Source organism: Misgurnus anguillicaudatus, unplaced genomic scaffold (genome assembly GCF_027580225.2).
Source record: "Misgurnus anguillicaudatus unplaced genomic scaffold, ASM2758022v2 HiC_scaffold_29, whole genome shotgun sequence".
NCBI classification, from domain to species: Eukaryota; Metazoa; Chordata; class Actinopteri; order Cypriniformes; family Cobitidae; genus Misgurnus; species Misgurnus anguillicaudatus.
In genome coordinates, this window is record NW_027395279.1 from 7526015 (window position 1) to 7598103 (window position 72089).

The 72089-nt window shown below is 36.5% G+C and overlaps 5 protein-coding genes and 1 long non-coding RNA gene across 8 annotated transcripts in view; 5 read left to right on the forward strand and 1 right to left on the reverse strand.

The window, feature by feature from the left end:
• LOC141362931 (uncharacterized) overlaps positions 1-1206 on the forward strand; it is a 1915-nt gene extending 709 nt beyond the window's left edge. Inside the window, exon 1 of the mRNA XM_073865211.1 lies at positions 1-1206. This exon is cut by the window's left edge and continues 709 nt beyond it. Coding sequence (XP_073721312.1) covers positions 1-768 — 768 coding nt within the window. The 3' untranslated portion in view covers positions 769-1206.
• Positions 1207-7420: 6214 nt separating this feature from the next.
• LOC141362933 (uncharacterized) lies at positions 7421-14144 on the forward strand. Of its 3 annotated transcripts, none has more exons than XM_073865213.1 (2): positions 7421-7614; positions 12730-14144. In XM_073865213.1, exons 1-2 carry the CDS (start codon positions 7560-7562, stop codon positions 13728-13730), a joined length of 1056 nt encoding a protein of 351 aa, XP_073721314.1. In that variant the 5' UTR covers positions 7421-7559; the 3' UTR covers positions 13731-14144. The 3 variants fall into 3 exon arrangements, with proteins under 3 accessions (XP_073721314.1, XP_073721316.1, XP_073721317.1); XM_073865215.1 differs by lacking the exon at positions 7421-7614 and adding an exon at positions 11407-11831; XM_073865216.1 differs by lacking the exon at positions 7421-7614 and adding an exon at positions 11409-11548.
• A 7185-nt stretch (positions 14145-21329) lies between these two features.
• On the forward strand, positions 21330-32024 carry LOC141362935 (uncharacterized). The gene is made up of 5 exons (XR_012368491.1): positions 21330-21412; positions 22077-22205; positions 22413-22555; positions 22647-22740; positions 31374-32024. It is a non-coding gene; the product is annotated as an uncharacterized lncRNA (long non-coding RNA).
• A 2413-nt stretch (positions 32025-34437) lies between these two features.
• Positions 34438-37406, forward strand: LOC141362930 (uncharacterized). The gene is made up of 2 exons (XM_073865210.1): positions 34438-34561; positions 35488-37406. The coding sequence occupies exons 1-2, from the start codon at positions 34507-34509 to the stop codon at positions 36966-36968; spliced, it is 1536 nt and encodes a 511-aa protein (XP_073721311.1). The 5' UTR covers positions 34438-34506; the 3' UTR covers positions 36969-37406.
• Positions 37407-41730: 4324 nt separating this feature from the next.
• Positions 41731-56091, reverse strand: LOC141349074 (uncharacterized). The gene is made up of 2 exons (XM_073865218.1): positions 55278-56091; positions 41731-43560 (listed from the first exon to the last, which is right to left on the reverse strand). Exon 2 carries the CDS (start codon positions 43534-43536, stop codon positions 42544-42546), a length of 993 nt encoding a protein of 330 aa, XP_073721319.1. The 5' UTR covers positions 43537-43560; positions 55278-56091; the 3' UTR covers positions 41731-42543.
• A 15414-nt stretch (positions 56092-71505) lies between these two features.
• The window catches only part of LOC129421892 (uncharacterized), a 1408-nt gene continuing 824 nt past the window's right edge, over positions 71506-72089 (forward strand). The window contains exon 1 of the mRNA XM_073865219.1: positions 71506-72089. This exon is cut by the window's right edge and continues 824 nt beyond it. Within this exon, the coding sequence (XP_073721320.1) occupies positions 71507-72089 (583 nt within the window). The 5' untranslated portion in view covers position 71506.

A 72089-nucleotide genomic window follows, 5' to 3' on the forward strand; every position in this document is an offset into this window, starting at 1 on the left:
GAAGAGTGTTTCAGAGATGCAAGTCAACTTAAGACACACATGACAATTCACACCGGAGAGAAACCATTTGCATGTCATCTGTGTGAAATGAGTTTTACAACTAAAGGCAATCTTAAGTCACACATGAGAATCCACACTGGAGAGAGACCTTTCGTGTGTCATCTGTGTGGAAAGGGTTTTTCACAACTAACTAACCTTAAGATTCACGCAAGAGTCCACACCGGAGAGAAACCGTTTACATGCAGTCAGTGTAACAAGTGTTTCAGTATTAAACCCAACCTTAAAGTACACATGAAAATTCACAGAGATGAGAAACCTTTCGCTTGTCTTCAGTGTGAAAAGTGTTTCCGAGATGAAAGACAACTTAAGACACACATGACAATTCACACTGGAGAGAAACCATTCAGATGTCTTCAGTGTGGAAAGAGTTTTAAAAGTAAATGCACTCTTGGGATACACATGGCAGTTCACGCTGGAGTGAAACCATTTGTGTGTCATCTGTGTGGAACAAGTTTTTCATATCTATCCAGCCTTAAGATGCATTCAAGAGTTCACACCGGAGAGAAACCTTTTGCATGCAGTCAATGTAAAAAAAGTTTTACACGTAAAAGCAACCTTACAGAACACATGAAAATTCACAGTAAAGAGAAACCTTTCGCTTGTCTTCAGTGTGAAAAGTGTTTCAGAAAAAAAAGTCATCTTAAGACACACATGAGAATTCACACTGAGAGAAACCATTCAGATGCTATTAGTGAGTTTCAAAAATAAAAATTCGCCCTAATGCACACGTGAGAATTCATGCTGGAAAGAAACCGTTTCCATCTGTAGAGTAATGGGAGACACATGAGTGGACTTTCTGTTGTAACGTCTCAGATGCGATTTATACGTTTGCATAGGACCTACGTTATAGGCTATATGCTGCAGTTTTCATTTAAACTTCTGCGTCATTGTTCACCTCGATGTGCATTACAAGTTCAGATCGCAACTGTTGGTCTAAAAATGAACTCATGAATCAGCCCTAGTAAAAAAATAGTATGCTATTTTTAATTTTGATACACTTCAGTATACTTGCAGTCACACTAATGACCATTTAAAGTGTGCTATTGATTAGTTTACTTTATTAGAGTGCTATTTTGGAACAGCTAATTTTTTACTTTGTATATTTTAGTCGTAATTTAATTGTAATAAAGTACAACTTTAAGTTTATTTCGTGTACTTTTCTGTGTTAAATTGGAACATCTTACTGTGGTATTGTGCATTGTAATCAACTTAAACTTCTTTACCATATATATATATATATATATATATATATATATATATATATATATATATATGAAGAGTTTCGTTGCAAAACGAGATAAATCCATTTTTTTTAACATTTTTGTCAAAACATGTTTATTATTATGTTATCATGTTATTATTTTGTTTTATGGTGCTACTTAGTTGTATTTTAAGTTATGAAGCTTTTAAATCAAAACAAACAAACTGCAGTTGCATGGAAATTAATTGGAATGCACAACCAAAAAACGCGATTTCTGAACAATTAAAAAAACGGTGGTTATCTCGTTTTGCAACGAAACTCTTCATATATATATATATATATATATATATATATATATATATATATATATATATATATATATATATATATATATATATATATATATATATATATATATATATATATATATATTATATATACTGTATGAAGGTTTTCAAAAAAACTAAGTAGCCTACATTAATCCCTCATCTAGCGATTCAAATACTCTAGTAATTAAACATCTAAAATGATCATTATTTGTACGTTTTCTGAGAGGTGCACCGTCCTATTAACCTAAAACTACTAAGATACTTGGACATACACATGTTTGACATCTTGGTTTCGGTTTAAAAACATGCAGGAATTTGAAAAAAAAATGCCGGACTTGCTTGATGTTTAAAGAGTTATTAAGAGTTCGGGACTGATTTATGTTAAAAAATTATTAAGATCGACAAGACTCGTGCTGACTGACAGAACCAAAACGCAATGCACCCACAGACACACAAGTGCGCACTGACATTTCAGAAACATCCTTTTTGACAAGAATTTACGAAAGCATAATAAGCATTACAACAAACTTGCTGAGATCTTTATTATCTATGTCTATACAGCGTTTGCGCGAACAGAACGAATTGTTTAAAAAACTTTCTCATTAATCTTCATCTAATAAATAAGTAGGTATTCATTTAAAATTTCAAATAACAGTATGCTCTTTTATTTAAAATTCAGTTCTGACTTAGTTCAAAACAAGAACATAATTTTAAACAATAAGGTAATTAGAAAGATTTAATTCAAATGTTTCAGTTGTTATTTACTAATTTTATTTTTATGTTAATTGCAATTCATGTCATAGTAATCTTAAGTTTAAATTTTGCTTTTAAAATGTTACATTTTAATATTTTTATTTATTTACTTATTTATTTTATATTTACCTATATTGACAATAAAGCTTGCTTTAACTTAAAGTAATTAAAAGATCATCTGTGATCGAAGTCACACGGAGTTATTAACGAATATATTATTATCAGAGTGCAGCATTTTATAAAGGTTTTCTGGTCTTGTGTAGTAAAAAAACAAAAAAATGTCATTTTTTTTTACAGTTGGGTTAAAAGAAGTTTGATATTAGCAGCAGTTTTTAAATTTTAAACGAATTCCAAAACAGCTCAGGTTTCTAAATAAGGGCTGGCGCAGAAAATGTCATTCCATAGATTGCACTCATTCACTTCACACACATATTTGACGTGCTTTAAGAGGTTTATAATTTAGCGCTGTTCCAGTAAACACGTGATTATGTCTGGATGAAATTTTTTTCATTCAAATTCAAATTTTAATTATAGATCCTGTTTTTGACATCAATTCAAATTCAAGAATTAAATTGGAATTCAGGAGTCATACCCAATAAAATTCTGAATTCTGCACAAGCATGTGGTTAATAGAAGTGTTAACAGAGCTGTTAGCCGAAATGTTTATGTTTCAGTCACATCAGTGTTAATGGAGCTGTTGATATCCCATTATTCCAGACTGATAGTTCCCATTTACACCAAATTCATCTTAAGCTCTCATCTAAATTACTATGCAAAGCACATGTTTGTGTTTAAATAGGCTGAGGCATGTAATGAAATATCATAAAAGTATGTGACAAGTTTGTCAACTCTCAAGTTTTGGGGGGTCAAAGAGAAGGAGTTTAATTGCTCAGAAATGTTATAAAAATTGACATTTCATAAAAACTGAACAGAGAGACTTTTCAAGTTGGGGTCCAGAAACAATACAAAGCCAAAGCGCAGTAACTACGCATTTGGTCAAAATTAAGTTAAGGGTTGAAATGGGCTTTGTGAGAACTGATGTGTCTTATGACAAAGTCTCCTGGTTCAATTTTGTCCCATTTCAGAGAAACGTGTGTGCCAAAATTGCAGTAACATGTTTGACCTGCTGGTGTAAAACACTTTAAGGGCATTTTTCTCGGTTTCAGTGTTTGCGTAGTTACTGCACTTAGCCTTTGTAGGGCAAAATAAAGGGATAGTTCCGTACTCAGCCTACTCACCAGCATGCAGTTTTAAAGGTCTTGTTTTTCCTGATCCCATTTTTCAAACTTTAGTTAGTGTGTAATGTTGCTGTTAAAGCATAAATAATACATGCAAAATGATAACGCTAAAGTTCACTGCCAAGTGATATATTTTCTTTAACAGAAGTCCCGTTTAAAGCAGCGAAAGGCCGGTTTGGACTACAGCTCTCTACTTCCTGATTGTATGATGTCAATAAAAGAGGTTTTGACTAAACTCCCACAGTCGCCAGATAAACTCAAACGGCAAAGCTAAGCTGCTATCGAATCACAACACACTAAACAAACTACACAATCAGAACTCGTACGTATTTCTGAAGGAGGGACTTCATAGAACAAGAAAAACATCAGACCGTTTTGAAAATTACGATATACAGATAAGTAAATTATGTGAAAAATACAGCATTTTTTTACACATGAAACATGAACACATGTTATATTGCGCACCATAAACACAACATAGCTTCAAAAACACAGGAAAAACTCTAAACCTGTATGAAGTTTTTATTCTGTTGAACACAAAAAAATACATTTTGATAGTAACACATGGAACACATAGGTTTTGAACAACAAGAGTGATGAAATGATAACAGATTTTAAGATTTTAACAGACCTCTTTAAGAAGCTTCTACACTGTAAAAAATAATATGCCCCATCTACTCAATAAAATTGTGGCAACAGATTACAAGCAATATCATTAATTACATTCAACAAATCAAAATTGATTTAGATTTACTCTATAAACTCCTTAATATTAACATATTCAAAAAGCCAAACTGCAATTTGCAATTAAAAATTTTATTAAAATTTAAACAAAAATATTGGGTATACTAGACAATGATCTAGCACTATACAATAAAAATATTATGCCATATCTACTCAATAAAAGTGTGGCAACAGATTACAAGCAATATCATTAATTAAATTCAACAAATAAAAATTGAGTTAGAATCAATCCATAAACTCTTTAATAGTAACCCATTCAAAAAGGTAATCTGCAATTTGCAACTAGAAATTAATTTAAATTTAAACAAAATATTGGGTATACAGGACAAAGACCTAGCACTATACAATAAATACTATTCAATTATACTATTTTAATTTAACATCATCCATTAATATTTTTATTAGTAATGAGTATTATATCTGATATTAGAATGACAGACAAAGATGAATCAATTCTTATTTTATTGCAGTCAAAAGAACAGGAAAGCATCTCATTTTTAATGGTGCATTTGTAACAGTGTACACTTCAAAAAGTATTTTACAGTCTTTAAAGAAAACCGTCCACATTTCCAGACGAAAGGTTCCATGTTTGTGTTCTGTTACATTGATTCACACCCAGAAAATCAGACAGCAGTTTAGACTTACTGTACTGTAATCAGTTTATAAACTTTGAAGAATCCTGCTCCAAGAAAAGTTTCTGAAACACTTGAAAAGATGCCTGGGATACTGATCCAATCCAATCCAAGGAGGATAAAGCCTGCCTTGGGAACACCTTTAAGGCCTCGATAACAATTCCAGCATCCTTTGGGCTTCCACTCCTAGAAGATCCATTCTTTACAATTACAGCCATCACAAGCTGCTCAAGTCCTGCCTCTTCATCTTTATCCTGCAACATTAAACAGCAATTATGTCTTAAAACTTTTATTAATGTATACAGCTTGAATATTGAAATAATCCACACATTAAACTTGTATATTAAAATGTTTTAAAGAAAACTGGAAGATATGTGCAATGGAGTTAGTCTGGGTTTGTGGCTTATTAGGTGTGTTTGAAATATGCAGTAATATCGAAAACTGATAATAAATTCTCATTGGAATTACAAATAATATCAAAAAATGTTTGAGAAGATATGTAATCGATATTTATAATTTGGGCAAATCTTTTCCCTACATTTTTTTCCGTCACACGATAGGATAGTCACATATTTATTTGTTAACCAAGTTACTCACATGTATACACACACATACACTATATACACAATATAATATGTACAATATATTTATTTAATAATATTCCTCACCTTTTGTTGTGAATAAAGTTCTCCCTCAGCAATGTTTCACGTTGTCTGCAGGAAACTGCAGTACATGCCTTCATGAACACACAATTTAGATAATAGGTCGCGAAATTAATAATAATAAATGTTCAACTTACAATATGTAGAAAGCTTAAACATTTTAAAAAGACAACTTATACATTTAATATCTTACTCACCTTTTGTGGAATTAAATGAATAATGTTATATTTCCCCTCAGTAATGATACTGTACTCCAGTAAGAGGCCTTTGTCAAACATTTCAGTCAGAAATGGTTCATGTTTTCCGCGGGAAAATTCAACACAGGGCGTCGCAATTGAGCACACAATTAATTTACAGCGGAGAATAGTTTTACATTACCAATTTATTGTAATACTTTGTGGATATAATTAACACAAAACTAAATAAACCGAAAAAGACCGCAGTAAAGTCACATTTATCTTCAAAACACGAACCAAGCGAGCGAGCGGGCAGAATTTGCATAATAGATACATATAACGTTACATATTACATATCTATGAGAGTTAGTGATAAGAGAACCCACCCATTCAGAGGAACAGTATGATTGGTCAGTTTTTCTGTCACTCAAATGAGTTGCATCTGGACCACCAATCGCAGCATGGGAATCGACGAATGCATCCTAGATATGCGACCTCCTGGGTCCTAAAGCTGAAGTTACGTCCAAACCCAGTTCATATTAATCCTTATTTTAATTAATATTTACAAATTACAAACAAATTTTACAAAGAAACAGTGCTTATATACTTATAAGACCAGAGATTGCACGTTAAATTTACCCGAAATGAATTTTATCCACAGTTTAAACACTACATTGACGTCACAGCCAACGGAGATTTTCAGAGACACTGGCCGAGGTGAGGCGCCGTTGTCCCGTATAATATACGCGCGGAGCGCCCGCTGATTATCTGGAGCTCCCATCGCCACAAAACTCGAAGGAAATGTTTAAATAGGCGATAACTTTATGAACCTACTGCAGATTCTTGTTTAAAAAGCATACATTCTCGACTGAAATGCTTTCAAAACTTTGAATTTTGGCACATTAACAGAAATATTTCCTAAATCCGTCTGCTCAGCGCTCACGACCTGCATATCAACCCGGAATGTTTTTTAATTTAAAACAGCTGATTAATATTACGTTGGATTTATTCAGTATTCGCTACATGCGCAGATACACAATAAGAAAAGCTAAATCATTCACAAAAACAATAAGTTGTTTTTATTTCAGTCATTTTTAAAGAATTTTAACACAAAAAAATACCAAACTACATGAAATTAATTTTGTTAATAAAGTTTACATATTAAATTTCATCAAATCTACAAGCCTGCAGAATGACTTTTTACAGTGTAAGAATTGTCACATGTTAATATTTTATTTACTAAAGTGGTGCTTTTCTGCAGTAAGTTTGAATCAATATTTCTTTTGTAAACTAATGGTCACATTTCTCTAATGTTTATAGCCAATTTGTGATTAAATAGACTTGACTAAACAGGTGAATGTTTATTTGACATAAACCAAAGAACTTGTCTGATTCAACCCTGAAATAGATTCCTCTATAGCAGCGGTTCTCAACGTTTCTTACAAAAATACCCAAACACTAAGACATATCTTCATTCTTGGTTGTTTTAACCTATTTTAATGCTTATTTTGGATAATTTAAGTCCTCTTGATACTCTCTTGGAAGTTTGTTGAGGGCCCCTAATGGGTTGAGAATGACTGGTCTATAACATTTTGACTAACAAAGCCTCTCTAAATCCAGCCACACCCAAATTGATTGAGACCTTCAGTGAAGCTCCTCCTACAGCAATCCACCAATAAATGCTGGAGTCAAACACAGAGAGAAATCACTCCATACTGAAAGCTTCATGACTTCTTGTTGGTGTTGATAGAAGAGCTTGAGAAGATGAGAGATTCACAACCATGCAGAATAAAGATTGAAGATACTGAAGAACAAAGAGGTTGGTGTTTATTTTTCAATCTTAATTATTGATGCTTGAAGAATAATCACAAATACAGAAAATTATTCAAATTGATTAGGAAAAAATTGAACCAAAATATGTGATAAATAATAGATTCAGTAGAATTGCATGTAACATAAGGTAAACTGGTTTGTCAAAGCAAATTCCAGTGGATTAAATGGCTGTGTTCTTTGGGAATTTATCCATGACTTTGGTTTTGGAAGTGCAATGCTCCAATAGGTAAACCATAAGACAGAAGATTGACAATAAATTACAGGAAATTAAAGAAATGAGATAACTTAATTCACATAAAGGTAAAAACTTCTGAAAGAAAAAAAGACAGTATTAGTGGCAGCAGTTTGCCAGTTACTTACTGTAGATTAGAATGTATGTTATTTACTGGCAAGAGTTTGTTCAAAGTTAAATGAACGTTAAAACATTAACAAGTTTTTATCTTTACAGAATAAACAGCAAAGCAACAGAAAAAGGTTGATGAGGATTTCTGGTTGCCAAATTCTTTGCATGAGGCTGTTATTTTATAGTTTTATTCTGTAAAGATGAAGACTGGTGTAACCCAGTTAAAAACATGAAGTTAAAAACATGAAGTAACTAGATATTAAAGTTTGAGGACAAACTTTATGTTGGCTTGAAAAAGTGTAGCCGGAAAGTTTAAAACGGTTTGACAGAAGTTTAGTTTAGTAGGCTATCCGGCTGTTAGTATGTTTAAGTATGATGTTAGCATGATTAGCATGAAGCTAGCATGATGTAAGCATGATTAGCATGAAGCTAGCATGATGCTAGCATGATTAGCATGAAGCTAGCATGATGCTAGCATGATTAGCATGATGTTAGCATGATTAGCACAAAGCTAGCATGAAGCTAACATGATTAGCATGAAGCTAACATTTATTCTGTTGCTAGGGTACTAAGTTTGGTTGCTAAGGAGAAAATTGGTATCCCATTATGATCACCTTTCAAGCCACAAGTAAAACGGTCCCACCCCGTGTCTCTATGATGTTCTAAAGCAGAGATATTAGGCTTTGTTTATTCCGTTGCTAGGGTACTAAGTTTGGTTGCTAAGGAAAAAATTGGCATCCCATAATGATCACCCTTCAAGCCACAAGTAAAACGGTCCAACCCTCGTGTCTCTATGATGTTCTGAAGCAGAGATATAAGGCTTTGTTTATTCCGTTGCTAGGGTACTAAGTTTGGTTGCTAGGGAGAAAATTGGCATCCCATAATGATTAAACTTCAAGCCACAAGTAAAACGGTCCAACCCCCGTGTCTCTAAGATGTTCTGAAGCGGAGATATAAGGCTTTGTTTATTCCGTTGCTAGGGTACTAAGTATGGTTGCTAAGGAGAAAATTGGTATCCCATAATGATCACCCTTCAAGCCACAAGAAAAACGGTCCCACCCCCGTGTCTCTCTGATGTTCTGAAGCAGAGATATAAGGCTTTGTTTATTCCGTTGCTAGGGTACTAAGTTTGGTTGCTAGGGAGAAAATTGGCATCCCATAATGATTACCCTTTAAGCCACAAGTAAAACGGTCCAACCCCCGTGTCTCTATGATGTTCTGAAGCGGAGATATAAGGCTTTGTTTATTCCGTTGCTAGGGTACTAAGTTTGGTTGCTAGGGAGAAAATTGGCATCCCATAATGATCACCCTTCAAGCCACAAGTAAAACGGTCCAACCCCCGTGTCTCTATGATGTTCTGAAGCGGAGATATAAGGCTTTGTTTATTCCGTTGCTAGGGTACTAAGTTTGGTTGCTAGGGAGAAAATTGGCATCCCATAATGATCACCCTTCAAGCCACAAGTAAAACGGTCCAACCCCCGTGTCTCTATGATGTTCTGAAGCGGAGATATAAGGCTTTGTTTATTCCGTTGCTAGGGTACTAAGTTTGGTTGCTAGGGAGAAAATTGGCATCCCATAATGATTACCCTTCAAGCCACAAGTAAAGCGGTCCAACCCCCGTATCTCTATGATGTTCTGAAGCGGAGATATAAGGCTTTGTTTATTCCGTTGCTAGGGTACTAAGTTTGGTTGCTAGGGAGAAAATTGGCATCCCATAATGATCACCCTTCAAGCCACAAGTAAAACGGTCCAACCCCCGTGTCTCTATGATGTTCTGAAGCGGAGATATAAGGCTTTGTTTATTCCGTTGCTAGGGTACTAAGTTTGGTTGCTAGGGAGAAAATTGGCATCCCATAATGATCACCCTTCAAGCCACAAGTAAAATGGTCCAACCCCCGTGTCTCTATGATGTTCTGAAGCGGAGATATAAGGCTTTGTTTGTTCTGTTGCTAGGGTGCTCATATTTGGTTGCTAGGGGCGTGGCTTAATAACTCTGTAAGAATCCTGAGAGTCTGATTGGATGCCTGAGTAAAATGAGCCCACCCCCATGTCTCTGCGACACTCTTAAGTGAAGATATTCCATCCGGGACGCTTTTATTCCCTTATATGGGCGTGCTTCCTCCCCCATTATAAGTCAATGGGAAATTTTGGGGGCCTCTTACACCCCAGGGGTACAGCTTACACCCCATTGTGATGTATGTTCTTACAGAGCCTGTCAGCCTTCTCAACTGTGATAACCCACAAGTTTCTACAAATTTCTCGTTCACAGCTATGACCCGTCAAAGTTGGTCGTAATGTTAAGTCAATGGAAATTTTGGGGTGTTTGAGCGCCCCGTTTAGGAATTCGGAAGGTCCCATCAGTTAGAAAAGTCATAGCATAAATCTACGGACCAGTCTTAAAAGTTTTGTAAAGTTTTGTGGGTGTAGCTTGAAAGCTCTAGGAGGAGTTACAATTGGTAAAAGTGGGGGAGCATAAGAATAATAATAATAATAATAAGTTTAGAATGAAGAACAGTATGTTGGCTTTTTCAAGCCAACATAATAAGTGATGCTTGTAGTATCATTAAATAAGAGTATATAAATAGTGTGATTTAAAAAGGTTTAAGTTAATTTAATAAGTTATGTTTAAAAATGTTAAAAGCAGTTTAAAAATGATTGTATATTTTTTGTTCTAATTTAAAGTTTAAGTGTTTCTGAAAACTGTCTAAACCAGCATTTATGGAGTTAATGACGATCGGCAGTAGAGTGAGAGGTGTGGTTTTGCAGCGGGAGATACAAGCTGTGTCCCAATTCAGGGGCTGCGACCTTATAAGCATGCGACCTTAAATATGAGCACTCGGTCTTTCAAGGTGGCAGCCTCAGAAATCCGCGAAGAGAACTGAAATGAGACGGTCTAACCTTCGGATGACCCATAATTGACGTCACCTGCTGCGCCTGTTAGCAGGACATAGCGGAAACGTTTCCGACTTATTAAAATAAATATGAAATCAAAAAAATATTAATTAAGTTTATAAAATATGACACGTTGATGTAGATTAAACTATTCAACAGTATATTAAATTTAATAAATCAACCTTAGAAATATATGCGTCATAAAAATAATAATATTAACACAAAACATAACTTATAATACTAAAACAGTGACAAACTTTTTTTGATAAATACACACTTTTATTTAATGAAGGTTTTAATTGTTTATTTTATAATATCCAGCCGCCGTTGCAGGCGCGCAATGAATCTTGGGATATCCTCGGCTGTTAAGGATCCATTCGTTCTATCCTTAACAGCGCGGAGAAATGAGGACGCATTTTGAGGCTTCATTCTAAGCATCCTTCGAATTGGGACGGCCTTACCAGCCTGAAGTCGCGCTGCTGTGACGCAATCGGTCTTAAAATACGTCCTTAGAAGGTCGCAGCCCCTGAATTGGGACACAGCTACAGAGTGAAAGAGAGTGGAGCAGAAGAGTGAGCGTGACACAGAGATTTTCTGAGTTAAAATGTAAAACTAGTGCACAAATCAAGATGTAACTTGTTTCTGATGATTGTTTGCACGACAACCAGATGAAAAGAGTGACAAGGTGCATATTGAGAAACGGGAGGAATTTCTACACGAAGTTCAAAGACTGTTTACTTTTGTGCCATTGCTAATGCTAACGCTGCGTTACTTGAGAAACATATGCTGAAGTCAGTTCATCACAAGTGAACAATATTTTCTAGTTAAAGTTTGACTCTCGTTTGAAGAGTTTATCTGCTGTTTTCGATCTGAGGACAGAGAAGAGGACTCATACAGAGTTTAAAGCAACCAGGACTTCACGTTTTTGGGTCACTACGAACACGAGCACCTCATCTAGGCCTGCTACGGTATTTTAGTTTGATAATAACTTTGGTTGCCGGCTTTAGATTGCATAAAGGTGTTTTGTGGGCCCACAAAAAGTCTGGTTTAAGTGATATTTAAGTGTTAAAGGTATATAGAGGTTTTCTGAATGAATCCACTTGAGGGTTAATAGAGTTTAAATAGTTTTCTGTGCATTTATACATGATACAGTATTGACTGTGTTTACATTTGTTGTTTTTAAAAGAGGGTTCATAGTTTACATTGAATTCTGTGCATTTGTATGGTACAGTATTGACATTGTTTACATTTTTGTGTAAGTAAGAGAGACTATTCAATTACAGTATTTTCATTCGAAAAAAGAGTTACATTTTATGTTGAAGGTTTAAAAAGAACAATTATATTTTTTATTTAATTTGTTTATTTCTTTTGGGATAATAACTTATTTTTTGAGTAAATAACTAATAGATATTTTCTTAAACTTTGTGTAGTTATTTTATTATTTACATGGAAAGAGGTTATTGTTTTATTTGAGGAAAGACATACCTAGACACACGGTTAAAATCTTTATTAGTAATATAACTTAAGAAAGGTAAATTCATAGTCAGGTAAAGAAAACATTTCAGGTGTGTATTTTAAAAGAGAAATCCAAGATAATATCTAAATTGAGTTAATAAGGGTTTACACATTTTATTAATACATTAACAGAACCCAAAAGCCCTGCCCTAGTTAATATAAATACTGAGGGGGGCGCTACACTTGTTAATGTTTAATGTTTATTTATCTTTGAACAAACTCTTGCCATGAATAACATCAATTTAAATCTACAGTTATTGGCAAACAGCTGCATAACTACAGCAAAACATTTTACCATGATGAGGAACAAATGCAAGACTGAATTTTAACAATTTAATGTGTTTATTTTAGATATCATGATGGAAATAAACAAGGACAATCAGCCTGAACTGAATAAAGCTGATGAAACGCATCATAATATTACAACAATACAGAATGTTGCACAGAAAGGAACTCGAAGAACAGGAGACAAAACGTTTGAAAAGAGTGTGAAAACAGACGAATGCCCTACGGATCGCTCAAGGATTCACAGTGAGGAGAAGCCCACGTGTCATCGCTGTGGGAAAAGTTTCGCCAGAAAATCAAACCTTGCAAAGCACATAAAAATACACACTGGAGAGAAACCCTTCGCTTGCCATCAGTGTGAAAAAACTTTCCTAACTGCAAAACAACTTCAGATACACATGAGAACTCACACTGGCGAGAAACCATACACTTGTCATGAGTGTGGAAAATGTTTTACCCAAATATCACATTTAAAAACACACATGAAAATCCACACTGGCGAAAAACCATTCACGTGTCATCTGTGTGGAAGGAGTTTTTCACAACTAACTAACCTTAAGACTCATGCGTTAATTCACATTGGAGAGAAACCTTTTACATGCAGTCAATGTAAAAAAAGTTTCAGAAGTAAAAGCAACCTTACAGCACACATGAAAATTCACATTGAAGAGAAACCTTTCGCTTGTCTTCAGTGTGAAAAGTGTTTCAGCTATGAAAGTCAACATAAGAGACACATGACAATTCACACTGGGGTGAAACCATTCGTGTGTCATCTGTGTGGAACGTGTTTTTCACAACTAACTAACCTTAAGACTCATGCGTTAATTCACACCGGAGAGAAAGCTTTTGCATGCAGTCAATGTGGAAAAAGTTTCAGAAGTAAAAACAACCTTACAGAACACATGAAAATTCACAGTAAAGAGAAACCTTGCGCTTGTCCTCAGTGTGAAAAGTGTTTCAGAAATAAAAGTCACCTTAAGAGACACATGAGAATTCACACTGAGAGAAACCATTCAGATGCTATTAGTGAGTTTCAAAAAGAAAATTTCGCCCTAATGCATATGTGAGAATTCACGCTGGAAAGAAACCGTTTCCATCTGTGGAGTAATGATATACACATGAGTGGACTTTTTGTTGTGAAGTCTCAATTGCGATTTATACGTTTACATAGGACCTACGTTGTAGGCTATATCTTGCAGTTTTTGTTTAAACTTCTGCGTCATTGTTCGCCTCGATGTGCATTACATGTTCAGATAGCAACTGTTGATCTAAAAATTAACTCATGAATCAGCCCTAGTAAAAAAATAGTATGCTATTTTTAATTTTGATACACTTCAGTATACTTGGAGTCACACTAATGACCATTTAAAGTGTGCTATTGATTAGTTTACTTGATTAGAGTGCTATTTTGGAACAGCTAATTTTCTACTTCGTATATTTTAGTTGTAATTTAATTGTAATAAAGTACAAGTTTAAGTGTATTTCGTGTACTTTTGTGTGCTAAATTGGAACATCTTCAAATGTATTGTGTGTATTGTGCATTGTAATCAACTTAAACTCCTTTACAGCTGTGAGATAATACAACGTGTTTAGTTAACGTTTTGTTTATGGCTAGATTTACGCAGAGACCAGGGACATGCACAGGAATTTTTAGGGGCAGTTGCTCTGACCTAAAAAAAGGCATCCCCCTACATTAAAAAAAAAAAACTCACGGCCAGGGTCTTTATTAAAATCAGCAAACATGTTTGCCTAATGCCTACCAAAAACATAGTAGCCTAGGCTGCTGGTCTGCAAGTTATGATAGCTAGCTGCTGTCTGATTATTTAGGCTAAACATGGCAAACTCAGCCTGGATTTATGAAGATTTTAACAGAGGTGGAAAAAGTAGCCAAAAACTTTACTTAAGTAAAAGTACAAGTGAGTAAAGAAATTAATTACTCAAGTAGCGAGTTACTAGTTACTCATGAAAAAATAAATCTAGATATACACGCGCACACACACACAATACAGTGCCCTCCATAAGTATCAGAACAGTAAAGACAAGATTTTTCTGTTTGCTGTGGAGACCAGATATTGGTAAGATAAATATCAGTATGTCAGAAGTTTAGAATGTCACATTTTATTAACCTTTGTTTATGTTTCAACACATACATGCTTTACCAACAAAGAACAACAGCATTAAATGCTGATTGACTTATGTGTGTTGTACCCAAATGCACATAAGTGAATCAAACTGATCCTACATATTTTATGCTTTGCATGTGTAAACAATCAGGACACAGCTCAGTGCCCATAAAAAAAACATAATGTGACAGATTCTGTACTTTTGTATGTTCATCTTTTAATGTTTAGACATTTCTTGACTCCACAGCAAACAGAGGAATTGTTATGAAGGGCACTTCTACAGTATGTGTAAAACTGCAACATACACAAACAGTACATAAAAAAGAAAACAAACACATAGCCAAGCATTACAAATTAACTCTAGTCTCAATGTTGACGTAGCTTATAGCTGAAATATCAGAAAAGTAAACTGACAAGAGTTTTGCATTCACTATGTATAAATTTAGAATCTCCTAAGATGGTCTGAGGACATTGACAGTTTACACTTACGTAAAAATGATTTTAGACAAAACTCATGTTTTCTTATGTTGTCATGTCACGTGCGTTTTGTGAGAATCATTTACATCATACAGTACAGCAGTGCTGGACTGGTAATAATCTGGCATACCGGGCAAATGCCCGGTGTGTCAGAAAGTCAATGTACTATCTGGGAACTAATGTTCTTTAGATGTTTCCTAGAGGGAACGTTTTTCAGTGTTGCACACCAGTAAAGACGGCTGTCAATCTTTATATATGCTGCTGTTAAGGTTCTGTAATGTGTACATATCATACAAGTAAGTTGAAGAGAGTTGTATGCTATTACATGTTATATTATATTCAGATTATGTTAATTGCAATGTTTATATTGATCGCGGTGTTCAGTATAATCGGTTATTAGCGGCCGCAATTTTGCCGTGATGTTTCTGCTAATTCATTATTGTAATGCTAGCGCTACATGTAGGGGAGAGCGGGGTAAGATGAGCCAATTTTTACATATGTTGCCTTATCTGCCTGAAAAAATGAGACAGAAGTCAAACAAAAACATCAACCTTTATTTAAGGATGTCTCCTGTCAAATGAAATGATAAGAATGCCGTTATAACAAAGGGCTTTGAAAAGGTGGCTTCTCAAAAAAAAGTGCTCTTGAGCGTCTGTGTTTACTTTTTGTAGCACTCAGCCGCCGCTTACTCAGAAGAGCATGTGAGGCATGCGAGAAAACATGACAAAACAAAAGTACGTACGTTTCTAAATAATATCAATGTAATTCTTACTCGATTGTTACTGGCTCCTGTCGATGTACATCAGATTTTTTGTGCAGAGCAGGGAAATAGAAGCAGAAAGTATAGATGATGAAGGAGGTAAAACTATATGCTCATTCAGTCAAAACCAAGTATAGATGTTTACATTATTGCTGAGAAAAACAATGTTTGTGTACTGTTCTGTATTGTCAGATATGAAATTACTGTTTAGTTCACTAGATCTACTTTAGGACACTACATAAACAGTTGGCATCACTGCTGAAAAAAAAACAGTATTCCAGAAAGACCAGCATGTGTTGTGTTTTGTTGCTGGTTTGCTGGTGGCGCCGCTGGGGTAAGTTGCTACTCAAAAATTTTTTCCAAGGTTGGCAGGTCTGGAGATGGAAAAAGTGGTATTGGTGCATCCCTACTTTCTGGACATGGAAACCGTACATAGATTTTCAATGGAGGAGACAGAAAGCTCTCGGACTATATCTAATGTTAAAACATCTTAAACTGTGTTCCGAAGATGAACGGAGGTCTTCCGAGTTTAGAACGACATAAGGGTAAGTCATTAATGACATCATTTTCAGTTTTGGGCGAACTATCCTTATTCAGTAGTCACGCTGTTCCCTTTGGGGGCGGAGGCGAAAACACAAGCTTATCCAGTATGTAAATATACACAAAGATAATGACGCCCCCCCACCCCCCGCTGCATGCTAGAATCTCCGGAAAAACAAGCCTATTTTAACCGCAAAATGTACGCTTTTAAATATACATAAACTGCTAGCTCAAACATGGAGAGGCTTCTTCGTGATCTCAACTAACAGATTCTGCAATAAAACGAAAATCACAAATTTTGAAAAAAAAAAACACTTTGTTTCTCATTTCTCGAAACTTGTGCTGCCGACTTGTGTCCCTGGTTTCCGTGACGGGTCACATATGAGCAGCATACACCGATGTTGGACCATCAATAAATGTCTCATTCTAAAGACTTTCCTCCTCTCCTGATTCTCTAAGCGGAATCTGGTTCATATTTGGCCGCCTCAATCAGCTGTTATTGAAATGTAGTGAGGTTTGGGCCGACGTCCTTGGGGGCCGGTGAATACAATGATTTTTTTTATTGGCCATCGACCGGCCCATAAAGCAGGGACAGCGGCCCATTGGTTCATTTTCCATACTGACACTGGGCTGGCCCAATTATCTCTTAACAAGCTCCACCCCTCCCCCTCTGTTTCTTGTGTCAGATGGACAGTCAGAAGAAACAGAGAGCGATGAAACAGAGCAATGATCTGACACAAGAAACAGAGAGCGAGTATCATGCAGACGTATCATACATCTCACACTTTTTTTGTCTGACCAGCCACTCGTACATCGCGCAACACAGCCCGTTGCTTTCTTTGTTTCTTTGTTTTAATGTATTTCATTAATGGCGCTAAAAGGCGCGATGGCAATGTTCTGCATTTTCCAAAAAAGTTAGCGTTAGTGTTTATTTTTTTTCGGACAGACCGGCCCAGGAGACACCTAATCAGCAGCTGCTTTTAAAACAGTTTTCTTAAATATCCTCTTGAAAAAACGCAGTCAAAAACACAAGTGGTAGACCGATGGCTGTTTGCAAAATGACAGTTACATTGCAATAAACTACAGTGTGGGCAGAATTATTAGGTAGCTAAATCAAACTTTTGTTCACAGTTTTATCAAACATATTTTACTAATTCCAAACCATATTAATCTTAATAACTACCATTAATTTTGTAAATAAGGCATTTATAAGTAATACATTGTTGTTAATGATGGCTGGCTGGAGAAAAAACACCTTATAAATAAGTGTGCAGAATTATTAGGCACGTTTTCTTATACATTTAAAATGGGCCAAAAAATGTTTAACACACACTGGAAATTCATTATTTGATGTTCATAAGAAAGATGCCATGCGTGGAAATTGCAAAATTGAGGTGTGACCATTAGACAAGAAATCCTGATTCGGGCAGCAAGGGCATAATATAGGATGAAAGGAAAAGATATATACAAAATTAATGTTGGTTATTAAAATTACTGGTTTGGAATTTGTAAAAGGTGTTCAGAACTAAGTGATCAAAATATTCTGCAAACACTGTAATGGGACTCATGGCTCTGACGCGAGACTGCAACTTCATTGTAACATTTATCAGGTCTCTGTGTTATCATAAGGTGGTCAGAATGGTTAGTTTAAACGTTGTGCACTCACTGGCTGGCACTATTATTTTTAAATCCTGCAAAGCCTTTTATAGTGCTTACATTTTTGTAATGTCACGTGTCAGCTCTTATATTTTTATACTTAATCATATGGAGTTGGTAGTCAAGGTAGCACAAAGATTTGTGATCCTATGTAGTGGGCCGGTCTGGGCCAAAATGCCAGGGCCAATTTTTTGTCCCAGTCCAGCCCTGCAATACAGTATACAGCGAATCAGACGTCAATCATCGATGGATTTTCTTCAATCTGTGCTACAATGCTTATGGAGGTTGCACGCGTTTAACTGTGTCTGACGACGAACAGGTCGCGCGTATGTAATGGCGGGTACATGTGTGAAGTTTTGCTTTTAGTTAAATACCAACCTACATTTCCACGTCACCCAACACTGGTTATATTCTGCATGTTTCTACATAGGCTACGAGTAAAACAGCTTCAGACGATTCCGTTTTTGCAGCGATCTGAACAATTCATTCAAACTGATTAGCAAACCAAAAACGTTTGGCCCATTTGATTTGTAAAGAATCGACTCAAAAGACTCATTTATTTGCAACACTTTGTAAGGAATCGACTCAAATGAATAATTAATTCGCGAATGCCCCAGAAACACGAGACAGCAATTTAAAAATAAAATACAAATTTCGTAATTAATTAAAATACAGTAACGAAGGAACGCTGCACAGTGTAAACGAAGTAAAAGTACAATTTATTTTTTTCCACCTCGGAAGGGCAACTGGAGTCAAGAAGGGCATATGTACCTGAGCAACCCCCCTGTGCACGTCCCTGGCAGAGACACTGAATGATTATTTGAACGTGCTGACAGGGCCCCCTCACAAAGTTGGGCACCCAGGAGTCCAGGATCGGCTCTGGGTTTACAAGAAAATTTATCAACACCCATGGAACATTTCTCAGCCAATCAGAATAAAGCATTCAACAGACCTGTGGTATAATATTAATTAACATAATAGTTCATATTTACGGTAAAAGATTTCATTTGTGGCAAAAATGAACCAATCAGTGTTAATCAGGCTTGTGCACAATTCAGAATTTCAGAATTGGCCTCCATTCAATTTATGAATTGGAATATGAATTGAATTGACTCCGCAGGAAGTGGAATTAAATGCATGGCAATTCAAAGAAATGTCAAAAACAGTCACACAACAGAAAGAATCTCACATACATTCAGTGTTAGGAAAGTTACTTTGGAAAATTGTTTGGCAACCATTATAAATGGTTAAAGCAAAGCATTCCAGGAAATAAAGTCATGTTCCATAAAATTACATTTATTAATTTAGTTGACGCTTTTATCCAAATTACAATTGATATGTCAGTTGTCGCACACGAGCGGCACACCTCTGAAGCAACTAGGGGTTAAGTGTCTTGCTCAGGGACACAATGGTGTGTCACATTGGATTCGAACCCGGGTCACTCACACCAAAGGTATGTGTCTTATCCACTGCGCCATCGCCACACCAAATTACTAATATCATTTATAGAATATGAAATCATATCTTAAATTCTGAATTCTGCACAAGCCATGGGGTTAATAGAAGTGTTAATTAACAGAGCTGTTAGCCGTCTTGAAATGTTTATGTTTCAGTCACATCAGTGTTAATGGAGCTGTTGATAAACTCATTATTCCAGACTGATAGTTCCCATTTACACCCAATTCATTACGGTGATTTCTTAAGCTCTCATGTAAATTGCTATGCAAAGCATATGTTTGTGTTTAAATAGGCTGAGGCATGTAATGAAATATCATAAAATTATGGTACAAGTTTGTCAACTCTCAAGTTTTGGGGGGGTCAAAGATAAGGAGTTTAATTGCTCAGAAATGTTATAAAAAATGGACATTTCATAAAAACTGAACAGAAAGACTTTTCAAGTTGGGGTCCAGAAACAATAAAGGGATAGTTCCCTGCAAAAAAATATGAATATTTAGTCACCACTCAGCCTACTCACCAACATGCAGTTTTAAAGGTTTTGTTTTTCCTGATCCCATTTTCAAACTTTAGTTAGTGTGTAATGTTGCTGTTAAAGCATAAATAATACCTGCAATATGATAACGCTCAAAGTTCACTGCCAAGTGATATATTTTTTTTAACAGAAGTCCCATTTAAAGCAGCTAAAGGCCGGTTTGGACTACAGCTCTCTACTTCCTGATTGGATGACGTCAATAAAAGAGTTTTTGACTAAACTCCCATGAACCCCATTCACACAGACCTCTGGTCCCAAAAAATACCCGTAAAATTGCCAGACAATTGTCTGTGTGAACAAAAACTCGTTCCGTTAATCTTCTGGGATCGTTGCCGGAAAGAGGGCCTAGTAAGATACGCGTGATATCTGTGTGAACAAGAAGCCGCAAGAATGCAGTAATGGGCGTGTCGAAGTGAGGATGCGCGCGCGTCATCATCACAACACAAGTTATGGTTCAGCTCCTTACAACGAGATAACATGCGTATAAACATTCACCACGAGAAATGTTGCAAACTAGATTGAAGCAGTTATAAGGAAATGATAAATGAGACGCATAAACAATGACGCACGTGCCGTAGTGAGGACACGCGTGTCATGGCAACATGAAGCTGGTTCAACTCTTTAAAATGAGGGATTTACAACATTCACGACGAGAAATGTCAGCAAACTGGACTGAAGCAGATATCAGGTAAGTTACAATGCAAAAATTGACTTTCTTACTTAGTATTTATGTCTTGTTTTCAGTAGAAATATCTAAAAATTCTTAAATCAAGATGTATTTTCTTAATGAGTAAAATGACCTAAGAAAATAATACTAGTTTTTAGACAAAAAATATACAATTTAAGTGAATTTGTGCTTACAACAAGCAAAATTATCCACTGAAAAAAGTGCACAGCGCATGTCATTACTCTAAAGAAGATTTTATATTTGATCTAACTCAAAAAAATACATTTTCTGTCCAGCCATCAGTTTTATGTAAAAAATGTGTTTGATTTAAATTAAAAGTAAGTCCTGTTGGTGTAAAGTAAATACATTTCTGTAAATTAAATTAAAAATATTAGTTTCCATTGTCACGTGACTTACGTAACGTCAGGCTGGTTGGTGCGTAAGGACGTTCAGCTGAAGTTCAGCTTTCCGCCATCTTGATTTACACTGCACCGATGGATGAACTCCGCGTGGTACAATGGGATTCAAGAAAATTGGTAAGTAATTTTAAACATACGTTTTGGCGTATTATTAACATTATACACGTGTGATTGTACTGTTGTTTTACATACGGTTAGTATTACTTAGTGCTGTAACTGTTACCGGTCGGATCGCAGTTCATTAAGCATGACGGTTCGGCTCACATGCGATTCGCGGATTAATGCGCAAATTAAAATGGGAAACGTTTAATCATTTGCACGTGTTTTAAAGGCTTGCAGATGTTAATAAAGTGATTTTAAGCAATTTCACTGCAAAAAGGCGCTAACGTGAGCAGTTTCTATACTCATACAGATGAATGTGTCTCTATGCCCTTCAAAGATCAGAACTCTTGATGTGTAAACTTTGGCGACAGTTTTGCTACTTTGCCTCATACTGTAGTTGATTAAAATGCATTTGGCCAATAGAGCAATGCGACTGTTTATACGGCATCTCCTCCCGGAAGCGCTGTTTGAAAGTCGCGCAGCGCTCCGTTTCTGTGTAATTATGCACTCAAAACTGCACACGTGGAGAGACGAGCAAACATAAAATATTTCGGTTCTTGACAGGGTCCATACAAACAAAATGATCTCCACAGTATTCTTTTTTAAATAAAAACGTTTGTTTATGTCACAAGATGTAGTGAACATGTAAATGTCTAGCAATTATCTATTATTTGTTCAGGCCCAATCATATCCCATCCCTGGATAGACATCAGCAAACATTATGACAAAGACGTTTGCCTTACGCAGACAAGAGATTGTGGAAAACCAACCTACTGTTCAAGAACTGCAAGAAAGATTGCCAGAGGAGGTAAAAGCATTTATTTTATTATAAAATGTTAAAATTTGACTTGTACTGAATTAACCATAGTTTTTACCATAGGATGTAGTGCTTTTGAAAATGTCTTAGATGCTCTAATTATATATTCATTCAATGTTTTGTGTGTATATCTATTTTTACAACTAGTTCTAGAAATAATTTTTTCAGAAGTGTATTTTCTGTTTCTCTTACTTTCAGATTAATGCAGAATTGCGCATCACGATCTTACCTTGAAAATCAAGATTTGTGGCCTCTTTGGACAGACAGAGCTCTCATGTTATTAGGAGCAAAGGTGGAGTCCTCCATGAAAAACTAAGGACACTATTAAAGTTATGGATCAGGTATTGGTTGCATGCGAACAAAATTGCTTGTGGCAATTAATTTAGTAGTATTTTGGTCTAAAATAAACAATACATCTTGAACATTTTGTAGAGTCTGGACATAGAAATCAGAAGAGAAAGCCTGCTGAAGTGCCTGATTCATGTACTTTGGTGAAGATGCAAGCTGTCTGATCAAAGAATATCAGGTAATGTAGACCATGGGTCTTCAACCGGGGGTCCGCGGCCCCCAGGGGGTCCGTGATGGAACTGCAGGGGGTCCGCCGAATGATGTTTAACTACAAGCAATTTTTTGGTAAAAAATGTAAAATACATGTACAAAACATTACATGTCCCCTTTAAGTTGTGAACGTGCGTGGCCGCATAGGTTTAAAGGCGCGCGTTCAGTTTAGCCAGCAGACCAAAATAAAATATCTGGATTATAAATGTCCACTCAGGAAGCAGCAGTAGCGACAGAAATGTCATCATAAAACAGGTAAATCTTATGTGTGTCTTTCTTTCAGAATGTCATTTTAGAATCATTGCGACATGTTGTCTCATCTGTATTTCTGAACTTGGACGGGTGTTTCACGCGGTTCAGATTTAAAGCGCTAATTCAACAGGCAAATGACACCACACCACGTCTGCATTTTAAACTGTGACAAAACTATCGCTCGCATTTAAAAATGTATGAAACGCGCACCGTGATGGTGCTTTGTGCGAGATTCATAGTCAGGTTGAAATCCGCCTCTCAAAAAGTTGCCCCAAAGAGATGCGCTCGGACTCGTTGCATGTTGTTCTCCTGAGTCTGATAATAAGCTATGCAGAAAATAAACCTGCGTTACTCAAACTCGTGATAATGACGATACACGGGAAAGGCAACAGACCTCAAAATTATAAAGTAGCACAACGTCTATCCCCAGCAGAATAGAGTCTTTGTGCCATTCACCATGATCAGTCATCTTTATAAACTGAAAGCCCTTGTCTAATTCACAGTAAAATGAAAATATATTACACTGCAAATACCTTAAAATAATATTATTTTATTTGTATTTTTATTATTATTATTATATTAATATAAAAACAAACTCTACTTTAACAAAAAAAAAATGATGCATGTTAATATAGTATCATGGCTGTGTGACATGTTTGTTTCTATATATAAAACAGTTCCAGTCCTTGATTCTGATTGGTCATCAGTTGTACTTTACTCCACTTTGCGTTGTGCCTAATATGAAAAGGCAGCCTCTCGTACCTTACTGCTTACTTAAATATCTAATAATTTTACACATTTAGTATTAGGGGGTCCCTGCTCCATGCCTCTTTCATCTAAGGGGTCCGCGACCCAAAAAACGTTGAAGACCCCTGATGTAGACAATGCAAACTACTGAAAGTTTCTCCAACCATGGTTGCCTTAAAGGGATAGTTCACCTTAAGATAAAAAAATCTGTCATCATTTACTCATCCTCATGTTGTTCTAAACCTGTATGAATTTCTTTTTTCTGATGAACACAAAAGAAGATATTTTGAAAAAATTATGGTAAACACACAGCAGATAGTGACCATTAACTTTAATAGTAGGAATAAAAAAATATGATGGAATTTAATGGGTACCGTCAACTGTGTGCTTACCATCATTTATGAAAATATTTTCTTCATTTATCACAATACTTCCAAAATATTTTTCCTACTATACACTCTAAAAAAACAAACGGTTCTATATAGCACCAAAACTGTTGCTTTCAATCGTAACGATAGAAGAACCATTTAGTGCCATATAGCACCGGTGAAGAACCAGTGAAGCACCAGTGAAGCACCAGTGAAGAACCAGTGAAGAACCAGTGAAGCACCAGTGAAGCACCAGTGTAGAACCATAAAGGGGCCATATAGCACCACATATGGTTCTACATAGCACTATATGGTTCTACACAGGTGCTTCACTGGTGCTTCACTGGTTCTTCACTGGTGCTATATGGCACTAAAAATGGTTCTTCTATCGTTACGATCCAAAGCAACAGTTTTGGTGCTATATAGAACCTTTTTTTTTTTAGAGTGTAGAAGTCAATGAACACTATGCTGTGTGTTTACCATCATTTCTCAAAATATCTTCTTTTGTGTTCATCAGAAAAAATACATTTATACAGGTTCAGAACAACATGAGGATGAGTAAATGATGACAGAATTTTCATTTTATGATTAACTATCCCTTTAAAGGAAAACACCACAGTTTTTAAATATTTTATTATGTTCTTACCTCAACTTCAACGAATTAATCCATCCCTATCTTTTTTCAATAAGTACACTTAATCTTTGTACAGTGTGTCGTAAATGTGTTAGCATTTAGCCTTGCCCTATTCATACCGTAGGTTCCAAACAGGGATACATTTAGAAGCCACCAAAGGGGCCAGTCACACCAAAAGCGCTTTAAACGCTTGCAAATGCAAGGCGCGACGCACTGCCTTTTTAAAAAAAAAAAGAGCAGTGCGATGCTGCTTTTCATATTGCTAAGCAACCACCGAGTCAGCTGTCTTGTCAATCAAATATTGAAGCGTGAGCGCTCTTTTGCTGTTAACTGTCACATTAGCAGAAACTTTAAAAAGAGGGCGCTTGGTCTGACCTTGTTTTAGGGTGAGAGGTGCACAAACACGCAGGAGAGAGTGAGCGAGTGGAGTCCGGTTCTTCAAAGCAACTGTAAACTTCCCTCACCACAACGTAAGGCCCGCCTCTACCCTCATTCGATTGATCAATGGAAAGAGGCGAATGACGTCGGGTGCTTCTCCGCTCTCAGCCCTCATTCAGAAACGCGTGCGCGGCAGGCGGCAAAAAAACGCAAGGCGCTCGGCGCGCATGAACAGCGCGCGAACGCGCCCTGCCCATAGAATATCATTCAAAAAAGGCGCCTGCAACTGCCATAAACGCTTTTGGTGTGACTGGCCCCAAACACTTCCATGTTTTCCCTATTTAAAGACTGTTACATGAGTAGTTACATAAGTAAGTATGGTGGCACAAAATAAAACCTGGTGATTTTCTAAGCGGATAAAAAGTGAGAACTATATTGTATGGCAGAAGAGCACTTAGTTTGCAGCACTCGGACCTCGGTCGCAGTAACATCATCAGAACTCTCCCTCAAATTCTAAAAAAAGGGGGACTAGTCAGGTATGATGGTGTTACTGCATGCTGTTTGGATGCAGTATGAATGGTGCTAAGCTAAACGCTTACATATGCACGCTACAGCAATTAAAGTATTAGCCCACTTCTGAATTAAACATTCCTCATAATTTACTCACGTTCAAGACTTTCTTTCTTCACTAAATAAAAGAGATTAAGGTTTTTGATGAAAACATTCCAGGATTATTCTCCATATATAGTGGACTTCAATAACACTCAAATGGCTGAAGTATTCTTCAGAGAATTTACGCTGTATGTCCTACGCCTTTCTTATTCTACTTACGGAACAAACGCACGCAGCACCAGTTCTGTTTTTTCTGTAAGTAGAATATGGAAGGCGTAGGACAGGGCTATTCAAATCTTACCCTGGAGGGCCAGAGCACTGCAGAGTTTAGCTCCAACCCTGATCAAACACACCTGAGCAAGCTAATCAAGGTCCTTGTCACAGGTCGGAGAAGCGGACCGCCCCTGTCGCGGGTCACGCTCCTCCTATTTCCACCCCGAGGAGGTCCCAAAACACCCCAATGACCAGACAGACAGAATTAAAATCTAACAACTTTTATTTAAAGATTTAAAATGGTAAATAGGGGGAATTAAATACTTAAAAAGAACATATCAGTCCTCAGGCCTTCATAGCAAGGGGGGGGGGGGGTGTTTAGGAGGCTCTGGGCCCTTTGCTGTGGGAAGAGGCAGGTATTACACAGGTGACTGGGAATTTTAACTTTTCCTCCTCAGGTTTGTGGCTGTAAGCAGAGGTAAGAAATTCACAGGTGACTGGGAACTTTAACTTTTCCTCCTCAGGTTCGGGTTCGTGGCTGTAAGCAGAGGTAAGAATTACACAGGTGACTGGGAACTTTAACTTTTCCTCCTCAGGTTCGTGGCTGTAAGCCGAGGTAAGAATTACACAGGGGACTGGGAACTTTAACTTTTCCTCCTCAGGTTCGTGGCTGTAAGCCGAGGTAAGAATTACACAGGTGACTGGGAACTTTAACTTTTCCTCCTCAGGTTCTTGGCTGTAAGCAGAGGTAAGAATTACACAGGGGACTGGGAACTTTAACTTTTCCTCCTCAGGTTTGTGGCTGTAAGCAGAGGTAAGAATTACACAGGGGACTGGGAACTTTTCCTCCTCAGGTTCGTGGCTGTAAGCAGAGGTAAGAATTACACAGGGGACTGGGAACTTTTCCTCCTCAGGTTCGTGGCTGTAAGCAGAGGTAAGAATGACACAGGTGACTGGGACTTTAACTGTTCCTCCTCAGGTTCGTGGCTGTAAGCAGTGGTAAGTGTTACACAGCTGGCTGGGACTTTAACTTCTCGCTCAAACACAATGGTTATTCCACACAACTTTCGCTCTAGGGCAGTGGGCTTACAGGGCGGTGTTCAACACAGGGTGCATTCGACTTCGGGTATGGTCGTGCAGAGCCGAACGCTTCCCTTGCTCCTCCTCCACTTACGGTTCCAGAGATACTGAGCAGGGGCGAACCTTTGAAGAGGCTCCACACAAGGATTGTTATCGTATGAAGACGTTATAACAGTAACCCTTTGTCCAAGAACAATAATTACAAGATGGTTTACTCACACTGGTATGCAGGTACACTTCACCACTCCCCTCTTTCAGAGCCAGGAAAAGGATCCGTCACTTTATACTCAGGAAATCCTATTGGCAACTACCTTTAACCCACGCTCCACTAGCCTCAACGTGCTGTGATCTCCTCACGACTCCTCTGACCTCGAAGTGGCTTCTGTCAACACAAGCACAGCACTACACTGCAAGCTTTAGGGTGTACACACGCACAATGAAGACAAGGACTCACCCATGACACTCCACACACTTTAAGTGACTAAGGACTGAGTTGGTTGGGTGTTATTCTCGGCGGAGGGGGAACAGTGCCTACAGGATGGACGCCAGACTTCCAGTGTTTACTCCTAGTTGTACTCCTCGGCTCACCCACGCTTCTCTCCACAGTGGGGCCACAACTCTGTGTGCTAGACTCACAACACACGTCAGGTAATATACCCTCTTCAATACCACATGGTACGGTGGATCATGTTACTCACGTGAAAGGCCACTACTTCGCAATGCTGGCTTCCTACGGTGTCTTCCAGTATTACTCTTTGGCTCACCCACGCTTCTCTCCACAGTGGGGCCGCAACTCTGTGTGCTAGACTCACAACACACGTCGGGTAATATACCCTCCGTTCCACACTACGTAATACATTCTATGATGTTACTCGCGTGCCATTGGCAATTCTTCACGACACTGTCGTCTTCCAATGCTACTCCCCGGCTCCCCCACGCTTCTCTCCACGGTGGGGCTGAACGCTGGTTATCAAACTCACAACACACATCAGGTAATGCACTCTTCTTAATACTTCGTGATAAACGTAGCTTGTTACTCACACTCCCTGATGACTCTCTGCTGTTCTTGTTCCTGTTTACAGCTTTTCCGCTGCTGTAGATCGTCCTCGACGACAACTCCGGTGAGTATTCTCCAATGTTACTCTGTTTCTTCTTATAAAGACTTCGCCCAGGCCTCCGCTCTTTCCACACCGGATCTGTCTCCGTGACCACGCACCACACAACAATCGCAGAGACAAGCACTTTTTCCGTGGTGCTCCTGTAATATACAGCCACAACTCCTTGCTTTTCGCCTCTCTTGGCCCCGCACTCTTTCCGCTCGCTTTTAAAGCGATCAACGGCGCTCTAGACTCTTCAAAGGAAGTGTGAGTTCTGGTCCGCCTTTGGCGGAGCGGAGCTCGCCCCGAAAATCAACTCCTCTCTCTGGTGTTTCTGCCGCTCTATTTATCTGTCCCATCTTCACACATCCTCCAGTCACAAATCACCACCTCAATTCTTCTCACCTGTGGCTCGTAGAGCCCCGATTGTGTTGCCATTGGAAACCAGGAAGTACTGGTGTTTGAAATGTTCGGCCTGGGCGGAAACCATCTTCGGGCGGAACCAATCTTCGCCGCTTTTGGTTCCGCCCTATAAAAGTCACCATGTGACATCCCCCCCCGCCAAACAATTTTAGTCCCTAGAACGGGCTCTTCTTGGTGACAGGAAAAATCGAGTAGGGTCTTTAAATACGTGGTAGGCCATTGGGGGGCCTTGGTCGCTCAACCCGGGGTGGACTGCCGACTACGCCAAATCTGTCACAGGTAGGAGGAGCGTGACCCGCGACGGGCGGTCCGCTTCTCCGACCTGTGACATCCTCATGATCACTAGACAATCACAGGTGGGTAAGTTTGATTAGGGTTGGACCTAAACTCTGTAGTGCTCCGGCCCTCCAGGGTAAGATTTGAATAGCCCTGGCATAGGACATACAGCGTAAGCTCTTTGAAGAATACAGAAAGCTGAAGCAAGGCGATCATTTGTGTCTATAAACCAAATACATTGTATTTTTTTTAAACGGCCGATCATTTCTTTGATAAGACACTTATTCCTCATCTGGTATAGTTTAAAGCCCTTTGAAGCTGCACTGAAACGGTCATTTTTACCTTCAGCCATTTGGGCATCATTGAAGTCTTCTATATGGAGAATAATCCTGGAATGTTTTCATTAAAACCTTAATTTATTTTTGACTGAAAAAAGTCATGAACATCTTATAATTTACTCACCTCGATGTCATCTAAGGAATTTTTATTCAGAAGTGGACTCATATTTTAAGTTGCTCGCACTGAGACATGAGAGGTATGTATTAACATGTCTACCTTGAGGGAAAAACAAGTGAATTATGGAAAAGCTGTGGCGGTTTCTTTTAAAGGAATAGTCTACTAATTTTCAATATGTTATTACCTTAACCAAGAAGAGTTGATACATCCCTCTATCATCTTAGTGCGTGTACATAAGCGCTGGAGCGCGCTGCGACACTTCGATAGCATTTAGCTTAGCCCCATTCATTCAATGGTACCAATCAGAGATTTAAAAGAGGAACTATATTTTATGGCATAATAGCACTTTTGGGAGTACTTCCACTCGCCTGAAACGTCCGTTCCCCTTCTGCCTCTCATAATGGGAGAGGGAGGGAGTTACTGCGCCGAGTCGAAGTACTCACAAAAGTGCTATTACGCCATAACATATAGTTCCTCTTTTAAATCCGCTTAGAAAAGCGCTACGTTTTATTTTGTACCACCAAACTTGCTCGTATAACTACTCGTCTTAAATAGAAAAAAACGTTGATGTGTTTGGTCACTCTAACTTTATCTCTGATTGGTACCATTGAATGAATGGGGCTAAGCTAAATGCTATCAAAGTGTCGCAGCGCGCTCCAGCGCTTACGTGAATGCACACAGATGATAAAGGGATGTATCAACTCTTCTTAGTTAAGGTAATAACATAGTTTAATATTGAAAATGAGTAGACTATTCCTTTAACAGAGGTCTTCTCAAGCCTTGATGGTGAATAAAACATGGAAAAATTTTGATTTGGTTGTGCAATATTGCTTAAAGGAATAGTCTAATCGTTTGCCATATTAAACTATGTTATTACCTCAACTTAGACGAATTAATACATATCTATCTTTTTTCAATGCGTGTACTGTACAGTGCGTTGTGAATGTGTTAGCATTTAGCATAGCCCCATTCATTCCTATGGTACCAAACAGGGAAGCCACCAAACACTTTCATGTTTTCCCTATTTAAAGACTGTTACATGAGGAGTTATACCAGTTAGTATGGTGCCACAAAATAAAACTTTTTTGGTACCATAGGAATGAATGGGGCTAGGCTAAATGCAAACACATTCACAACGCGCTGTACAGTGCAGGCATTGAAAAAAGATAGGTATGTATTAATTCGTCTAGGTTGAGGTAATAACATAGTTTAATATGGCAAAAGAGTAGACTATTCCTTTAAAAGTAGTTCAAGTAATTGTGTTATTTACACATTCTTTTGTGTTCTGTGGAAGAAATCACACAGGCTGATATTTTGAAGAATGTTGTTAAGAGCCCCCCCATTTACCTGCATTGGTTTTGTGTCCATGCAATAAAAAATGAAAATTTTGTCATACTCTCCTCTTGAAATAAACCGTACACATTTTATTTTTACGCTGAACACAAATTAAGATATTTTAATTAAAGTTAGCAACAGATGTTTGGGCTCTACATTGACCTCCATAGTAGGAAAGCAAACAAAATTTGTGTAATACATTTTCAGATGAAGGGGTGTTTTCTTCCTCCACAATCCCCATAGATATATACACTAGATGTCGCCTTGGGGCTCTGAGCATGCGTCAAAACCGCCGCCATCTTAGAACAGGGGTATTGTCATAGGAAGTATCTAGGTAAAGCTGCTATCTCCGCCTGTACTTCGAATTCATGAACGATGCCAGACTTTTGTGCTGCGCATGGATGAAAGGGCTACTAGCACTATGCATTACAGTTAGAAAAAGTACATTTTCATAAAATCAAAACTTTTATTTTTTCCTGTACTTAATGCTAAATACATGTCTGACTGTTGAAACGAACCAAAAGAAAACCAAGAAAATCGCGTTCATGACGATTTATGGTGATTTTATTTCTGTTACACCATTGCCTACAATGGCGCTGATGCGGGATTCCCCTGTTTTAAGATGGCGGCTCCTATGTTCGGTCCAATGAACTGCCGTAGCCAAGGCTACATCTAGTGTACATATCTATCCACAGTCCCTAAATTGGTCTCTGTTCTTGTATGTTTTTAGGCTGACCAGAGGGAAGAAGCGGAGAGGGAATTCAAAAAGACCACCATGGAATTTTTTGTGATCCGTGAGAGTGATGCTCTTAATCCTGCACTGGACATTTCCATTTTCATTGACGGTGTGGAGTAATAAATGAGTTGGCCTCTTTTGCATGTGCATGTTTGGACTCATTTGAACTGAACTTAAAACATCCTGATGGACTCAAATATAACTTTTAAAGCCTTTCAAAAAAAATGTCATGGACGTAGACAGTAAGCAGATGAGCCGAAGGGTGCAGAACCCCTCTTCAAAACTGCAGGAGTACATTTTTTTCCTTTAACCCAGCTACTGAAGGTAAATTTTTTGAGCCTTTTATACAACATTAACTGTAATACTGTTTACTAAACCTGATTTGTTTTATCTTGATTAAGTTTTATGGTTTATCTATCAACCATAACTGATTCTTATTTAGAATTTACATTTTATCCAGTGTGTCTACAAATACTAAAAACTGTTATACATTGTGTTTTTATAACAATACTATACACATTGTTGAAGTGTTTTATGACAAATTGTCATGATTATAATGTGTTTACATTGTAAGATAGTGTGTATTTGTACAAAAATGTGTATTATGACAAAATAAATTGTCAAAAGTTTGATGCTTGAAGTCATTCATCTTAGACAGATGGTAAAATTACACATTTTGAAAGTAAATAATTTTTTTATATTAAATTAATATTTTAAATTGTATTTGGTTGGATATTTGGTTAGATGTAAAGTAAAACTTTTGCGTCAACTTGTTACAACTAATTACTTTACTTTTTATCAACCTAAAATTTTAACTTTGAACAGAATGAACTATCCATTACTTGGCCAAAGCAAAAAGTATCTTTGACTCAAATACATTTTTTAAGTTAATGAAATGTCAAAATATACTTTCTTAATGCATTAACGTAATTATTTTACTTTGTATTTGGTTAGATATTTGGTTAGATGTAAAGTAAAACTTTTGCGTCAACTTGTTACAACTAATTACTTTACTTTTTATCAACCTAAAATTTTTACTTTGAACAGAATGAACTATCCATTACTTGGCCAAAGCAAAAAGTATCTTTGAATCAAATACATTTTTTAAGTTAATGAAATGTCAAAATATACTTTGTCTTGATGCATTAACCTAATTATTTTACTTTACATCTAACCAAATATCCAACCAAATACAAAGTAAAATAATTACGTTAATGCATTAAGACAAAGTATATTTTGACATTTCATTAACTTAAAAAATGTATTTGATTCAAAGATACTTTTTGCTTTGGCCAAGTAATGGATAGTTCATTCTGTTCAAAGTAAAAATTTTAGATTGATAAAAAGTAAAGTAATTAGTTGTAACAAGTTGACGCAAAAGTTTTATTTTGATCCAATGAAACACTTTTTTCAGTGAATGGGGTGAGAAAATTTTATTTGAATTAAGTGTTTAAGAAAAAAGAAATCTTATTTCACAATTTTTTTCTCACCCCATTGGCAGTTAATTTTGCTTGTTTTAAGGACAATTTCACTTAAATTGTATATTTTTTGTCTTAAAACTTATTTACTTAGGTCATTTTGCTCATCAAGAAAAAGCATCTTAATTTAAGAATTTTTAGATATTTCTACTGAAAACAAGACAAAAAAACTAAGTAAGAAAGTCATTTTTTGCAGTGTAGCTTATTACTTACTGTGTTGAAACGGAGATCATTCAGCATAAAAGAATATCACGTCACTTGCTCATTTGAGCTATAATAAACGAAAATACCCGCACGTCATCCCAACAAGATATATCGTTCAGTTCCTCAAAATGCGGGTTTTAAATGCATATAAACAATCATGAGAAATGTCTGAAAACTGGATCAAAGCAGAAATCAGGGAGCTTGTCAAATATCCACTCTGAAGCTGAGATCATTCACCAGAATAGAACTGTGCGTTCATGCGCTCCTTTGTAGTCTTATCATAAACAAAAATGCATGCAAGTTGTTTCTGGAGAGCGAAATAATAAATAATATGCAAACTTCAGACGCTGCGTAGAAGAGAGGGCGGGACTTTCAACAGGTCACGTGTCTTTCCGGGACCATCACATATGCCGGGTAAACTTGGCAGTGTGAATGAATAAAATATCAAGCGGTCCCGTAAAATTCCAGGATGCCTGTCCCGTGTATCTTACGGAATATCTGTGTGAAAAGGGCTATAGTCGCCAACTCAAACGGCTCTGCTAAGCTAAGCTGCTGTCGAATCACAACACACTAAACAAACTTCACAATCAGAACTCGTACGTATTTCTGAAGGAGGGACTTCATAGAACAAGGAAAACTTCAGACCGTTTTGAAAATTACGATATACAGATAAGTTGTGTGAAAAATACAGCATTTATTTTTTACACGTGAAACATGAAAACATGTTATATTGCACACCATAAAAACAATCATAGCTTCAAAAACACAGGAAAAACTCTAAACCTGTATGAGGTTTTTATTCTGTTGAACACAAAAATATATTTCGGAACAACATGAGTGTGATAAAATGATAACAGATTTTAAGATTTTAACAAACCTCTTTAAGAAGTTTCCAAGAATTGTCACATGTTAATATTTTATTTACTAAAGTGGTGCTTTTCTGCAGTAGATTTGAATCAATATTTCTTTTAATGGTCTCATTTCTCTAATGTTTATAACCCCTTTGTGATTAAATAGACTTGACTAAGCAGGTGAATGTTTATTTGAAATAAACCAAAGAACTTGACTGATTCAACCCTGAAATATATTCCTAGCAGCGGTTCTCAACCTTTCTTACAAAAATACCCAAACACTAAAATATTTCTTCATTCTTGGTTGTTTTAACCTATTTTAATGCTTATTTTGGATAATGTTAGTAATCTTAAGGCTCTCTTGGAAGTTTTTTGGGGGCCCCTAATGGGTTGAGAACGACTGGTCTATAACATTTTGACAAACAAAGCCTCTCTAAATCCAGCCACACCCAAAGTGATTGAGACCTTTAGTGAAGCTCCTCCTACAGCGATCTACCAATAAATGCTGGAGTCAAACACAGAGAGAAATCACTTCATATATGACAACTGAAAGCTTCGTGACTTCTTGTTGGTGTTGATAGAAGAGCTGAGAAGATGAGAGATTCACAACCATGCAGAATAAAGATTGAAGATACTGAAGAACAAAGAGGTTGGTGTTTATTTTTCAATCTTAATTATTGATGCTTGAAGAATAATCACACTGAAAACAATGATTCATTGAATTTAATAAATTTTTTTTAAAGGTAAGTGGTTGCAATCAATTTATTTAAGCTACATTTTAACAAAAAAGATTAGTAAAGTAAAATAAAATATAAAACTTTTGTTTAAATGTAGCTTAAACAAATTGATTGCAACCACTTACCTTAAAAAAATGATTAAATTCAATGAATCATTGTTTTCAGTGCACAAATACAGAAAATTATTCAAATTGATTAGGAAAAAATTGAATTAAATACATGATAAATAATAGATTCAGTAGAATTGCATGTAACATAAGGTAAACTGGTTTATCAAAGCAAATTCCAGTGGATTAAATGGCTGTGTTCTTTGGGAATTGATCCATGACTTTGGCTTTGGAAGTGCAATGTACCACTATGTAAACTATAAGACTGGACATTGACAATAAATTAGAGGAAATTAAAGGAATGAGATAACTTAATTCACATAAAGGTAAAAACTTCTGAAAGAAAAAAAGACAGCATTAGTGGCAGCAGTTTGCCAGTTACTTACTGTAGATGTTATTTACTGGAAAGAGTTTGTTCAAAGTAAAATGAATGTTAAAACGTTAACAAGTTTTTATCTTTACAAAATAAACAGCTAAGCAACAGAAAAAGGTTGATGAGGATTTCTGGTTGCCAAATGCTTTGCATAATGCTGTTATTTTATAGTTTTATTCTGTAAAGATGAAGACTTGATAATGTTTAATGTTTATTTATCTTTGAACAAACTCTTTCCATGAATAACATCAATTTAAATCTTATTGGCAAACAGCTGCATAATTAAAGCAAAACATTTTACCATGATGAGAAACAAATACATAACATGAAGCTTAACTATTTAATGTCTTTATTTTAGATTTCATGATGGAAATAAACAAGGACAATCCTCCTCAACTGAATAAAGCTGATGAAACCCATCATAATATTACAACAATACAGAATGTTGCACAGAAAGGAACTCGAAGAACAGGAGACAAAATGTGTAAAAAGAGGTTGAAAAGAGACGAACGCCCTACGGATCGCTCAAGGATTCACAATGAGAAGAAGCCCACGTGTCATCGCTGTGGGAAGAGTTTCAGCAGAAAATCATACCTCGCAGTGCACATAAAAATTCACACTGGAGAGAAACCATTCGCTTGCCATCAGTGTGAAAAAACTTTCCTAACTGCAAAACAACTTCAGATACACATGAGAACTCACACTGGCGAGAGACCATACACTTGTCACGAGTGTGGAAAAAGTTTTACCCAATTATCAGTGTTAAAGAAACATACGAAAATCCACACTGGAGAGAAACCATACACTTGTCAGGAGTGTGGAAAATGTTTTACCCAAACATCACACTTAAAATATCATATGAAAATCCACACTGGAGAGAAACCATTCACGTGTGATCTGTGTGGAAGGAGTTTTTCATGTCTACGTAACCTTAACATACACGCGTTAATTCACACTGGAGAGAAACCTTTTACATGCAGTCAATGTAAAAAAAGTTTCAGAAGTAAAAGCAAATTTACAGCACACATGAAAATTCACAGTGAAGAGAAACCTTTCGCTTGTCTTCAGTGTGAAGAGTGTTTCAGAGATGCAAGTCAACTCAAGACACACATGACAATTCACACTGGAAAGAAACCATTTGCATGTCATCTGTGTGGAAGGAGTTTTACAAGTAAAGGCCATCTTAAGGCACACATGAGAATCCACACTGGAGAGAGACCTTTCGTGTGTCATCTGTGTGGAAAGAGTTTTTCACAACTAACTAACCTTAAGACTCACGCAAGAGTTCACACCGGAGAGAAACCGTTTACATGCAGTCAGTGTAACAAGTGTTTCAGTATTAAACCCAACCTTACAGCACACATGAAAATTCACAGAGATGAGAAACCTTTCGCTTGTCTTCAGTGTGAAAAGTGTTTCCGAGATGCAAGTCAACTTAAGAGACACATGACAATTCACACTGGAGAGAAACCATTCATATGTCTTCAGTGTGGAAAGAGTTTTACAAGTAAATGCACTCTTCAGATACACATGGCAGCTCACGCTGGAGTGAAACCATTCGTGTGTCATCTGTGTGGAACGAGTTTTTCATATCTATCCAGCCTTAAGAATCATGCAAGACTTCACACCGGAGAGAAACCTTTTGCATGCAGTCAATGTAAAAAAAGTTTTACACGTAAAAACAACCTTACAGTACACATGAAAATTCACATTAAAGAGAAACCTTTCGCTTGTCTTCAGTGTGAAAAGTGTTTCAGAAATAAAAGTCATCTTAAGACACATATGAGAATTCACACTGAGAGAAACCATTCAGATGCTATTAGTGAGTTTCAGAAATAAAAATTCGCCCTAATGCACGCGTGAGAATTCATGCTGGAAAGAAACCGTTTCCATCTGTAGAGTAATGGGAGACACATGAGTGGACTTTCTGTTGTAACGTCTCAATTGCGATTAATACGTTTGCATAGGACCTACGTTGTAGGCTATATGCTGCAGTTTTCATTTAAACTTCTGCGTCATTGTTCACCTCGATGTGCATTACAAGTTCAGATCGCAAGTGTTGATCTAAAAATGAACTCATGAATCAGCCCTAGTAAAAAAATAGTATGCTATTTTTAATTTTGATACACTTCAGTATACTTGCAGTCACACTAATGACCATTTAAAGTGTGCTATTGATTAATTAACTTTATTAGAGTGCTATTTTGGAACAGCTAATTTTTTACTTTGTATATTTTAGTCGTAATTTAATTGTAATAAAGTACAACTTTAAGTTTATTTCGTGTACTTTTCTGTGTTAAATTGGAACATCTTACTGTGGTATTGTGCATTGTAATCAACTTAAACTTCTTTACCATATCTATATATGAAGAGTTTCGTTGCAAAACGAGATAAATCCATTTTTTTACAATTTTGTCAAAACATGTTTATTATTATGTTATCGTGTTATTATTTTGTTTTATGGTGCTACTTAGCTGTATTTTTAAGTTATGAAGCTTTTAAATCAAAACAAACAAACTGCAGTTGCATTGAAATTAATTGGAATGCACAACCAAAAAACGTGATTTCTGAACAATAAAAAAAAAACGGTGGTTATCTCGTTTGCAACAAAACTCTTCATATATATATATATATATATATATATATATATATATATATATATATATATATGAAGGTTTTCAGAAAAACTAAGTAGCCTACATTAATCCCTCATCTAGCGATTCAAATACTCTAGTAATTAAACATCTTAAATTATCATTATTTGTACGTTTTCTGACATTTCAGAAACATACGTTTTGACAAGAATTCACGAAAGCATAATAAGCATTACAACAAACTTGCTGAGATCGTTATTATCTATGTCTATACAGCGTTTGCGCGAACAGAACGAATTGTTTAAAAAAACTTTCTCATTAATCTTTATCTAAATTAATAAATAAGCAGATATTCGTTTAAAATTTCAATTAAGAGTATGCTTATTTAAAATTCAGTTCTGACTTAGTTCAAAACAGGAACATGATTTTAAACAATAAGGTAATTAGAAAGATTTAATTCAAATGTTTCAGTTGTTATTTACTTATTTTATTTTTATGTTAATTGCAATTCATGTCATAGTAATCTTAAGTTTAAATTTTGCTTTTAAAATGTTACATTTTCATATTTTTTTATTTACTTATTTATTTTATATTTACCTATATTGACAATAAAGCTTGCTTTAACTTAAAGTAATTAAAAGATCATCTGTGATCGAAGTCACACGGAGTTATTAACGAATATTTTATTATCAGAGTGCAGCATTTTATCAAGGTTTTCTGGTCTTTTGTAATAAAAAAAACTAAAAGGGTCATTTTTAAAGTTGGGTTAAAAGAAGTTTGATATTAGCAGCATTTTTTAAATTTAAAACTAATTCCAAAACAGCTCAGGTTTCTAAATAAGGGCTGGCGCAAAAAATGTCATTCCATAGATTGCACTCATTCACTTCACACACATTTTACGTGCTTTAAGAGGTTTATAATTTAGCGCTTGCGGCTGTTCCAGTAAACACGTGATTATGTCCGGTCGAAATTTCTTTCATTCAAATTCAAATTTTAATTATAGATCTTGTTTTTGACATTCAAATTCAAGAATTAAATTGGAATTCAGGAGTCATTCCCAATTAAATTCTGAATTCTGCACAAGCATGTGGTTAAGAGAAGTGTTAACAGAGCTGTTAGCCGTCTTGAAATGTTTATTTTCAGTCACATCAGTGTTAACGGAGCTGTTATTCCAGACTGATAGTTCCCATTTACACCAAATTCATCTTAAGCTCTCATGTAAATTGCTATGCAAAGGACATGTTTGTGTTTAAATAGGCTGAGGCATGTAATGAAATATCATAAAAGTATGTGACAAGTTTGTCAACTCTCAAGTTTTGGGGGGTCAAAGTTTAATTGCTCAGAATGTTATAAAAAATTGACATTTCATAAAAAACTGAACAGAAAGACTTTTCCAGTTGGGGTCCAGAAACTATAAAGGGATAGTTCCCTACTCAGCCTACTCGAAACCAGCATGCAGTTTAAAGACCGTTTTGAAAATTACGATATACAGATAAGTAAATTATATGAAAAATACAGCATTTATTTTTTACACGTGATACATGAAAACATGTTATATTGCGCACCATAAACACAAGCATAGCTTCAAAAACACAGGAAAAACTCTAAACCTGTATGAGGTTTTTTTTCTTTTGCACACAAAAACATATATTTTGGAAAAACATGAGTGTGATAAAATGATAACAGATTTTAAGATTTTAACAAACCTCTTTAAGAAGATTCCAAGAATTGTCATATGTTAATATTTTATTTACTAAAGTGGTGCTTTTCTGCAGTGGATTTGAAAAAATATTTCTTTTATAAACTAATGGTCACATTTCTCTAATGTTTATAGCCACTTTGTGATTAAATAGACTTGACTAAGCAGGCGAATGTTTATTTGACATAAACCAAAGAACTTGACTGATTCAACCCTGAAATAGATTCCTAGCAGCGGTTCTCAACGTTTCTTACAAAAATACCCAAACACTAAGACATATCTTCATTCTTGGTTGTTTTAACCTAATTTATTGCTTATTTTGGATAATTTTAGTAATCTTAAGGCTCTCTTGGAAGTTTGTTGAAGGCCCCTAATGGGTTGAGAACGATTGGTCTATCACATTTTGACTAACAAAGCCTCTCTAAATCCAGCCACACCCAAAGTGATTGAGACCTTTAGTGAAGCTCCTCCTACAGCGATCCACCAATAAATGCTGGAGTCAAACACGGAGAGAAATCACTCCATACTGAAAGCTTCATGACTTCTTGTTGGTGTTGATAGAAGAGCTTGAGAAGATGAGAGATTCACAACCATGCAGAATAAAGATTGAAGATACTGAAGAACAAAGAGGTTGGTGTTTATTTTTCAATCTTAATTATTGATGCTTGAGGAATGAATCACAAGTACAGAAAATCATACAAATTGATTAGGGAAAAAATGTAACTAAATGCATGATAAATACGTCCATAATAGATTCAGTAGAATTGCATTTAAACATTAAGTAAACTGGTTTATCCAAAGCAAATTCCAGTGGATTAAATGACTGTTCTTTGGAAAATTATCCATGACTTTGGCTTTGAAAGTGCAATGCTCCATTAGGTAAACTATAAGACTGGAGATTGACTTACAGTAAGTTACAGCAAATGAAAGTAATGAAATTACTTACCTTTATGTACAACCCATTTGTAATAAGCAATATTACTTACTACATAAAGGTAAAAACTTCTGTAGAAAAAAAGACAGTATTAGTGGCCGCTGTTTGCCAGTAACTTACTGTAGATTAGATTGTATGGTATTTACTGGCAAGAGTTTGTTCAAAGTTAAATGAAAATTATGTTGATGATAAAAATACTGAAAAAGGTTGATGGGGATTTCTGGTTGCCAGAATGCTTTGCATAAAGCTGTTATTTTATAGTTTTATTCTGTAAAGACAAAGATGTTTGAATGTTTAATGTTCATTTATCTTTGAACAAACTGTTGCCATGAATAACATCAATTTAAATCTACAGCTAATGGCAAATAGCTGCATAATTAAAGCAAAACATTTTACCATGATGAGGAACAAATACATGACATGACTTTTAACTGTTTAATGTGTTTATTTTAGATATGATGATGGAAATAAACAAGGACAATCAGCCTGAACTGAATAAAGCTGATGAAACGCATCGTAATATTACAACAATACAGAATGTTGCACAGAAAGGAACTCGAAGAACAGGAGACAAACTGTGTAAAAAGAGGTTGAAAAGAGACGGACGCCCTACGGATCGCTCGAGGATTCACAATGAGAAGGCCACGTGTCATCGCTGTGGGAAGAGTTTCAGCAGAAAATCATACCTCGCAGTGCACATAAAAATTCACACTGGAGAGAAACCATTTGCTTGCAATCTGTGTGAAAAAACTTTCCTAACTACAAATGAACTTAAAATACACATGAGAACTCACACAGGTGAGAAACCATACACTTGTCACGAGTGTGGAAAGAGTTTTACCCAAATATCACACTTAAAGAGACATACGGAAATCCACACCGGAGAGAAACCATACACTTGTCGTGAGTGTGGAAAAAGTTTTTCCCAAAAACCAAACTTGAAGAGACATACGAAAATCCACACTGGAGAAAAACCATTCACGTGTGATTTGTGTGGAAGGAGTTTTACCGGTAAAGGTGCTCTTAAGAGACACAAGATAATTCACACCGGAGAGAAACCTTTTACATGCAGTCAATGTGAAAAAAGTTTTAGAAGTAAAACCGAACTTACAACACACATGAAAATTCACAGTAAAGAAAAACCTTTTGTGTGTCATCTGTGTGGATGGAGCTTTACAATGACACGCGCTCTTCAGATACTGTTTTGCGGTATGAAAATTTGTACCTTTTGCCTATTCTTTCTATTCAGGGTAGGCAAGGATAGTCAAATCTAACAATTATTTCCCTAGTATACCAATCGTACATTACCTTAAATAAGATAGAAACTGAAAACTGGATTATACTCACATAATTATTAGAAGACTTCCCCGTGGTTGATTATTTGAGCTAAGTTCACGCAAGCACACTTCTTCTTGTCTTTTAAAAAATTTATTAATACAATTTAGCTAGTTGCGATTACAAGTTTTGCCAAATTAAAAAGAAAAAGAAAAGAAATAAGAAATACCAAGTTAACTAAAAGTAATAAGACAAAAATACAAAGTCTAAAAAGTACTAAGTCTAGAGCACACAAGATTTCAGGCTGTCAGACAACGGAGATGCTGGATGCTGCTCGCTCTCCAGATCTGCCTAAGTTCTGCACCAGCATCAATTTATAGGCACGGTCTCGGGTCCGAATTCCAGGAATCATATTCAGGGCCTCATGGCACGCCTTTGATCCTTACGTCTACTGGGAAAGTCCCCTAATATCTTAAATATATGACGAAGTCTCTTTGTCGTTCTTCTCCAAACTCCTCTGCGCTTTCTCCCACGAAGACAGGTCTTTAAATCATGCTTTAAACTGTAATATATCCCTTAAGCTTTGTTCTATCTAATACATGCATCAATCTCTCTACTCTTAATAAACTAGTAAATACAAAACCATATTTGTGTCACTCCTTAAACATGCAATTCAAGAGCTGTCATGCATATACTCCCAACTCAATGATTATAATACTTTACATCAAAGCCACCCTAGGCGTATTAAGTAACATAAAGAGTTTAACATAGTAAAAGGAGTATAAAATAACAAACCACAGGTTTATATTGCTCAGAAGAAATACATATAAAATTAGGTGTATTATTTGGCTTATAAAGGTTGGATAATTTGCATCTTACACAACACCCCCTTCATGCAATATTATACAGGCTTTAAGTTCTCATTTTCAAACATAAGTATGGCTGATATCTTCCAACTCTCCTTTCATATTTTTTCAACATCAAGTACATTTCACCCCTATTAGTAAAAATGTTGTGCTGAGATATACTCAAATAGTTGTTGACCCAGGGAACTTTACATATTGGTCTTATCCGAACACTTTTTACAATAATTCCTCTTACTTGATCGCCTACTGGCCAATGTTTTACACTTTGCAACACTATGTTCAGATAGCCTCCAAAATTTGCTTTTATAAATTTTCCATCAGTTATCTCATGGTAGCATGCACCAATCAATTCTCTTTCAGAGTTCTGACACAAGAACTGGCGGCTCCTTCCATTGATCTTACATTGTTTACAATGACCAATCAACGGAATCATGGACTCCTGCATTTTACGCACTTCTCCACGAGCCACAGTCATCATTGAAGTCTTCTGGAGAACTGGGGGGACAGAAGTTGAGACCCTTTCCTTTTTGATGCAATCATCGATGTTTAGCTCTATGAGATAAAAAACTCCATCAAGTTTAACAACCCTCAATGTTTTACTTCTATGAAGCTCATGTACTACATGGTCTCTTTTATCTTTAGTCCAATCTTTGTGTTCATCAATATCATAATATATTTCCTCAACCTCTGGGTGAAGCCTTTTGAGTATATCTCGGTACGTCAGAAATAACGCAGCATTAGTGCGTTCCATTAGATTAAAAGTTGTCAAGTAATGCTCTGTTGTCTTATCTTCATTAACCCAAGTCATTATCTTAACACTCTTGAAACAATCTCGACAGAAGTGTCCCATACTGAATTCAACTCTTTGCATTACAGGATGCCTGTAGCAAGAGACACATTCATCCTTGTGAACTGCAATCCAATATTCTGTTCCACATCTTGTTAATAATTGACCCCTCACTGTTCTCCTAAGTTCCAATCTCTTAGCCTCATTTACCGCTTCTGCCAATTCCTGATTTTCTAGAAAGTGGTCCGCCATAATCAGACTCTCCTGGTCATGTAACTGTGTTTCAAAAAGGTTCAGTTTAAATATATGAGTGTGTGGCTGAATCACACCAACTCGTCTTTTGAGAGATAATTTATGATCCACATTTGAACTTCTCTGTGTTTTTCTGCTTTTACTCCTCATGACAAAGAGGAATGTGTTTCATAAATTAACTTTAATATGTTCCAATAATCTTAAACCAACTGCTCAAAACTGCACAGATCTCCTATTACAATTTTGACAATTTAAACAAAAACATTTTCATGCCATAGCATTAATTTGATTTTACAATGATCTTGATTGTGATTGACTTTGTGCTGTTTTTCTAAGTTTCTTAACATATTGTAAAATATTTTATTCAATCACACTTATTAATTACTTTACCATTGTCATTTTTCATTACACCCAATATGTTATACATTTTGCCACTATCCAAATTTTTTTTTTTTATAGATTCTGATTTACTCCTGCTGTGCTTTTACAAATTTGAAATCTGTATCTTCAATGTTAAATCAAACATAGGTGCTGTTATTACGTCTGACCACTACATATCTTAGTTCTCCCAAGGGTCAATTTAAAAAGTATTACCCTTCACACCTCTTTCTCTCACTATCATTTCTTAATAGTGGAACACACACACACATACACACAATCAACAAATAAACAAAACTTTTAGCAGCATTCCAAGGCTAGTGATGTTCAACAAGATTTGTAAGCAAATATGTTTACAATCAGTGTCAGCCTTAAACATAAGTAGCGACTGAGGTAGGTTAGTCATAAAATAATTAATTTTACTTTATGTACCAACCAACACATACTCAGCAAAAGGCCAAGCTGTGGTGTCTTTGAAACAATCCTCACACCATCTCTGACTGGTTTACGATCTCCAGAGAATGCGTGAAACTTCTCTTTCTTTTTTACTTACTCCTGGGACAGATTTAACAAGTAACACTCTTTGTTGTTTAGTTACAAATGTCCAATGGAAATGTTTTATTCAAACATGCTTTTTACCATCATGCATAATGCTCCTGGTGTTTATGTTACATCATTTACATTCATTCATTTAACTGAAGCTTTTATCCAAAGCAACTTACAATTGCTATATGTCAGAGGTCGCACGCCTCTGGAGCAACTAGGGATTAAGTGTCTTGCTCAGGGACACAATGGTGTGTCACAGTGGATTCGAACCTAGGTTTCTCACACCAAAGGCATGTGTCTTATCCACTGCCCCATCATGTCAGTATTTTAACCCAAATTAGTCTAAATACATTTTTAATGTTACTTTTCTAGTCCAAATCATATGAATATATATCCTGCTTGATATATTTGACCTCCAAGATGATAATATGCATTTTATCTTGATAACTCTTTTTAATTATCATGAATACTTTTTAAAGTTTTCACATCAGCATACAATTATTTTATGTATATACTTTATAACTGTAGTACACTGTAGAACATGACCGCCTCATTAAGTTTTGTTTATTTACTGCTTCTATTTAAGTCAAACAATCATGGCAAATTTTTGATATAGTAAGTTTCCAAAAAGATATAAAGCCACACATGGTCTAAACCATTTGTGAGCTGCAGTAAAGCATATGTTGTTGTTTGTTCTACTCACATTTCGAAGGCAAAGTAGGTGAACTTTCACCTCCAAGTTCAACCAGGCTGAAATGTTCCACAGTGCGATTTCATCTTAGGTCCTTCTCCAAATTATTTTAGTCTTCACTCCTCACTCATTCAAATGCTAGCCAATGATTTTTCTATTTCATCATTGCTTTCTTATCTTATTACATTCAATGTATTTTATACTTACATCAACTCCAGTATGCCTGTTTCAGGGGTGCATATTCTTATTGTCTACATTAATACATTTTTGTATCTAAACATTATGCTATTGCCAATTGTATATTTTCTTACATATACTTAAATGTGTGTCTACACACTTTTTTGGCATATCTCCAAATTGCAATAGACTAATGCACTCCCGTGGCATCTATAAGAGAGTTATTTTAGTCTCTTCTACTTTTCAATCTTTTATTCTCTCCCTACTTTCATTTTCCATTCTCATTTTTTTCTTACTTTCATTTTCCATTTGCATTTTTTCCTTTACTCTCATTTTCCATTTTTTATTCTTTAATTCGAAACAGTTTGTATTCGAAACAATTTGTTTCACTTTTGTCATGGTCAAATGAAGTTGTCATGGTTCAAATTATTTAGTTGCTAAGTTGTTACGCTTCAATTTGCCATCGTCAATTTCGCGTTGTCAGAGTCAACCAAAGTCTCCTTCAAGATCATAAATCTATTACCCCCTTCAAGGAGTCTTTGGTTGACTACATTTTATAATATGTTTCAGCTTAATACCGATTTTTATTACCTTTTTTATTTTATACTTGTGGCTCATTGTAGATGTTCAAGTTTTGTTTAACGTTGTCTGACAGCCAGGTCTCATACTTATTCTTAAAGCTCATCCTAACCCTACCCAGTCGGCATTTCAACGTTGATTCAACGTTGAATCAACGTCAGGTACCAACGTTGAATCAACGTTGGATTACCTTTTGGTTTTGCAAAAAATTTCAACGTTGATTTCACGACGTTGTTTCAACGTCACACTTTCAACATAGGTGAATTAAGGTTGATATCATGACGCAATTTCAACCTTCTATTTCCTTGTTGTTTTTAACACTAAATATAGATTTTTACTTGACACTGCAATACTCACTAAATGATTTACTGTAAACGTGTTATTTTTAAACCAATTATCATATGAATACAACTTGCTGCGCATAACTTACAGTACAACCCCATTCATAAAACTAAACACCTAAAGAAGGTAAAGTTTAAATGTGGACAAATAAGATGGCAGGTGCCTACCCTTTACAAATATGAAAAGCAGCTGTTTAAAATATTTTTAAGGATAAAAATACATTCTTTCAAACAGTTAGGTTTCCAGTTAGTAGTGCAGAAGTGTAATATTCTAAATATAGAATAAAATCATAAAATATGAAAACAAAATCATGTTTAAAAGTCATTTTATTCATCTGAATAGAAAAACTTTATTCAAGAAAAACTGCAAATATGAATTTTGTTGATTTAGTTGACAGTCTTCTTATGGCCACCACCACCCATCTATTCTGGCTCATGCTGTACTTAATACGATGACAGCATCTAAAGAGAGAAAAAACACAATATATTTAATTTTCAAAAAATGCTGCATTTTAGCCCATGTACAAAAAAAATCTTGTTATTGCACATCAGGACAAGATGCGTTTTCTTTGATAGTCTGACTTGAAACATTGCATAGCCATCTGATGAAGGAAGAAAGCTGTTGTGTTTACGAAGATAACAATGGGGTTTAATTAAGATCATCTACAGTGCATTCAGAAATTATCATACACCTTTCACTTTCAAATGTTATGTTGTTGCATGATACTGTAATTGTTTAGATATTTTCTTCAAAGTAAAAACAGAATTTTAGAAACTTTTGCAAATGTATGAAAAAAGAAAACATATATTTTCATTATACATATTCAGACCCTTTGCAACAACATCTGCAATTTAGCTCAGTTGCCTCCAATTTCTCTTGAGGTTGCTGAGATGTTTCTACACCTTAAAGGAGCATTTCACCCGTAGAAACATTAATCTTTATTGAAAGTTGTATCATATTTGTAGTCGGAATGTAACATACATTTAGAATTTGGTGCCTATTTGACCGAGAAAAGGGGTGTCTGTAGTCTCACCCCCTCAACAAAGATATTGGACTTCCTTCTTTCAATGATGCAAAATGATGATTTTTACATCATTGAAAGAAGGAAGTGCAACACTGAAATCTGTATTTCTCCTGTCTCAGCGGCAACTGAGGAAATGATGCACGACCATTCAAAAACATGACTGGGGTTCTAACTATATAAAGCTTAATGCAAATGGGTGAAGTGTCCCTTTAAAGCATCCTGATGAACCTGAAGATTTTTTAAGGAATGTCTGCAACCAAACTGACCAGAAGCACCATTGACTTACATAGTAGCATAAAAGAATACTATGGTAGTGAATGGTGCTTCTGATCGATTTGGTTACAAATAAATCCTATACTGAATGCTTAAGTGATATCAACTTTATATTTTCAACACCCCCCAAATTATATGATTAAAGGGACACGCCCAGATTTTGGGAATTTAGCTTATTCACCGTATCCCCCAGAGTTAGATAAGTCCATATACCTTTCTCATCTCCGTGTGTGCTGTAACTCTGTCTGACGCAGTCCCCGCTAGCTTAGCTGAAGCTATTTACTTCCAGTCTTTGTGCTAAGCTAAGCTAGCGGGGACTGCGTCAGACAGAGTTACAGCATGCTCGGAGATGAGAAAGGTATGTATGGACTTATCTAACTCTGGGGGATACAGTGAATAAGCTAAATTCCCAAAATCTGGGCGTGTTCCTTTAACAAAGCTTTTTTAGGTTGCTTTACGTGTGGGTCAAACAGCCTTTTGTGTAGTCCCTTACCAATGAAATCGAAGATGGACTTCAGAACCTCTGGACTGTCTGTGTAAGACTTTAAACTCGCCCAGACCAGCAAGGCATCTTGTTAGCAGACATCCCGACCTGATCAAAAACTCTTGATTAGGAGATGTTCTAATCCTATTTTTAATATACGTTTTACAAACTTACCACAGGTGATCTGGCAAAGCGACTTATGAAACAGCATCTTCCCAAATCTCCTCTTCAGGCTCATCTTAGCGATCATTGCATTTGATTAAGTTTGGAAAAAGAAAAACATATTTCATTAGTATAGAAACATAAATGTAATGTTTTAGTTTGAAATACATTTTTTGTCATAACACTATTCATTACCTTTTAACGGGGATGATTTGGGCATCTGGAAAGACACACGACTTCACCTCTCTGTATTTTATCACACGTCTTCAAATTGCATGTTGATCTGCCTACAATTTAAAACACATAATAAAATAAAAAACAAGTCATAGCCCCTTTTAAAAAGAAAACAAAACACTGCATCTTAATTAATAGGATTAGTAGAATTTGATTTGATTACAAAACAAATATTAAATGCATTGTAAGGTTTTACGGGAGACGCTTCACAAAAAAGCATCCTAAATTAGCTTCTTATATTTTCCTAATGACAATGATAAACCAGTCTTGAGAAACAAGTAGCAGGTGTTTTTAAAAAGCCACTCTCACTTCTCACCTGTGAAGTTTCTTGTGTTTGTGTGTCGTTCTGTTTCTGACCTGACAACCCTTGCTGTCTGTTTCTAGTTCAATCCTGACAAAATATAAAAAAGTAAAATTAGTGCAATATTGGAAGAGAATTCTATAATGACCTTTATCAGAATGTATGCATACACTTGCATACTGTATTTAAGTAAATATTGTAGAATAGCAGGGTTAACACTACATTACCTGATCCAGACAGATGTAATGGCTGTTGATGCATGAAAATCTCAGCATTGACAAGATCATCATCACTTTTCTAATTTGAAGGGCTCTGATAACGAAGACATTACAAAAGAGTTATAAAAATATACTGAAAATAAGAGCACATTTGTCTAGATAACCAATATTTTCTATTTCCATTAAAACTTGCAAACTATTCAACAAGAGAAGTAAGCAAAATTACACCATTACAATTTATTTCAATTCGAACAGAACATGCCAACTTACACGACATGACATTTTCGTACAAAGGAGTTGACTTAAGTGTTTTATGCCGCTTAAAAACCATGGATACTGCGCGAATGACCGCAGCATAAACGTAACATGTGATTGACTGATTGACATGGACACATGAAGGTCACGTCGACTATCTTGTCCCTTTTAATTTTATAACTGCATTTATACACATTAAGTTACCCCGTCGTGAAAACCTCAGCATGATTCGACGCCCATGTTATAACGTCATCAATAAATACTTACCAAAATCTCATGCCCCAGTACCATATAATCGTTAATGCCTTTTCGTGGGTAACATTAGTTCGGGGGTTTTATGACTTCTTTGTCCCAGCACCGACACACTCTAATATGCGTCTTTCACAGCAGGCGTCTGCTTGTCGAGGGACAATGGTCAATTTAGATAAATACGAGATTTGGTCTTTTGGACCAAATTCCATTGTTTTCTAACTCAATTGTGTAATTATCAATTACTTTCACGATCGTGTCTTTCTTAGCAAAATGGTCATTAAATGGTTTGTTCATATCCTTGTGAACTAACCTTATATAGACGTTCTGTCCTGGAAAGCAATTTCTGTTACGTTCCAATGTCGGTTTTTCTTTTCTTTCAACGCTTGTTGAATTAATATAATACAGAGCCTGTTCTTAGAATGAATCCCACTTGCGTTAGTTCGCATTTGCCCTGAAATATTCTTTTATTTCTTTTATTCTCCGGGCTAATTTCATGTGCTTTTTTGCGAGTATTTTTTTTTTCTAACTCTCCGCCGATAAAATAGCTAGTGTTATTCTTTCCTTATACTGCTTAGTCTCCCTTGCGCAGTCTGTTCCTGTACTGCTTTTATTGTCATTCTGGAATTAGTGCCTTATCAAAAAAAAATGTCTGTAGAGCCATCAACAATAACCAAAATATATTTGTTATTTAACTTATTCTTCGGCAACAAATTAATTTCTCATTAATTTCTCTGGCAATATACTACATTATCAATTGCTACTTAACTTGTGATAACCTCTTCTTACAATTCTCACATAGCAATCTGATCCGCTGATATTTCTTCCTTCATTTAGAAACGTGCATTTTATTATTTGTTAAGATTTTACCTATTAAGTTCATGCTCAGATGTTGTAAAATAAGATTAATTTTCTATAGTTATTTTCTGTATATTATTCTCATCCTCTCTAAGCACAATTATTCTTCTCTTTCTAGCCAGTCTGTTAGTTTCGTTATTGCTTAAAGCCATCTCGCTATTGTCTTTTGAATGTCCATGTTGATGTTACGCTTATGTCCTTTATTAATTTATTCTTAATACTTAAATCCTCATTTAAGCTTTTTCCCACGTATTAACTATTTATTCCCAGGACAAATTGGTTGGCTTTTTAAGTCTCTTAACCTCTCTAAAGATTTTACGATTGCAATAGCTTCAGCTAATTGTTCCTTTGACACTTTCTCGATCCTACTGTTTTTCCGGCTTAATGTACGCCTAACGTGCGTTGTCTCCTTATGGTGCTTTAGAACCATCCTTATAAACTACAATGCTTTTAAACAGATTCAACTGTTTTCTGATATTTCATTTTTTTCTCTATTTCTGATTTTTAAATTTGGATCTAAAAGTCTATTTTCACATCTGCCATCGAGAATTCAATGCTCTCTCAACCTTAATTTAGTCTTTAGTCAGATGCTCCATGACCAATTTGTCCGAATTTTACCAAGATCTGCTTTCCCCTCGCTAGACCCTGTAATTCAGGATATCTTTTACTTTTTGACAGTGCTGATAAGCTTGTCTACAGAAATAAATGTTTATCCGGCCTTTCTCAATTTCCAGTTACAATTTTTTATAGGCATACTGTTTTTAGAATTTCTAGCTATCATTTGATAACTAATTTGATCCATCTCAAGATCATCTTAAAATTTTTTTTCGTCTGTTTTACTTCTAGCTGGCCTGAGTCTAAATTGCCGCTTGTAAGCTGCGCAATGCTCGGTTTCTTGCGTCCCTTGCAATTTGCTTTCTTTTATGGTGGCATACATTGGCTTTGCCATTTGGCTAAATTTTACCAACCCACTATTTTTTCTTGAACGTGTCTTACGATGTTCGGAGTCTTAATGACGGTGTTGCGCTCATTTGCGTAATTCCACGGTTGCATGTTTGTATAAAAAAAACCAGAAATTCAACCATCTCTGTCATTAATTCGTGTTTATTATTTATTTATTTATTTTAAACGTGCATCGGCTTGTTTCTTCAGCGTTTGATCAAATATTTAAGTATGTTGTTTCTCATTGTTGGATATTATTAGGACGTCAACGATATACATTTCTACCGGTAAGTCTTAATATATCCCTCATTACGCTCTGAAATACCACTGAGCTTTTTAAATACTTGCAGAAATTTACAATAATTTATTGTTAACTGAAAACGCTTTCCTTTTCTTTCTGACTCGCCTCTATTAGCGGTGTTGACCTCTTTGTTAAACCTATTTCCAACAGAAATTTGCATTTCTTTCACTCGCTTAATGCTGCCTATTACGTGCATTTATTACACCGTTTGTCCGGTTTAATAGCTCTGTTCAAAGCCGTGAAGTTAGTCACTAATCTAAATGTATTGTCCGGTTCAATAACTTGAATCAGGCTATTAATTATTGGAGATTTTACCTCCTTAATAACGTTTTGCTCTAACAATTCTTATATTCTCTGATTTAGTTCTTTTTTGGCTAGTTTATTGGTCGGATACTGGCGTTGAGGTTCGCGCATTCCTCCTATTATTTTCCGTGAGCGTAGTTTTCATCAACAGCTCCTCAATCATGTTTAATTTACCAAAAAGTGTTGTCTCTCAGCATTCGTATTAATTTATCCTTTTTCTCTGCTCAGATCCTATCATCTTATTCCTAATTCATTTTAATCACTCTTCTAAATTTACTTTATCTAAATATTTTTCTCAAGTTCCAACAAGTAATTTTTTGTTACATTATTTTATTTCCATGTTTTTTCCGTTTTAATTCTGTGCACGTCTGAAGAATAATTGTGCTCTTCATCTTTTAGTGGTGTTGTAATTTATATCTGTGCTCCAGAATTAACTAGTCCTTTTAACTAAATTTATCAATTCCTTATATTTTAATCTATATATTTTTATTACATTTCTATCACAGACATTCTGTTTTAACAAAACCTTTTTTCTCTTGTCATTACGACTTTTATATCGGTGTCTGATAATTATGCGTGTTAAGATCCTAAGATCTGCTTCGGTTTCCGAGTCCGTTACATTATCATTCATTGTTTGATTTCTTCTCACCTTTTTTGAGTTTTGTGTTATCTATTCTGTGCTTAGGAGACTGAAACTGCATTCGGTTTTCAGGTACTTCGTTCTCTGCTCTTTCCTCCAAGACATAATTCGATTTTTGCGTGTTAGATACGAACTCTCTTTCACTTTCTGTTCCATATTTACTTCGCTCCAAGCCTCTTTCGCTTCGAAATGGTACTTTACGTGTACTCGTATTAAAATGGTCTCTCTCTCTTTGAAATCGCGCATTATACATCCTATTTGTCATTGTATCATTTACGGCTTTATCCGCGTTCGGTGTACTTGGTATATTGAAACGCCTATTATTTGGCTCATTTTCCCTCAAAGTTTTTACGCGTTGAGAAGTTAAGACGTACTCAGCCAATCGTTCTTTTATTTGTTTATTAGTCACATTGTTCAGGGTGGTAATTAATTTATATCCTCATTATATTTCTCTTCCTACATCTCGTAAAAGTCTTACTTTGTCTGACATAGGAATTTCATCCTGAAGTGAGAGGCACTTGGTCTTTTACGGCGCGTATTAAGCTATGTGTGAGTACTGTTCCTGTTAAATCTCTAACTTTTTTTTTTCTGTTGCCTCTGCTGAGATTGCATAATTGTCTCTCTTGGTAAGTCGGCATTTTTGCGGCTCTAACCATAAACCCACTGTGATTTTCTAATTTTTCCTTAACACCTATATGCTTATGAACTGCCTCTGTCAATTGTATTTCCAGCAATTTAGATTGTATTTTAGTCTGTTTGTCTTTACCTACACGCGAAGTTTCAAATTCTAGTTGTCTAACCGGTGTACTTAATAATTCCGGAGAATATCGACCTACTGTATCATATGGTTTGATCTGTGGCTCTTCTTTACTTTCCCAATTGTAGGAAATGTCTAATTTCCCCATTGGTGCTATCGCCTTTTGAACATTCAATTTTTCTACTTCGCCTCGTAAATGTTTCACTTCGGTTCTCAAGGTTTTTACAACGCCTTCAATGCTTTTTATTATTTTCCTTGAATAATCGTATTTTTCCTGAAATAACGCCGTTTTTTGCGGATTTACCCCATCATTCGTGCTTCGCTATTTACACGGCTGATGAGTGACAAACTAGATGTTCTCACTTGTACATAAGTGAGTTCATTTTCAGGAATATTTATTTTATCTAATTTTTGATTAAACTTCTGCTTCGTCTTTTAGAAGAGGGTTTTCTTTTTTTTTAAATCGTACACCTCTCAATTCCATTAATGGCCAGTCATTTTAAATTAAATGACTCACCTTTAATAACAAGATAGCTCCGCTATCTTTCTATCGCAATCGCGCTTCTTTCTTTCTTTTAAGTTCTGGTTCACTGTCTGAAGTTAGACTGTAAGAGTATGATGTTTCATTTATTTCTTCTCCGTCTGAGCTTACAATTTCATTTAGCATTTTCTGACCTTTTGTCTCTTTTATTGCATATGCCGACGCAGCTGGAATTCTCACCTCGAAATCGACCTCACTTTACATCGCATTAAGAATACGTTTAAACTATTCTCTCTTTTTGTTATTCATTAGTAGATTTAAAGTCAAAGGTCCCTTGTTTAAATTTTTATTTATTCCTGTAGTCATTCTTCTAATTACATTCGTCATTTAATGTTTATATTGTCTAGTTCCTATTTGAGTTAAATGTGTTACTTTAACTTGTCTACTAATGGCGATTTACCCGCACGCAGCAGGGCTTTGTCTACCCAGATTTTCGCGAGAGATCTAAATCTCTTTTAATGCGTCCTCCGCTGATTTGTCAAATATCACACTTGATGTTCTGACTCCCGTAATCATTCGTTCGTTGCCGTTTAGAACTAATATGCCTTCGCTAGTGTCTTTTAATAGACCATTGTGTATTGTTATTTTTATGTTGCCTACTTTAAGTTCGTAGCCTATTTCTGTTTTTCCAAGTTCTGGCGGGATCTCTCTCTCCTCTTCGAAATGTATTATTTCTTGTTGGTTCTTTCTAACGCGATCCATACCGGCTCTCCCTGTCTTTTCTCTAACAGTTTTTTACCATATATTTTTATGGTCTCTAAGTCAACTTCTTTCACTGTTGACAAAATAAACTCGACATCTAAAATCATTCACTGTATAAGTACGCCACTATTTTTATTCCTCTCTAGTGTTTGTGCCCATCGTACTACAGTTAAGCCCATTTCGGCTTCCGAGAACGTCATCCCCTTAATGTATCCTTAAGCGAAAACCATAACGCCAACTCCTCAGCTTCTTTCACTAAAACTGAGGTTTCCGCATTTTCAGCGGCACCCTCTCGTTCACGTACACGAGTATCACCTCTTGTGTACACGAGAATATGGGTCTGAGCTCTTTCTGTCATTTAAAGAAGCGTCCTTCCTGACAGCTTAACGCAACTGTACGTTAACGAGCCCTAATAAACCTCCTGCCCGTCGGTTTATATAAAGTTGTGCGCGCGCACCAACCCTTTCTGGGTCGTATAATAGCTCGTTTCGAACTATTCTTTGGGGTCTTACGGGATTTTAATTATTTTAACTCTTCCCTAGGCATGGTAACTCGTAATCGTTTCTTTTGAACACGCTTTGCCGTTGATTTTGGCCAGAAATCAACGACAAAAACCGTGCCCCGCAGTTGGGCGCCATGTTTTGCGGTACGAAAATTTGTACCTTTTGCCTATTCTTTCTATTCAGGGTAGGCAAGGATAGTCAAATCTAACAATTATTTCCCTAGTATACCAATCGTACATTACCTTAAATAAGATAGAAACTGAAAACTGGATTATACTCACATAATTATTAGAAGACTTCCCCGTGGTTGATTATTTGAGCTAAGTTCACGCAAGCACACTTCTTCTTGTCTTTTACAAAATGTATTAATACAATTTAGCTAGTTGCGATTACAAGTTTTGCCAAATTAAAAAGAAAAAGAAAAGAAATAAGAAATACCAAGTTAACTAAAAGTAATAAGACAAAAATACAAAGTCTAAAAAGTACTAAGTCTAGAGCACACAAGATTTCAGGCTGTCAGACAACGGAGATGCTGGATGCTGCTCGCTCTCCAGATCTGCCTAAGTTCTGCACCAGCATCAATTTATAGGCACGGTCTCGGGTCCGAATTCCAGGAATCATATTCAGGGCCTCATGGCACGCCTTTGATCCTTACGTCTACTGGGAAAGTCCCCTAATATCTTAAATATATGACGAAGTCTCTTTGTCGTTCTTCTCCAAACTCCTCTGCGCTTTCTCCCACGAAGACAGGTCTTTAAATCATGCTTTAAACTGTAATATATCCCTTAAGCTTTGTTCTATCTAATACATGCATCAATCTCTCTACTCTTAATAAACTAGTAAATACAAAACCATATTTGTGTCACTCCTTAAACATGCAATTCAAGAGCTGTCATGCATATACTCCCAACTCAATGATTATAATACTTTACATCAAAGCCACCCTAGGCGTATTAAGTAACATAAAGAGTTTAACATAGTAAAAGGAGTATAAAATAACAAACCACAGGTTTATATTGCTCAGAAGAAATACATATAAAATTAGGTGTATTATTTGGCTTATAAAGGTTGGATAATTTGCATCTTACACAACAATACACATGAGAATTCACACTGGAGAGAGACCATTCACGTGTGATCTGTGTGAAAAAAGTTTTACAAGTAAAGACGCTCTTCAGATACACATCAAAATTCACGCTGGAGTGAAACCATTTGTGTGTGATCTGTGTGGAAAGAGTTTTTCATATCTATCTAGCCTTAAGATGCATGCAGAAGTTCACATCGAAGAGAAACCGTTTACATGCACTCAGTGTAACAAGTGTTTCAGTAGTAAACCCAACCTTAAAGTACACATGAAAATTCACACTGAACAGAAACTTTTCGCTTGTCTTCAGTGTGAAAAGTGTTTCAGAGATGAAAGTCACCTTAAGAGACACATGACCATTCACACTGGAGAGAAACCATTCAGGTGCTGTCGGTGTGAAAAGTGTTTCAGAGATAAATATCAACTGAAGAGACACATGACAGTTCACATAGAGAGAAACCATTCAGATGCTGTCAGTGTAAAAAGTGTTTCAAAAGAAAATCTCACCTTAACACACACATGAGAATTCACGCTGGAAAGAAATCGTTACCATCTGTGGAGTAATGATATGAGTGGACTTTTTGTTGTAAAGTGTGATTTATATGTTGCATAGGACCTACGGCGTAGACTATACGTGACAGTTTTCATTTTAACTTCCCTCGATGTACATTGCACGTGCAGATTACTAGTAGGTGGTGTACATGGGCATGTTACAGCTAGTGATGGTCACTTTTTTAAACAAATTTTGTACTTAATATATTTTAGTTGTAATTTAATTGTAATAAAGTACAAATTTGAGAGTATTTTGTGTACTTTTGTGTGCTAAAGTGAAACAACTTCAAGTGTACCTTTTTAAGCACATGAGTGTGTTTGTGCTAAATGCAGGCTTGATAAGTGAATTTCGAGTGTGTTTTATTTGGGTTAGAAGTACAAATTTATTATGAGTGTCTTGCAAACATACAATCAGTATAGCATGAATATATTGTTTGCGTAAATTCTATATCTATATTTTTCGCTATTGCAAAATGTAAAAACTTGGAATGCTATTACATTTTGTATACTTAAACATACTGCAGCTAGACTACTATCCAGTCTACTTCAAGTTTGTAATGATTAGTTAAATTTAAAAGTGCTATTTGGGAATAGATTTCTTCAATTGGTAACATATCCAAAATATTTTTTCCAAATAAACAAAGACTGCTTAAAACAGTTAAAAACAATTCAAAAATAAATATTTTAAATATATTCAAAATATATTTTTAGTTACAGCATTCAGTAGAGTAGAGCAGTGGTTTTCAAACTGGGGGCCGCGAGATGGTGCCAAGGGGGACCAGTTTAATGACATTTTATGAAATACATTAATTTATCATGAATTCTGTGTAATTAAACCTAAAAAAAATAGGCTACTAACCAAAAGCGCTACTTTTTGTATAATTTAATGTTTTTTTTATTTTTATTAAAAATTAGTTTTAGAACAGTTTTTTTTTTGTTTTTTTGTCACAAATTTTCTTTGGGGGGCCACGAAGGAATCCACCGTACACAAGGGGGGCCGCATGTTGAAAAAGTTTGGGAACCCCTGGAGTAGAGTATGTGCCTAAAAATGGAACAAACTGAACTCATTGAAGAATATCAAAATATTTTTTTTTCAATTTAGTCTTTCTCGCCCAAAATCTGCTTTAGTGTGACAGTGACAGGTTTTGGTTCGGCCTAATGACAGTCTGAAAAGAGAGACAATAAGCTCAATTAGTGTTTAGTGTTAAGACATTGCATTTATTTAAGACTTCCGGTATATTAAATCTATAGTTTACTGGCTAAAAAGAACAATGGCTATACATGCAAAAAAAATTGTCAATCTGACTAAATTTAATACAATTGAAGGTTACGACGATACAGTTTACGTGCACCCTAAACATTGCAATCTGATTAAAATGTTCGTATATATGTATAATCTATTAAATCCGAACCGAACATTTGCGCAAACGCACAGCCAGGGTTGCCAGATTCGCGTATCATAACCATCCCAAATGGACATTTAAAACTAGCCCAAAAGCATCCCAATGACTATTTCACAGCCCAAATGCCAATATCTAATGAACAAAATCATTTAATCTTTAACCCGCAGAAAAAAAACTGGTGGAAACAGTTTAAACCTAAACTCAAAAAAATGCAGAGGACTTGGCAACGTCACGCTGCAGACAGCATCTCTTGTAAAGTTCACGCTTTATCTCTGGATTAAAGTCAAAGCGGAGTTGAAGAAAGTTCTTCTTAAGAAGTTTTCAGATAGGTAATGAAAACACACTTTTCAAAAGGCAAAACGCTACTTTATTGCAGTAAGTAGCCTAATATTTTAAAAGTAACGTTACACATAAACGCGGCAGGATGTACATCGCGTGGCCCCAGTAACCTTATCTTAATAATACGTGATCCCACTGCCTTGCTATTGCGTGTTTCTGTGACGAGGATCATGTGATATAAGATTTTAATATAAGACACGAACTTGAGCACATGTATTTTGGCATCCGTTTGAGAAAATACTACGATTCACGCGTTAACATGCGTACTTTTCTCTTTCGGATCTGATCACAGATCGGAGTACACCACCCCTTCAATACGATCCAAATTTGCATCCGATCGTCCTCAATCGTATTGATTATGATGTTTACATGGAGGCTTTTCAATACGATTGAGCCATCAATACGACTACAAACTGATTATTTGGTTGCATATAAACGTACCTAATGACAACTGAGATAGTATATTTTTACCTAAACTTAAGCTTGACTAGAATTCCCTCATTAAGAGCTTTTCTTTAAAATGACTTTCCTATATGGGTTACAAATATGAATTTTGTGCCATATTTAAACAAACAAATCCAGCATGTTGCAAACAAACTTAATCTGCTTGGCAAAAGGAAACTTGACTCGCAAACAAACAGAAAATGCTTTGCAAATAAAAAAGTGGTTAAAAATATGTACTGTGTTTTGCACAAATGTGATTTTCTCACAAATGTAAACATGATTTTCTCACAAATATGTGCAATACAAAACAGCAGATGGCCCTTTTTCGACTTTGTTAGACATTTTAAATCCCAAGAAGCCAGGAATTTTACCTTAGACACCACCCCTGCCAGTGGCACCAACTGAATAAAGACATATTTCCTTTGTCGGGCTTCATTAAAATATCCCGTTCTTTCTGTGTTTTGAAGCTTTGATTGTGTTTACAGTGCTCAATATAACATGTGTTCATGTTTCAAGCGTAAAATACACTATTTTTCACACAATTTACTTATCTGTATACTAGGCTTGGGCAGTATCCAAATTTTGATACCATCAAATCGCCTCCCTATTTTACCCCGGCCTATGATATTTCCGTGAATAATTATAAAATTATGACGTAATGCTCAGACAGTGTCACCAAACTGTTGCCTTGGGGCTAAACACTTCAAAAACTGAATACCAAACCCTAATACTGAAACAATAACAAAATAACATACACAACAGTATTAACAACTTTTATTAGCAACAATTAGCAGTTTATTAAAAAAGTTAAATACAACGGTCAAACAGAATTAACCGGTTATTGGTTAAAAAAGTGATCTCTAAATTATGCTATTATAGACAGTGGACGGCGTTTGGTTTCTTACACTTACATCGAATAAATCAACAATTTAATTAAAGCAACAGTCTCAGACTTGAAGAAAATTGTTGAACATTTAAACCTATTTTCTGCACATTCCACCATATTTTAATGAAATAAAGAAAGTCCTCCTTCTGTTAACTCTTTCACCGCCAGCGTTTTTAAAAAAAGTTGCCAGCCAGCGCCAGCTTTTTCATGATATTCACCAAAGTTTAATGCCTTCCAGAAAATGTTCTTCTTTGAATATATAAACATACAATATGCCAAATGAAATAACAGACCCTCTGCTTTCAAACAAAAAAAAAACGTTTCTTCCTACCTTCAGTAGTTCTTTTGTAATCAGCTTTTGAATATGGGTAGGTTTCTGCAAAAACACCACATTTTGAGCAAAAAGCAGAGATAATTCCATTTTTGTGATGGACTTTTCATAGAGATCCCATTCAGAGCGATCTTTAAAACAGACACGGACATGCAGCAGCTTGTCAGAGGGCAATACTTCCGGGTTTAAAAGTTGCGGAAGTGCGCCACCTAGTGGATAATGGCGGTATTGCAGAAAGACGGAAAATCTCGTCATTGGCGGGGAAGCGTTTTCTTTTAATTGACGTGATATCTCGTCAATGGCGGGGAAAGAGTTAACTTATATTTCTGCATATTCCAGCATATAAAATACATTTTTTTTTGTAAAATCCTTCATTCAAATAGCAAATAAAATACAGCAAAAAAAAAAAATTAAATGAAAGTTTTTCCTGATTGGATTCCAAATTTATGTCTTTTAACAGTAAAGTGCAGTTTTGTTTTTGTAAATCATTAGACATTTTTACCACTTGTAGAAAGCCTTTCTTTAAAGTGAATTTCGTTTTGTATAAATTGTATCTTAATTTTAATAAAGGTTTCATCAACCAATTGCATGTATTTAATAAATTTAAAGCATAGCAGACAATATAATAACCGTGACATGGAGGCGCTGGCACGATTTGCTCGCATTGCATATTTACCTAGAATGCACCGACCTCATCATAAATGAATCAAACTCATTCAAGCATTAAATATCTTTGCTATGGGGAGCCAATTCTGCCATATTCATAAATAAATAAATACATAAATAAATATACAAGGAAATGTAAAAAAACAAAAATACAGAAATAAATAAAGAAATATATATACATGGAAATGTAAAAAAACAAAAATAAATGAGTATTTATACCTGTATTTCTTTATTTATGTATAATTGTATTTTTTCACACTATTATTTATTTATTTATTCATTTATTTATACATTTATTTATTTTTACTTTTATTTATTTTCACATTTATTTATGTATAAATGTATTTATGTCTACACGTATTTATTTATACATTTATATATTTCTATATATATTTATTTCCACATTTATTTATTTATACATTTATTTATTTCTTCTTTTCTTCGTCTGTATGCTAATGAGGGGGGCGTGTTTTACCTCAGACTTAGCAATCGATCTCTGAGTGCCAGTGCTGAAGCTTTGAGGCCACAGTGACACCTGGTGGTGTGAAAAGCGAACAAAGTTGCACATGGAGTGAAAGACTTGGAGATGTGCAATATCCAAAACCTTATTTCAAGTTTAAAATCATTTTGTGTAACCCTAACTGTGTATATATAGGGTCACTATACATAGCATATGTACTGTACTCAGGACATGGACGTAAATCGCCATCCGGTCATGATTTCTAAAATGTCTTGGCACACATAAATATCAAAATGCACGTTTTCAACATATCTGATGACAGACCCTTGTAAGTGGACACTTTAATATGGAAACGCGTGAAATTATGCACTATTAATAACATTTAATGTAAATGCCCTGGAGCATACTGTCCACTTACAAGGGTCTGTCATCAGATATGTTGATAACGTGCATTTTGATATTTATGTGTGCCAAGACATTTTAGAAATCACGACCGGATGGCGATTTACGGCCATGTACTGAGTACAGTATGTATGCTATGTATAGTGACCCTATATACACAGTTATGGTGACACAAAATGATTTTAAACTTGAAATAAGGTTTTGGATATTACACATCTCCAAGTCATTCACTCCATGTGCAACTTTGTTCGCTTTTCACACCACCAGGTGTCACTGTGGCCTCAAAGCTTCAGCACTGGCACTCAGAGATCGATTGCTAAGTCTGAGGTAAAACACGCCCCCCTCATTAGCATACAGACGAAGAAAAGAAGAAATAAATAAATGTATAAATAAATAAATGTGGAAATAAATATATATAGAAATATATAAATGTATAAATAAATACGTGTAGACATAAATACATTTATACATAAATAAATGTGAAAATAAATAAAAGTAAAAATAAATAAATGTATAAATAAATGAATAAATAAATAAATAATAGTGTGAAAAAATACAATTATACATAAATAAAGAAATACAGGTATAAATACTCATTTATTTTTGTTTTTTACATTTCCATGTATATATATTTCTTTATTTATTTCTGTATTTTTGTTTTTTTACATTTCCTTGTATATTTATTTATGTATTTATTTATTTATGAATATGGCAGAATTGGCTCCCCATACTTTGCTGCATTCTTTCTAAAACAGACAAGGGCTTTCTCTCGGCTCGCATCAGCAGAGCATTGCATCGTCTATGTTGCACTTAACAGAAGTTGACACTTGTCTTTTTGAAAAAAAAAAAAAAAATATATATATATATATATATATATATATATATATTAATTATACAAAATATTTGTTCTGGTCGTTATTAGAAGGTACACAGTGAATTAGACCTGCCTTCAATGTGTCTTTTACGCATTCTGAGGTGCCCGTTTTATCCGTTGGTTTTATGGTGTTTCAGTCTATTATAGGAAACATTCTGCATAAGATGGGCTTAGATTTGGAAATACATTACAATTATTTGGAATTACATCTACATTTCAGTGGTAACAGATAAGGTGATGAATGATGATGATCATCATCTTTCTTTATTATTGTTAGCACTACCTGAAACCTAAGCGGTGTCTCTTCAGAGCTGTTATTTTCTTAAATAAGCCGTGGAAATGTTTTAAATGAGCTTCAAACGCCTTTATTTTCAATGCGATCACCTTGTACCCAAACCATTTCAAAACTAAGGAGTCATTTGTCCTCCGAACACAGTACATATTTGTAACACCTTTGCATTTTCTCTGAAATTGCCTTTTGTATTTGCAAAGCTTTTTCTGCGATCCTTTGTGGCAGATCGAGTTTGTTTGCAACATGATGAATTTGTTTGTTTAAATATGGCACAAAATTCACTCCAAATACAAAGTCTTCCTTAAAAACATTTCTGCAAATACTTCAGCTCCTTAAGAAAGAATTTTTCTTAAAGAAGATTACGCAGAGACAGTGAATGATTTTTATGAATGTGCGGATAGTGTTACGTGTAAATCCAGGTAAGACAGGGAGCGGATCCAAATGCAGTGTGGTTTTATTAAAAATGACAATAAACAAACAAAACATAGCAGGTAATCCAACAAGGAATCTGGGATACGAAAAACACCATAACATAGACTAACGATCGACATCAGACACTGGAAACACTAGGCTTAAATACACAGAGTAATCAGGGAAAACAAGACACACCTGGGGAACAATCATCACACAGACCAATGAACAAAAGAACTACAAAGAACTACAGACATGGATGACACAGACATGACTTCAAAATAAGAGTACAAGACAGGGTACACAGACAGAGTTCATAACATAGCCCCCCCTCAAAGGGCGGCTTCCAGACGCCCCCCAGAAAACCCCAAAGTACAACAGTCTAGGAGGGCGGTGGCATGGAGGTGGACCCGGGGGAGGGATGGTGGGCTAAGGCCACAAAAGTCCAAGGGCCAGGGCGGAGCCGCAGGCGGAGACAGGAACCAAGGCGGAGCAGCAGGCGGCGACAGGGACCAAGGCGGAGCCGCGGGCGGAGACAGGGACCAAGGAGGAGCCGCGGGCGGAGGCTGGAGCCAGGGCGGAGCCGCGGGCGGAGGCTGGAGCCAGGGCGGAGCCGCGGGCGGAGGCTGGAGCCAGGGCGGAGCCGCGGGCGGAGGCTGGAGCCAGGGCGGAGCCGCGGGCGGAGGCTGGAGCCAGGGCGGAGCCGCGGGCGGAGGCTGGAGCCAGGGCGGAGCCGCGGGCGGAGGCTGGAGCCAGGGCGGAGCCGCGGGCGGAGGCTGGAGCCAGGGCGGAGCCGCGGGCGGAGGCTGGAGCCAGGGCGGAGCCGCGGGCGGAGGCTGGAGCCAGGGCGGAGCCGCGGGCGGAGGCTGGAGCCAGGGCGGAGCCGCGGGCGGAGGCTGGAGCCAGGGCGGAGCCGCGGGCGGAGGCTGGAGCCAGGGCGGAGCCGCGGGCGGAGGCTGGAGCCAGGGCGGAGCCGGCAGGGCGGGAAGCCAGGGCGGAGCCGGCAGGGCGGGAAGCCAGGGCGGAGCCGGCAGGGCGGGAAGCCAGGGCGGAGCCGGCAGGGCGGGAAGCCAGGGCGGAGCCTGAGGCCAAAGGAGGACTGGATACCAGGGTGGTGCTGGTGGTATCAGGAACCTGGGTACAGGAGAACAGAGAGAGGCCCTCTGGGCCTGATTAGACAGGGCAGTAAGTTCAAATATAGACATCTCCGACCAGACAGTGAGGGCAAAGAGCTTGGGGACAGTCATCTTGGGACATGCAGAGAGTTCAGCACTGGCCATAGTCTTGGTGACGACAAAGAGTCTCTGGGGCATCGCGGTGACCACACTAGCTGACCAATGGGGCTCAGATGACTCACTCGGCTCAGATGACTCACTCGGCTCAGATGACTCACTCGGCTCAGATGACTCACTCGGCTCAGATGACTCACTCGGCTCAGATGACTCACTCGGCTCAGATGACTCACTCGGCTCAGATGACTCACTCGGCTCAGATGACTCACTCGGCTCAGATGACTCACTCGGCTCAGATGACTCACTCGGCTCAGATGACTCACTCGGCTCAGGGGAATCAGAAGACTCACTCGGCTCAGGGGAATCAGAAGACTCACTCGGCTCAGGGGACTCGGGAGATTCACTCGGCTCAGGGGACTCGGGAGATTCACTCGGCTCAGGGGACTCGGGAGATTCACTCGGCTCAGAGGACTCGGGAGATTCACTCGGCTCAGAGGACTCGGGAGATTCACTCGGCTCAGAGGACTCGGGAGATTCACTCGGCTCAGAGGACTCGGGAGATTCACTCGGCTCAGAGGACTCGGGAGATTCACTCGGCTCAGAGGACTCGGGAGATTCACTCGGCTCAGAGGATTCACGGGACTCGGGGGACTTAGAGGATTCAGGTTTCTGGAAAGCATCACAGGAGACAGAGGAGCAGTACGCGGACCACACACACCACACCGCCATGCCAAATATGGGAATTACAGAGTGCAGAGAACATACCTCAGACTTAGTATGCACCACGGAGCTGGAAACCACAGGACGGGGCACCCCGGCCACCCGTACGGATACCAATGGTACATCCCTCAGACTGGTGATTAACTGTCGGATTTTTGGCAGTGCTGGAGAGTTCATCAAAGCAGTTTGGTAAAGTGGAGTGGGTGTTGCAGTCATTTTATGAGTTGGTTCGGGTATGGGAGCCATCTTCAGAATGGGTGCGGGTGTTCCTACTGCACCTTTAACAACGGGTACAGTGATGATGGTGGCATTCTGACATATCGGAGCTGGTATGATTGTGGCAAACTCGAAAACTGGGGCAGGTTTAACAACAGCGAACTGAGGCATGGAGTGGGATGAAGTGGCGGCCATCTTAAGCACGGGCACTGACACAGGGGAAACAGAACTTGGGAGAATAGCGTCCGTGCTAACAGTAGCTCGCTCAGCCTTGGGTCTCTTCCTCCGCCGCCGATGACGTGAGCAATGCGTTGGTTTCATGATGACTGGCTCGAGTGATGTAACAGTCTCTGCGGGTCTTTCGGCGGGGAACTCCCACAAATTCCATCGGCCACGGTTGTGCATGTAACCGACGAAGCCCCAGAAATCGAGTGTTTGCAACCCGTCCACCTCTTGCTGCGGCACGGGTTCATCGAGACATTCATTGAAATAATTTTTAAGTTCCGAGTCACAGAGGTCCAGGCCCAGCGAAAAAGACCAGAAAGTCTGGGCAAAACAGCGCACAGGTCTCCCCTGTTGCCGGAGGGAAGTCAGGTCGGCGAGTGCGTTCCACCATTCTTCCTCCGTGGTGGGGGGTGAAACTTGCACTCGGATATCGCCGACACGGAGCATGAGGACACAGGGAACACACCAGGAAACTTGGAAAAACACGGGAACGAGGACTTGCTGCTGGATCCTGAGTGGTCGATCGTTCTGTTACGTGTAAATCCAGGTAAGACAGGGAGCGGATCCAAATGCAGTGTGGTTTTATTAAAAATGACAATAAACAAACAAAACATAGCAGGTAATCCAACAAGGAATCTGGGATACGAAAAACACCATAACATAGACTAACGATCGACATCAGACACTGGAAACACTAGGCTTAAATACACAGAGTAATCAGGGAAAACAAGACACACCTGGGGAACAATCATCACACAGACCAATGAACAAAAGAACTACAAAGAACTACAGACATGGATGACACAGACATGACTTCAAAATAAGAGTACAAGACAGGGTACACAGACAGAGTTCATAACAGATAGGACCCCCTCACAAAGCACAAAGAGCACCCAGGAGTCCAGGATCGGCTCTGGGATTACAAGAAAAATGAACACTCACGGAACATTTCTCAGACAATCAGAATAAAGCATTTAACAGACCTGTGGTATAATATTAATATAATTATAATAATAGTTAATATTTACCGTGAATGAAATCAGAAATGTGTTGCTTATCTTGAAAGATTTCATTTGTGGCAAAAATGAACCCACCAGTGTTTAAAGAGGTGTTAACAGAGCTGTTAGCCACCTTGAAATGTTTATTTTCAGTCACATCAGTGTTAATGGAGCTGTTGATAACCCATTATTCCAGACTGATAGTTCCCATTTACACCCAATTCATTACGGTGATTTCTTAAGCTCTCATGTAAATTGCTATGCAAAGCACATGTTTGTGTTTAAATAGGCTAAGGTAACGAAATGTCATAAATGTATGTGACGAGTTTGTCAACTCTCAAGTCTCATTTTTTTTTACACGTGAAACATGAACACATGTTATATTGCGCACCATAAAAACAACCATAGCTTCAAAAACAGAGGAAAAATGGGCCTTTTAACCTATATGAGGTTTTTATTCTGTTAAACACAAAAAAAAATATATTTTGATAGTAACACGTAGGTTTGGAACAACATGAGTGTGATGAAATGATAACAGATTTTAAGATTTTAACAGACCTCTTTAAGAAGTTTCTCAGAATTGTCACATTTTAATATTAAATTGGTGCTTTTCTGCAGTGGATTTAAATCAGTATTTCTTTTATAAAAAACAGTCATATTTCTATAATGTTTATAACCACTTTGTGATAAAATAGACTTGACTAAGCAGGTGAATGTTAATTTGACATAAAACAAAAAACTTGACTGATTCAACCATGAAATAGATTCCTCTATAGCAGCGGTTCTCAACCTTTCTCACAAAAATACCCAAACACTAAAACATTTCTTCATTCTTGGTTGTTTTAACCTATTTTAATGCTTATTTTGAATCTTAAGGCTCTCTTGGAAGTTTGTTGAGGGCCCCTAATGGGTTGAGAACGACTGGTCTATAACATTTTGACAAACAAAGCCTCTCTAAATCCAGCCACACCCAAATTGATTGAGACCTTCAGTGAAGCTCCTCCTACTGAAATCCACCAATAAATGCTGGAGTCAAACACACAGATAAATCACTTCATATACGACAACTGAAAGCTTCATGATTTCTTGTTGGTGTTGATAGAAGAGCTTGAGAAGATGAGAGGACCACAACCACGCAGAATAAAGATTAAAGATACTGAAGAACAAAGAGGTTGGTGTTTATTTTTCAATCTTAATTATTGATGCTTGAGGAATAATCACAAATACAGAAAATCATACAAATTGATTAGGGAAAAAATGAACTAAAAGACATGATAAATAATACATTCAGTAGAATTGCATTTAAACATTGAGTAAAGTGGTTTATCCAAAGCAAATTCCAGTGGATTAAATGACTGTGTTCTTTGGGAATTGATTCATGACTTTTGGAAGTGCAATGCCCCAATAGGTAAACTATAAGACTGGAGACTGACAATAAATGACAGGAAATGAAAGGAATGAGATAACTTACTTCATATAAAGGTAAAAACTTCTGTAGAATAAAGACAGTATTAGTAGCAGCTGTTTGCCAGTAACTTACTGTAGATTAGAATGTATGTTATTTATTGGCAAGAGTTTGTTCAAAGTTAAATGAAAATTAAACATTTACAGGTTTTTATCTTTGCAGAATAAACAGCTTCATGCAAAGCATTCTGGGAACCAGAATCTAAAAAAAAATACTGGAAAAGGTTGATGAGGATTTCTGGTTGCCAGAACGCTTTGCATGAGAATGTTATTTTATAATTTTTTTCTATAAAGACGAAGACTTGTTAATGTTTAATGTTCATTTAACTTTGAACAAACTGTTGCCATGAATAACATCAATTTAAATCTACAGTTACTGCAAATAACTTTATATTGACAAGAAGCTTAAAACGTTCCATTGCAACACCAGTGCCCAGCAGCAGCCCTACGTCTTCGCCATTTTGGAATGAAAGCAGCTCGGGGGTCGACTAGAAGTGATGTGTCGTTTGCGAACAAGCGACTTCCCAACACTATCCACTAGCTTCTTGTTGTTGCTATGGCAATATCAGCTACATCAAATTCCTTTTTACAGCTTATTTTCAGATATCAAGCCAAGTCTTCCACTTTTTACCCCACAAAACCTTCAGTTTGGTTTGAAATTCTTTGAAGTTTAAAAACACTGAATCATTACCAACCACATATGAAATTTGATTTGATCAAAGTTTATTTCGAGCAATAAAAAAGAAACAATATATACTATAGGCTCCATATACATACACATATATACACATATATCAGAATTGCTCGAAATGGATAAAGTTAAAAGAACAGCCACTGTCCAAAAGTGGCAATTAGGACTAAAGGATAACAGACATGGCAATGCATCATTTTCTATAGGATCATGTTTATAGCGGGATCCAGCGGATTAATGTGTACAAAATACATTTCATACCCAGTGGAGTTGGTAACTACTAATAGCAGTAAATGTGTAAAGTAGCATAAAATGGAATTACTCAATAAAGCAAGAAAAAAAGAACTACCTTAAATGTGTAGCCTATCTACTTAACGATTGGATTCCACAACTGATAACAACAACAACACAAAACATACATACAAGACAATACAGCATTAGGTGTAGCAAGTGATTAAAATGTACTAATGAGTTAATTAAAAAAGTAACAGTTATCTTTGCTGTACAGCTGTTGTTCAGTAACTCTTTGGTAATTACAGCATAGGGCTTTTTCATTCCAAAATGGAGGCCACGCTACCGACGTGGCAACTAGTGGCTATTACCAAAAAATGAAAGAATTTATTATGATTTTATATGCGAGCGCCAAAAGCCGAACTAATGCGATGCAACGTTCTACACGGATAAATTAGAGCAGCGCCTGTAATCCCACTTTTTAAAAATGGGGATCCAACTAATATGGAAAATTATTGTCCTATTTCAAAACTCTCAGTATTGGCCAAAGTCTTTGAGTCATTGGTTAGTGATCAGTTAAAGAACTTTTTAACAGTAAATAATATTCTTATTTCTTCTCATTTAGGTTTCAGTAAAGGGTATAGTACCATCACAGCAGCCATAAAGGTAGTTGATGATATTATTAGTGCTATTGATTGTAAAGAATCTTGTGCAGCCTTATTCATTGATCTCTCAAAAGCTTTTGACATGGTCGATCATACCATTTTGTTAAAATGTTTGTCTAAAATTGGAATGTCTGATAATGTTGTTAAATGGTTTAAAAATGATTTGTATAGTAGATATCAATATGTCACTAGCTAAGGTATTATGTCAGGAGAGGCAAAACTAATTGTTGGAGTACCTCAAGGTTCCATATTAGGACCTTTGTTGTTTAAAATTTACATAAATGGTATTTGTACAAATATAAATGCAGCTGTACATCTCTATGCGGATGATACTATCATATACAGTATTGCTAAAACTCCATATGAGGCATTAAAGAAACTGCAGGATGCCTTCATAACTCTACAAAATAATTTACTTAAATTAAAATTGGTACTTAATTCCAAAATTTATGTTATTCACTCTTTCCAGCAATGTACAGGATTTGCCTCATATTATCACGCAAGATGATCAGAAAATTGAAAGAGTGTCATGTTTTAATTATTTGTTTTTTATTGGATGATAAGCTTACATTAAACACCATGTAGATAACTTGGTAAAAAAGCTGAGAGTTAAATTAGGTTTTTATTATAGGAATAAGGCTTGTTTTAATTTGAAAGGAAGAAAGGAACTTGTTGCTTCTACCTTTTTATCTGTTATAGACTATGGAGATATTTTGTATATGCATGCAGCAAAGTCTGTTTTATGTTCACTGGACTCTATTTATCATTCTGCTTTACGTTTTGTTACTAAAGCAGATTATTTTACACATCATTGTAATCTGTATAGTTTGTCAGGTTGGCCTCCGCTTTCAATTCGTAGACAGCATCATTGGCTTATTTTTATTTATAAGGGAATAATTGGACTGTTGCCATCTTATTTATCAGTATTCTCTTTAGTAGAAAACAGCAGATATAATCTTAGATCAAAAAGCAGCATTCTTTTTACTATACCTGCTGTTAAATCTGAATTTGGCAAAATTGCTTTCCGTTATAATGCCCCTCAACCTGGAATGCTTTGCAGAAACAGCTGAAACTAGGCACTATTATATCACTTAAGGATTTTAAATCATATGTCTGTGAAACCTTCAGATATATTTGTGAATGTATATAGATTGTTGTTTTTGTTTTTGTCTGTCTTGATTATTATGTCATTTAAATTTTTTGTTGTATTAACTTTTGTCTTTGTTAGATGTTGTGATATGGTCTACTGGGATGTTATTAGATTTTAAGTGCTGCCTTTCTTGGCGAGGGATCATTTGAAAAAGAGTCTCAATATGTTTTCTCCTGGTTAAATAAAGTTTGCAGAATCATTGTAGCCGTCTGCAGTGTTGTTCGGTGAGTCTCAAATTGTTCCCTATAGTTCCCGAGTTCGAGAATTAGTGGATTGTGTATGCAGGTTTGGGCACTGGTAAGGACCTTTGCTCACTTGACATTGGGACACTGTTCACTTATTTTTCTGTGACATTCAGCGCGTTGTGATCATTCACAGCTGTTGCTCGTCAACAACCAGCAAAACCAACATCTCTCTGACAGGACATTCTGAAAAACACTGTTATTATATTCTTACATATCCGTGCATAAAATAGGAGGAATATAATAACAATATAAATATAATTGGATGTATTTGAACCCTGTACTGATTTTACTGGCCCTATCTATTTGGAACCTGCACTCAAAATAATTGTGTATATGATTGTAAAGTATAGTTTATGATCTTTAAATATCATGTGTTGCCATTTTTTTATGTTCCCCTCTGGTTAAACACAGACCCCTTTCTTTTCTAGATCCACCAGTGGTTGCATAACTACAGCAAAACATTTTACCATGATGAGGAACAAATACATAACATGAATTTTAACTATTTAATGTGTTTATTTTAGATATCATGATGGAAATAAACAAGGACAATCAGCCTGAACTGAATAAAGCTGATGAAACGCATCATAATATTACAACAATACAGAATGTTGCACAGAAAGGAACTCGAAGAACAGGAAACAAAATGTGTGAAAAGAGTTTGAAAAGAGATGGACTTCCTACGAATCGCTCGATGATTCACAGTGAGGAGAAGCCCACGTGTCATCACTGTGGGAAAAGTTACAGAAGAAAATCATACCTCGCAATGCACATAAAAATTCACACTGGAGAGAAAACATTCGCTTGCCATCAGTGTAAAAAGACTTTCCTAAATACAAAACAACTTAACAGACACATGAGAACTCACACTGAAGAGAAACCATTCACATGTGATCTGTGTGGAAAGAGTTTTTCATATCTATGCAGCCTTAAGATGCATACAAGAATTCACACCGGAGAGAAACCGTTTACATGCAGTCAGTGTAACAAGTGTTTCAGAAGTCAACCCAACCTTACAGCACACATGAAAATTCACAGAGATGATAAACCTTTCGCTTGTCTTCAGTGTGAAAAGTGTTTCAGAGATGAAAGTCAACTTAAGACACACATGA

Coding starts and splice junctions, on each gene's coding strand:
- LOC141362933 (XM_073865213.1), top strand. CDS start 7,560: ATGAGAGATTCACAACCATGCAGAATAAAGATTGAAGATACTGAAGAA. Junction 7,615..12,729: donor AGATACTGAAGAACAAAGAG/GTTGGTGTTTAT, acceptor TGTTTATTTTAG/ATATCATGATGGAAATAAAC.
- LOC141362930 (XM_073865210.1), top strand. CDS start 34,507: ATGAGAGATTCACAACCATGCAGAATAAAGATTGAAGATACTGAAGAA. Junction 34,562..35,487: donor AGATACTGAAGAACAAAGAG/GTTGGTGTTTAT, acceptor TCTTTATTTTAG/ATTTCATGATGGAAATAAAC.
- LOC141349074 (XM_073865218.1), bottom strand. CDS start 43,536: ATGGCGGACCACTTTCTAGAAAATCAGGAATTGGCAGAAGCGGTAAAT.